At 41.4% G+C, this 72089-nt stretch overlaps 3 protein-coding genes across 4 annotated transcripts; 2 read left to right on the forward strand and 1 right to left on the reverse strand.

Moving 5' to 3' along the window:
• Window positions 1-3781: 3781 nt before the first annotated feature.
• Window positions 3782-15756, forward strand: LOC308689936 (ras-related protein Rab-19). Its single transcript, XM_081364062.1, has 3 exons — window positions 3782-4051; window positions 12799-12982; window positions 15345-15756. The coding sequence occupies exons 1-3, from the start codon at window positions 3869-3871 to the stop codon at window positions 15617-15619; spliced, it is 642 nt and encodes a 213-aa protein (XP_081220188.1). The 5' UTR covers window positions 3782-3868; the 3' UTR covers window positions 15620-15756.
• A 900-nt stretch (window positions 15757-16656) lies between these two features.
• Window positions 16657-44726, reverse strand: terfa (telomeric repeat binding factor a). 2 transcript variants are annotated; one of them, XM_081364059.1, is made up of 20 exons: window positions 44484-44726; window positions 43709-43804; window positions 43519-43643; window positions 41193-41285; window positions 40344-40484; window positions 39347-39471; window positions 37417-37848; window positions 37212-37298; window positions 36369-36455; window positions 35281-35367; window positions 33347-33433; window positions 32448-32534; window positions 32043-32129; window positions 31363-31449; window positions 31103-31183; window positions 20546-20632; window positions 20333-20422; window positions 20170-20243; window positions 18804-18835; window positions 16657-16939 (listed from the first exon to the last, which is right to left on the reverse strand). In XM_081364059.1, exons 1-20 carry the CDS (start codon window positions 44602-44604, stop codon window positions 16781-16783), a joined length of 2265 nt encoding a protein of 754 aa, XP_081220185.1. In that variant the 5' UTR covers window positions 44605-44726; the 3' UTR covers window positions 16657-16780. The 2 variants fall into 2 exon arrangements, with proteins under 2 accessions (XP_081220185.1, XP_081220186.1); XM_081364060.1 differs by having other exon boundaries at window positions 31363-31446; window positions 44484-44675.
• Window positions 44727-46401: 1675 nt separating this feature from the next.
• ckap4 (cytoskeleton associated protein 4) lies at window positions 46402-52552 on the forward strand. Its single transcript, XM_081364061.1, has 2 exons — window positions 46402-47007; window positions 51184-52552. Exons 1-2 carry the CDS (start codon window positions 46663-46665, stop codon window positions 52300-52302), a joined length of 1464 nt encoding a protein of 487 aa, XP_081220187.1. The 5' UTR covers window positions 46402-46662; the 3' UTR covers window positions 52303-52552.
• Window positions 52553-72089: the final 19537 nt, after the last annotated feature.

Below are 72089 nucleotides of genomic sequence, written 5' to 3' on the forward strand. Positions count from 1 at the left end.
CCGAACCAAAGGGTTGCCGGCCACGAAACTCACATTATCCAGATGGATAGTTGATGCTATTGCTCTAGCATACACCTCACTGGGCCTTCCTTGCCCCATGGGTGTCAGAGCTCACTCTACGAGAGGCATCGCCTCCTCGTGGGCTTGGACTAGTGGTGTCCCTATTGAAGACATTTGTGCGGCGGCAGGCTGGTCAGCTCCGTCCACATTTGCAAGATTTTATAACTTAGAGGTCCCTGCTTTACAAGCACGAGTTCTCTCCATCTAACCCTGGCTCTCTGGATCCAGGTTAATTCTCTAAGTTGTAAGGGAACTTTACATAGGCTGGCCTTTTTTGCCCTAGTCTATGTACACACTATATATCTTTAGGCCCGATATTCTGGTCTGTGGTATTCTGGCTACTTTTCCTATCCCGGGATTCCTGGATTAGAGTAGCCACGAGACTTAGCACGGCGTTTTAAAAAGTGTTCCCAAAGCGTTTTCAACGCAGTACGAGAGAACGTTCTCGTAAGGGAACGTACTTGGTTACTTACGTAACCTCGGTTCCCTTAGAGATAAGGGAACGAGTACTGCGTTGCCCTGCCGTGATATTCTCGAACATCAGGTATTTTCGTTCAGTCGATTAGACCTGTTTTATGGCGAGATTTCTCTGTATTTATACTCTCCTGCCACGCCCTATTTGGCGCGCTCGAGTATGGCAGGGCGCCAAGCTCTCTGATTGGTTCGCGCGCCTCTGCTCTCTCGCCATTGGTTCGTGCAGTTGCCTGCAGCACAGCCTATCAGCTAGCTCGCACTAGCATGATGCTCTCGCTTGTGCTGCAGCAATGCGTTTTAAAAAAAAGGCTTCAATATTCTCGAGAAAAGGAGTTTTCCCAAAGCGTTTTCAACGCAGTACTCGTTCCCTTATCTCTAAGGGAACCGAGGTTACGTAAGTAACCAAGTACGTTTTCCTCCAAAGGCGAGTCTTCGCACAACTGCCCTTTGTGCAGACATTACAAACGCTGAGGAAATCCGTTCTAGGTAGGGCTGTCGAGTTACTGATGTTATGAGATATGTAAAAAATCTCATTATGTATGCAAACCCATAATATATGTATATTATGGGTTTGCATACATAATATATTTTTTACACAGGAAAAAAAAAGAACCTACAAGGTTGAATATCTTAACAAGGTTGAATATCTTAATATATATTTTCTTAAATAATTCATTATAATACATTTAAAAAAATATTTTTTGGGGTATTTATAGGCCTAGGGATGAAACGACAGTTAAATTCAACAAGAAAAAGAGGAAAAAATAAAGCAGTTAGCCACTTTTGCTTGTGGATGAAAACGTTTGGATAACAAATTAACAACATATTCAAGAGATGACAATTTTGGGATTTCGTAATAAAAATAAATAATATCGTTAAGGATACAACGGTGGGTCACATTAGTAGGGTTAAATATAAGAACTTAAATCAACCCTAAATGTATTCACAAAATAAATGGGCAGCAGTTTCTTCAAAAAGTCCACAAAATGAGCAAGTTTAATCAATATCAAGATATTTACAGATAGATATTTAAACGTGTCACTCAAATCTTTTAAGTTGTTGCGCTTGTGATAACGCGTCGTAGGTCACATGATAACGTCAACATGGCAGATGTCCGGTTCGCATTCATACTCAACGAGATCTGGATATAAAGTACCTACTCTTTTAGCGCTCGTTGAGCAAGTACTTATTGAAATTAAGTACCTAGTCATTGAGTATGCGGTTTGGAACGCAGCCATTCTCTGGTATGAATGCGATCCGGACATCATCCGCCATGTTGACGTTATTATGTGACCTAAGTTCGTCTTCTTCTTATGGAGGCAGAATTGTCTCAAATATAATTCACACAAAAAACATGATTCACACACACGTAGACAATTGCACATGCATGAAACCTAATTCACGTACACGTGAAACGTACACAGAAAAAAAACATGCGCAAAAGATATATTCATAAAATACATTTCACAAATACAAAACACAATTCGTAGAAATTTGTAGTAATTTGTAGAATAGGATTTGTCCACCGGCAATGAAGAATCTGAGAAGGTGTAACTGTTGTGTTGTGTTTGTGGAAGAGAGAAAAAAAAGTCTACAAGTTTGCAACTCTTAAAACATCTCTCTCTGTGACTTCACATTCACTGATACTGTGACGAGTCTCTGATTGTGCCTGCTGTTGTCGACTGGTGGGTCTGGCTGGGAGACTCATCAGGAGAATGATATACACCTGTGCAGGGCTATCAAGAGAATGATGTACACCTGTATATAAGCTTAGGCTTTGAGAATGTTGAGTGTGCTTCGGAGAGCTCCAGTGCTGAGAGACGTTGTGAGACTTGTTTTCTCTCGTTTGTTTTGTTTTGGGTTTGATTTGATTATGTTTTCTTTTGTATTTACTTTGAGCTTGATTCTGTCTGACACTTTAACATCGTTTGTCAGACAGGAATTGTTATTTACTTTGTAATTGATTTCCCGTTTGACCTATCTTTTTACTTATGTTAAGAAAAACTTGTTGCAACCTTACCAACCTTTATTAAGTCCTCCACTTATTTGTCACGGCTTTGAGCCGGTCGTGACAATACACGTGTGTGGATATTCTCTACAACTACAGATTTCACTGTCACAGGCGTTCAGTTGATTTGCACCAAAAATACCTTCATATTGTTCCTCGTTCCTGCGATGCGAACACGCCAACATCCGGGAACTTCCACCAGTAGTTCTGTAGGAGCGATGAAGAGGTTCCTCCGGTAGTGTGGCCCGGGGCTGAAGCCTGAGAGCAGGTTATTCATGCAATTCTGCAGACTGGAGACGCTGCTGTGTAGTTATGAATGGAAGCCCGTTTCCACCACAGAATAAAAAAAAAACATTTTAAAAGATAATTGTGACTTTTTTAACCTCACTATTTCGAGTTTATATCTCGCAATTCTGACTTTATTTCCCAATTGCGTGTTATAAAGTCGAAAACTTTAAAATTAATAAACCCATGTACTTTTGTAAGGTATGTCATATTTGTACCAGACCTCAACACAGGCGATTAACGATTTCCACCGTTTCTCTCTACTGTAAATCAAGCAGCCTTTCACAAATACTGTGACTTATATTATATTAGAGTGACAGAGACTTTAAAAGGAACTGATTTTAATTATAATCACTTTAGCCTGATAACAATGTTAAATTAATTAAAATCAAGACTTCCAGTGATAAAAATTAAAGCTTACAATTTCCTCGTTTTCTTTTACTGTTCTGCACCCTTTTTTATTCAGACTTTATGTAGAAGGGCGAGTGGTTGATATTTATATAATAGGCCTATATTACAATATATATATGTATATATATAAATAATATTATTACACACACTCAAGGTACATCGAAGATATTCAAGATACAAACGTTGTATCAAATTGTTGCAAAATAATGTACACAAACATCTTCAATGTTTTATAACCCAATCCATACTTATTTTTTTTACATTAAGAACAGTATTTTAAATGGCCACAATATTTTTAAACTCAAAAAAATAAAATCTTTCATCATTTATAACATGATGCATAAATCTTATAATATTTAGTTTGAGGTTAATGATGAACATTTTCTGATACATTTGTTGGCATGGCTGTGCAGGATATTCATGTGAACACAGTAAAACATGCGCAGTGGCTGTTCAGTTCAGGCACTACATTACCCAGAATGCACCTGAGCAGGTGGCGGTCACACCTGTTGAACCGGGTTGAGAAGGAAGGTGAGAGCTGGAGCGCAGTGAGACTGACGGCAGACCTCTCTCTCTCTCTGTGTGTGTGTGTGTGTGTATATATGTGTGAGAGCTATGGGATCCTGACCCATGGATCCTCAGGACGACTCCTTCGACTTCCTCTTCAAGATCATCCTCATCGGGGACTCAAACGTGGGCAAGACCTGCCTGGTGCAGAGCTTCAAGACGAGCCAGTTCTGCGAGCGCCAGCAGAACACCATCGGCGTGGACTTCACCGTGCGCACGCTCAGCATCGAGGGCCGCAGAGTGAAGGTTAGGGGTCACACCACAGCTCCATGTTCGTGATGTTAGTCAGACTGAGTGTGTGTATACGCAGGTCAGTGTGACTCTCCTGCTGCACGTGTGGCTCTTACACTGAACCGGTTCAGCCAGCAGAACCAGTTTATCCTCTCAGTGTGTTAGTGTCGCACTACAGGAAGAAACACACACGGCTGCTTCCTGCAGCACACGCAAACATGCTAGGCTTTGTGTTTGTCTCTTATATTGATGTGTGGATCTAGAAGTATAAAGGGTAACACTTTATTTTGATGGCGCCTTTTGAACATTCTGTTGACCATAAATAACTTTGCAACTACATGACAACTAACTCTTATTAGAGTATTAGTGGACTGCTAACTAATATCTGCTAACTCTTTATTGTGATGATCCTCTGACTTTATTCTACTGACTATAAGTAACTTTGCAACTGCATGTCAACTTATTCTAACCCTACCAGTCTACTAATACTCTACTAATACTCTAATGAGAGTTAGTAGACATGCAGGTGCAACATTACTTATAGTCAACAGAATGTGTTAAAGGGACCATCAAAATAAAGTGAAACCGAATAAAGACAAATGTGAGAGCAAAGATTAACAGAAAAATGCATGTTTCACTTGTGTATGGAGTATGTATTGCAGAATGTAGAGTACACTTGACAGCAAGTAGTATACATTGTGCAGTAGACAATATGTAGTGTACACTGCAGATTGCAGTATGTAGTGTACAGTTTTCGGTATGCAGTACAGTGTACACTTAGCAGGCAGTATATAGTGTACACTATACTGTTCAGTAAGCAACATGCTGTGTGCACGAGCATAAGTATGAAGTGTACACTGCAGGATGTACACTGTTCAGTAAGCAACATGCTGTGTACACGAGCATAAGTATGAAGTGTACACTGCAGGATGTACACTGTTCAGTAAGCAACATGCTGTGTACATGAGCATAAGTATGCAGTGTACACTGCAGTATGTATACTGTTCAGTAAGCAACATGTGGTGTATACAAGCATAAGTATGTGGTGTACACTGCAGTATGTATACTGTTCAGTAAGCAACATGCGGTGTATACAAGCATAAGTATGTAGTGTACACTGCAGTATGTATACTGTTCAGTAAGCAACATGCTGTGTACATGAGCATAACACTACAGTATGTACACTGTTCAGTAAGCAACATGCTGTGTACACGGAGCATAAGTATGTAGTGTACACTACAGTATATATACTGTTAGGTAAGCAACATGCTCAGTACATGAGCATAAGTATGTACTGTACACTACAGTATATATACTGTTCAGTAAGCAACATGCTGTGTACATGAGCATAAGTATGTAGTGTACACTGCAGTATGTACACTATTCAGTAAGCAACATGCTGTGTACATGAGCATAAGTATGTAGTGTACACTGCAGTATGTACACTGTTCAGTAAGCAACATGCTGTGTACATGAGCATAAGTATGTAGTGTACACTGCAGTATTTACACTGTTCAGTAAGCAACATGCTGTGTACACGAGCATAAGTATGAAGTGTACACTGCAGGATGTATACTGTTCAGTAAGCAACATGCTGTGTACATGAGCATAAGTATGCAGTGTACAATGCAGTATGTATACTGTTCAGTAAGCAACATGCGGTGTATACAAGCATAAGTATGTTGTGTACACTGCATTATGTATACTGTTCAGTAAGCAACATGCTGTGTACATGAGCATAAGTATGCAGTGTACACTGCAGTATGTATACTGTTCAGTAAGCAACATGCGGTGTATACAAGCATAAGTATGTGGTGTACACTGCAGTATGTATACTGTTCAGTAAGCAACTTGCGGTGTATACAAGCATAAGTATGTAGTGTACACTGCAGTATGTATACTGTTCAGTAAGCAACATGCTGTGTACATGAGCATAAGTATGTAGTGTACACTACAGTATGTACACTGTTCAGTAAGCAACATGCTGTGTACACGGAGCATAAGTATGTAGTGTACACTACAGTATATATACTGTTCAGTAAGCAACATGCTGTGTACATGAGCATAAGTATGTAGTGTACAATGCAGTATGTATACTGTTCAGTAAGCAACATGCGGTGTATACAAGCATAAGTATGTTGTGTACACTGCATTATGTATACTGTTCAGTAAGCAACATGCTGTGTACATGAGCATAAGTATGCAGTGTACACTGCAGTATGTATACTGTTCAGTAAGCAACATGCTGTGTACATGAGCATAAGTATGTAGTGTACACTACAGTATGTACACTGTTCAGTAAGCAACATGCTGTGTACATGAGCATAAGTATGTAGTGTACACTACAGTATGTACACTGTTCAGTAAGCAACATGCTGTGTACACGGATCATAAGTATGTAGTGTACACTACAGTATATATACTGTTCAGTAAGCAACATGCTGTGTACATGAGCATAAGTATGTAGTGTACACTGCAGTATGTACACTATTCAGTAAGCAACATGCGGTGTATACAAGCATAAGTATGTAGTGTACACTGCAGTATGTACACTATTCAGTAAGCAACATGCGGTGTATACAAGCATAAGTATGTAGTGTACACTGCAGTATGTACACTATTCAGTAAGCAACATGCTGTGTACATGAGCATAAGTATGTAGTGTACACTACAGTATGTACACTGTTCAGTAAGCAACATGCTGTGTACATGAGAATAAGTATGTAGTGTACACTGCAGTATGTATACTGTTCAGTAAGCAACATGCTGTGTACATGAGCATAAGTATGTAGTGTACACTACAGTATGTACACTGTTCAGTAAGCAACATGCTGTGTACATGAGAATAAGTATGTAGTGTACAATGCAGTATGTATACTGTTCAGTAAGCAACATGCGGTGTATACAAGCATAAGTATGTAGTGTACACTGCAGTATGTATACTGTTCAGTAAGCAACATGCTGTGTACATGAGCATAAGTATGCAGTGTACACTGCAGTATGTATACTGTTCAGTAAGCAACATGCTGTGTACATGAGCATAAGTATGTAGTGTACACTACAGTATGTACACTGTTCAGTAAGCAACATGCTGTGTACTAGGAGCATACGTATGTAGTGTACACTACAGTATATATACTGTTCAGTAAGCAACATGCTGTGTACATGAGCATAAGTTTGTAGTGTACACTGCAGTATGTACACTATTCAGTAAGCAACATGCTGTGTACATGAGCATAAGTATGTAGTGTACACTACAGTATGTACACTGTTCAGTAAGCAACATGCTGTGTACATGAGAATAAGTATGTAGTGTACACTGCAGTATGTATACTGTTCAGTAAGCAACATGCTGTGTACATGAGCATAAGTATGTAGTGTACACTACAGTATGTACACTGTTCAGTAAGCAACATGCTGTGTACATGAGAATAAGTATGTAGTGTACACTGCAGTATGTATACTGTTCAGTAAGCAACATGCTGTGTACATGAGCATAAGTATGTAGTGTACACTACAGTATATATACTGTTCAGTAAGCAACATGCTGTGTACATGAGCAGAAGTATGTAGTGTACACTGCAGTATGTACACTATTCAGTAAGCAACATGCTGTGTATATGAGCATAAGTATATAGTGTACCCTGCAGTATGTACACTGTTCAGTAAGCAACATGCTGTGTACACGAGCATAAGTATGAAGTGTACACTGCAGGATGTATACTGTTCAGTAAGCAACATGCTGTGTACATGAGCATAAGTATGCAGTGTACACTGCAGTATGTATACTGTTCAGTAAGCAACATGCTGTGTACATGAGCATAAGTATGTAGTGTACACTACAGTATGTACACTGTTCAGTAAGCAACATGCTGTGTACATGAGAATAAGTATGTAGTGTACACTGCAGTATGTATACTGTTCAGTAAGCAACATGCTGTGTACATGAGCATAAGTATGTAGTGTACACTACAGTATGTACACTGTTCAGTAAGCAACATGCTGTGTACATGAGAATAAGTATGTAGTGTACACTGCAGTATGTATACTGTTCAGTAAGCAACATGCTGTGTACATGAGCATAAGTATGTAGTGTACACTACAGTATATATACTGTTCAGTAAGCAACATGCTGTGTACATGAGCAGAAGTATGTAGTGTACACTGCAGTATGTACACTATTCAGTAAGCAACATGCTGTGTATATGAGCATAAGTATATAGTGTACCCTGCAGTATGTACACTGTTCAGTAAGCAACATGCTGTGTACACGAGCATAAGTATGAAGTGTACACTGCAGGATGTATACTGTTCAGTAAGCAACATGCGGTGTATACAAGCATAAGTATGTAGTGTACACTGCAGTATGTACACTGCAGTATGTATACTGTTCAGTAAGCAACATGCTGTGTGTGATAGCAATCCGTCTAAATTTCCATCTTGTTGCTTCTTCTTTGAGTGAGCGTGATTTGAACTCGAATAACATACCGTAGTCCAGCAACTTCCTTTCAGCAAAGTTTAATAACAAAATTAACTGGAAAATGTTACACAGTCAAAAAACTGTATCGCTCCAGCATTGCATCACAAGAAAAACTAACCGTCATTGCCGGAAATGACATCATCGTCAATACGAAATATTATATTGCACAAATAAAATTATTTACTCTTAATTATTTACTGATTGCTTGATACACACAATTATTTATTCCACATCTACATAAAGAAATGTGACTTATGGCTCTTACACTGTGTACATGAGCAGAAGTATGTAGTGTACACTGCAGTATGTACACTATTCAGTAAGCAACATGCTGTGTACATGAGCATAAGTATGCAGTGTACACTGCAGTATATATACTGTTCAGTAAGCAACATGCTGTGTACATGAGCATAAGTATGTAGTGTACACTACAGTATGTACACTGTTCAGTAAGCAACATGCTGTGTACATGAGCATAAGTATGTAGTGTACACTACAGTATGTACACTGTTCAGTAAGCAACATGCTGTGTACACGGAGCATAAGTATGTAGTGTACACTACAGTATATATACTGTTCAGTAAGCAACATGCTGTGTACATGAGCATAAGTATGTAGTGTACACTTCAGTATGTACACTATTCAGTAAGCAACATGCTGTGTACATGAGCATAAGTATGTAGTGTACACTACAGTATGTACACTGTTCAGTAAGCAACATGCTGTGTACATGAGAATAAGTATGTAGTGTACACTGCAGTATGTATACTGTTCAGTAAGCAACATGCTGTGTACATGAGCATAAGTATGTAGTGTACACTTCAGTATGTACACTATTCAGTAAGCAACATGCTGTGTACATGAGCATAAGTATGTAGTGTACACTACAGTATGTACACTGTTCAGTAAGCAACATGCTGTGTACATGAGAATAAGTATGTAGTGTACACTGCAGTATGTATACTGTTCAGTAAGCAACATGCTGTGTACATGAGCATAAGTATGTAGTGTACACTACAGTATGTACACTGTTCAGTAAGCAACATGCTGTGTACATGAGAATAAGTATGTAGTGTACACTGCAGTATGTATACTGTTCAGTAAGCAACATGCTGTGTACATGAGCATAAGTATGTAGTGTACACTACAGTATATATACTGTTCAGTAAGCAACATGCTGTGTACATGAGCAGAAGTATGTAGTGTACACTGCAGTATGTACACTGTTCAGTAAGCAACATGCTGTGTACACGAGCATAAGTATGAAGTGTACACTGCAGGATGTATACTGTTCAGTAAGCAACATGCGTTGTATACAAGCATAAGTATGTAGTGTACACTGCAGTATGTACACTGCAGTATATATACTGTTCAGTAAGCAACATGCTGTGTACATGAGCAGAAGTATGTAGTGTACACTGCAGTATGTACACTATTCAGTAAGCAACATGCTGTGTACATGAGCATAAGTATGCAGTGTACACTGCAGGATGTATAATGTTCAGTAAGCAACATACTGTGTACTCGGAGCATAAGTATGCAGTGTGCACTACAGTATGTTGTATACACTGTACAGTATGGAATGTACACTGTTCAGTTGGCAGCCTGTTTTGTACAGTGTTTAGCAGACATTATGAAATGTACAGTAGGAAGTTAAGTGTTCTGTAATGCAGTTTATAGTGTACACTGAGCACCAGGCAGTATGTGTAGAAGATATGTAATAGATTGTATTGTACACTGCAGCATGTATACAATATGTATAGTAGACAGTATTTAGTGTACACTGTTTGAGGTAATACAGGGTTCATTAGGCAGTATTGAGTATTCAGAAGGCAGTGTACAGTAAGTAGTGCAGTAGTGTAGGGTCCAGTAGGCAGTGTTTTGTAATGTAATTCTGAACACTGTATACTGCTTATTGCTGTAATGAACTAAATTACAAAACACTGTGCACTGCCTACTGAACACTACACTTAATACTGCACAGTGTACACTGCATACTGCCTGCTGAACACTATATACTGCTTATTGCTGTAATGGAGGCCGAATGTAGTGTACAGTGCTGTAATGCATTTGATAGTATAAACTGAGCACTAGGCAGAATGTGTATATAATGCAATTTATAGTGTACACTCTAGTATGTAGGCAGTATGTAGTGTACACTGTGCAGATGTCATGTTCACTGTTCAACGGTGTACCGTATTCAGTTTACATTAAAAGAAGACAGAATATAATGTAGTGTTCAGTAGGTAGTATACATAGTATAGTGTTCAGTAAGCAGTGTATAGTGTTCTGCAATGTAGTTCATTACAGCATTGGGCCAAATACAATGTTCAGGAGGCAGAATGTAGTGTTCAGTGTTCTGTAACAGTATATAGTGTACACAGCAGTATGTGTAGTAGGCAGTATGTAGAGTTACCTATGCCATGTTTAATGTTCAGTATGCAGTGTTCAGTATATGTGTAGTGTTCAGTATGCAGTGTTCAGTATATGATGTTTAGTGTTCAGTATGCATTGTTCAGTATGAGTAGTGTTCAGTATATCATTTTAGTGTTCAGTTTGTTTAATGCTCAGTATGTCATGTACAGTGTTCAGTATATTAAGTTTAGTGTTCAGTATGTCATATTTAGTGTTAAGTATATCATTTTTTGTGTTCAGTATATCATGTTTAGTGTTCAGTATGCAGAATTCAGTATATCATGTTTAATGTTCAGTATGTCAAGTTTAGTGTTCAGTATGCAGTGTTCAGTATATCATGTTTAGTGATCAGTATGCAGTATTCAGTATGTCATGTTTAGTTTTCAGTATGCAGTGTTCAGTATATCATGTTTAGTGTTCAGTATATCATGTTTAGTGTTCAGTATGCAGTGTTCAGTGTGTCAATAGTGTTCAGTATATCATGCAAAGAGTATAGAAGTAACAAGAGGCGAAACTCAATAGAACGTTCCATTGCAACAAACTCCCCCATGCGCAGAGCTGCAGCTCCGCCATCTTGGACTGAACGCAACACAGCTGTCGTAGGATTGAACGATACCGGGTTCAAATTCAAAAGCGGTTAAATGAACTAAAAAGTAGTTTCTAGTTTTTAATATCTCTAGAGCAGACATCCCAGGTCTCCCGGAAGATCCGGGAGTCTCCCGCATATTGATAGCGGCTCCCTGATGCCCGCAAATTAGCTAAAAACACCCGGAATCTAGAGCGAGCAAGCGGGCGAGCAAGAGCGCGCAGCTCCAAACCGTGTAAGTTAACGTTAGAGCACACGGCAGAAAGGGTGAGGGAGCGAAATATCAACATATCAACCTAAAATGTGGAACACAACTTGTTCAGATTTTTTGCTTTCATTTTCTTGCAGTTCTAGAGTAAAATATATTTAGTAGTATATATATTTTATATAAAATATAAATAATTATATTTTTTAAATGTGTACATTTTAATAAACTCCAACTTATACATTTTTCTGTTTCACTTTCATAATTTATTTCACTTCAACAATAATCTGACAAATTAAAACAAGACATAGGTCTAAATTCCAAAGCATTCTTGAATTACAACCATTTAAGTTTGGATAGTAATTTTCATGTTTATGCGAAAAAAAGGTGACATAAAGGGTTAATTTAGTGATAACAATGAATTAATAAAGCGGTCATTTGCCAGGTTAGGTGTTCATATATCTCTGAAAGTATGCGATTTAAAAAGCCCATTTCGAGTCTTGACAATTTCGACCAAATACATAACATTAGCAAACTGTAACTGCGGTTATGGGATAGCTTGTTACATTAACGTTACAGCACCTGTTATCGTTGACGTTAGCTCACTTTAAAGTTAATAAAACCTTTTCTACTTTACCTCTCTGCATCTTTGGGGAATCTATGAAATGTTAGTTGATTGGTTGTACACTGGTAGTTGTTGCAGTTGATGGCAGAACACTGTTTTCTTTGTTTCCAATTATTTCCAGACATAATGTTAATGCTGTACAGTAGTTGTGCTAACGGAAAAGCCGCTGGTTCAGTCCAAAATGGCGGCCGCGCTACCGAAGCGCCACCTAGTGGCTGTTGTCAAAACTGCAACGGAGTTTCGCCTCTTGTTACTTCTATACTCTTTGTATCATGTTTAGTGTTCAGTATGCAGTCAGCCAGTGTTGTTCTCACGCGAGTGAGGCCACAGAGACAGTGGTGAGCAGGTGTGTTTGGTTTCTATGACTCTCTGTCAGAGGAGCAGCAGTGATCAGTGAACTTCCCTCGTGTACTGACTCTCTCTCTGTGTGTGTGTGTGTGTGTGTGTGTAGATGCAGGTGTGGGACACGGCGGGCCAGGAGCGCTTCCGCACCATCACGCAGAGCTACTACCGCAGTGCACACGGGGCCATGATCGCCTACGACATCAGCCGCCGGGCCACCTTCGACTCGCTGCCGCGCTGGATCCACGAGCTAAAGCAGTTTGGGGCAGCTAACGTGCTCACCGCGCTCATCGGTATGACACGCTAGTCCTCCGCACTCTGAACACTGAGTCACTGAACAGGTTCAGTATGCAGTGTTCAGCATATAATGTGTAGTGTTCAGTATGCAGTGTTCAGTATGTCATGTACAGCGTTCAGTATATCATGTTTAGTGTCCAGTATGCAATGATACGCTCAATGGTACGACTGAACGCTAGTCCTCCGCACGCTGAACACTGAGTTACCGAACGGGGCCGCTAACGTGCTCAACCGCGCTCATCGGTACGACTGAACGATAGTCCTCCGCACGCTGAACACGGAGTTACCGAACGGGGCCGCTAACATGCTCACCGCACTCATTGGTACGACACGCTAGTCCTCTACATGCTGAACGCTGAGTCACTGAATGGGGCCACTAGCGTGCTCAACGCGCTCATCGATACGACATGCTAGTGTTCCACGTGCTGAACACTGAGTTACCGAACGGGGACGCAAACGTGCTCACCGCGCTCATTGGTACGACACGCTAGTCCACCACATGCTGAACGCTGAGTCACTGAATGGGGCCACTAGCGTGCTTAACACACTCATCGATACAACAGGCTAGTCCTCCACACGCTGAAAGCTGAGTCACTGAACGGGGCCACTAACGTGCTCACCGCACTCATCGATACAACAGGCTAGTCCTCCACACGCTGAAAGCTGAGTCACTGAACGGGGCCACTAACGTGCTCAACGCGCTCATCGGTACGACACGCTAGTCCTCCGCACGCTGAACAATGAGTTACTGAACGGAGTCGCTAACGTGCTCACCGCGCTCATCGGTACGACTGAACGAGTCACTGAACAGCTCACGTTTAAACCATAAGCTGTTTCCGAAACCGCTCTCTATCCACTATATAGTGCACTGTATCGGCTACCGCCCATTTTGTAGTGGTGTCTGAATCCTGAGTGAACGACATCATTCCCTACTTTATTCCCACAATCCTCTCTGAATTCGAGTGTACATTCGATGTACACTTGCTGAAGTGCTATTTCCCAAAATCCAATCCGGAGAAGACTGGAATGTACATTTCCTGAAGAAAATGGTGCTTGCGTGTGCAACACCACCACCCCCTACAATGCTAGCATGTTTTTAGCTAAATTCTAACACGATAAGCATGTTGCTAGCATGTTCTTAACAAGTTACCATAGTTTACCGTGATTTAACATGTCCTAGCATGCTTTACCACTATTTATGTAAAGCATGATAAACCTACAAAGCTGGCACAGAGGCATGTATAATTACAAAATAAAGTCATTATGATTGTTATTAATTATTTTATAAAGTTAGTAACATGTAAGATAAAAGTAGTTTTATCAGTACTTGTGACTAAGCAGTTTCTGCGACAGCTCCAGCTCTCCGACGCAAAGTGTAAACGTCAGCGTCTGAATTCACTCGCTTTTTTGAACGTTTGAAGCCCAAAGTGGCCGTCGCCATCTTGGCAGCGCGTCACTCCCGGAATAAACGAAAATGTGCAGCGAGGCGGATTAGCTGAGGTGACGTGACGTGATGCTAGCAGACAGCAGACAAACGGCTAGTAGTGACATCAGCAGCAATCCACCTGTCATTCAAGTGACCACGCCCTTAATTATGCAGAACTTTAAGGCTTAAAGGTGCAGTATGTACATTTTAGCGGCATCTAGTGGTGATGTTGTGAACTGCAACCAACAGAAGTTACGGTGGCCGACAGGAAGTGATGATGTCGTCGTCGTCTGAGACAGCAGAGAGTAGCCAGTTAAGCAAAGAGGTTTCTTTACAAAGATAAATAAATTATGTTTAATAAATTATTCAGTAAAACGATGTTATTGTGATTATTATTGTTACTTGTTCAGTGTTTTATTCACTTTAGCTCGCTTCTCTGCACTAAGAACACCTGAACTTGACGTAACGCGTTTGTCCGTTCAGGGCCACTGTAGAAACATGTCGATGTAAGGGGACCCGCGGTGTGTGTAGATAGAAATGCCAATAAATAAAAATAATATGCTAATAGAAATGCTAATAAAAACATAACGGTTCATTATGTAAGCTCTTTATACACCACTGAAAACATGGTTATGTTTATGATATTGCATTTCTGTCTACAAATCATCAGAAATATCACACAATGCACCTTTAATATAATTTAAACAGATGAGTAAAGGGCTAAATTAGCTGTATAGACCAAACCCACGTCTTGCACCAGGCTGTAGACATGTTTCTTCCTGCTGTAAAGTTGGGCATTTTAACATGCGGGTCTATGGGATTGACTCTCTTCTGCAGCCGCTCTCTAGTGGCCAGTGGATGAACTGCAGGATAAGTCACTTCAGTGTTGGATTCAAAAGAGAGCCGCTTGGTCTAAACGTGTGTTTCCTCAGGTAACAAGCGAGACCTGGAGGCGGAGCGCGAGGTGCAGTTCGAGGAGGCGTGCAAGCTAGCGGAGGCGAAGGGCTTGCTAGCGGCGGTGGAGACGTCGGCTAGAGACGCCTGGAGCGTGGAGGAGGCCTTCGTCATGATGGCTCGCCGGCTGCTGATGCAGAACGACACCAGCGTCGCAGACGACCACACACACGCCGTAATGCTGCGGAGCAACTCACACACCGTCAGCCTGACCTCAGCATCATCAGCCGATGAGAAGCCCTGCGCGTGCTGACACACACACACACACACACAATGTGACCTCTGAACTGCTCATCTGTGTGTTCTGTTACAGTGATTTCCGCCCACACACACATAATAAGAGCACATTGAGCCAAATCTGACATCTGTGAGCATGTTACACATCAGCTGTGGTAGATAAACTGTTTTCTGATGTTGAATTATGCTGTTCTTGTGAATGAAGATTTTTCTGACCCCACTGACAGACGTCTGCTCTTGTTTTAAGCACAGACTCTCAGAAAACGAGACCCAATATCTCCACTCACCTAAAGGATTATTAGGAACACCATACTAATACTGTGTTTGACCCCCTTTCACCTTCAGAACTGCCTTAATTCTACGAGGCATTGATTCAACAAGGTGCTGAAAGCATTCTTTAGAAATGTTGGCCCATATTGATAGGATAGCATCTTGCAGTTGATGGAGATTTGTGGGATGCACATCCAGGGCACGAAGCTCCCGTGTTGTGGCTTCACAAATGCTTTGCTGCATACCTCGGTTGTAGCGAGTGGTTATTTCAGTCAAAGTTGCTCTTCTATCAGCTTGAATCAGTTGGCCCATTCTCCTCTGACCTCTAGCATCAACAAGGCATTTTCGCCCACAGGACTGCCGCATACTGGATGTTTTTCCCTTTTCACACCATTCTTTGTAAACCCTAGAAATGGTTGTGCGTGAAAATCCCAGTAACTGAGCAGATTGTGAAATACTCAGACCGGCCCGTCTGGCACCAACAACCATGCCACGCTCAAAATTGCTTAAATCACCTTTCTTTCCCATTCTGACATTCAGTTTGTAGTTCAGGAGATTGTCTTGACCAGGACCACACCCCTAAATGCATTGAAGCAACTGCCATGTGATTGGTTGATTAGATAATTGCATTAATGATAAACTGAACAGGTGTTCCTAATAATCCTTTAGGTGAGTGTATATTCATCTTGATTTGATGAAGTTGAGGTGGTGTTTATGAAGGTGTTCATCGAGATGCTTCAGTTTCAGCAGACGATGGTGTGGAAGGATGACAGCAACTCTTGCTTCAACACAACGAACATTTAATAGGGAACGAAAACCTCTCTCACACACATACACTCACACACACACGGTGTTATAAAACAGTTAGTGAACATGGGTATAAAACGAAGATGATCCCGTGTGTGTGTCAGACCATCTTGAGCTTGACCATGGTCCTCCAGCGGTCCTTCAGGTTGCAGGCGGTGCGCCCCGTGAAGGGGAAGTTCAAGCGGATCGGCTCCCAGCATCCCACGCCGAAGCGCCGCACGCCCTCTTTCAGCCAGTCCGACTCCTGCACCGTCCACATCTGACACACACACACACACACACAATTTTTACTTGCCCCGCCAAAATTTTCATTGGCCCCAACACAAAAAAGTGATAAATACATCAAATAAATATGTCTAGTTATTGTTTAAGTTGTTTTTGATCCATGTAACCTTAAAGGGATACTTCACCTCTGGAAAGATGAATGTGTATTTAAAATGGGTCATTTATGTAGTAGAAATGTGAAATTATTTTTGAATTTGGAGCTTTCTAGACTGAGTAAAGCCAGAAATTGTATCTAACTCCCAGAATGCACTTGCTTCGCTGCCCTACGAGGTCACTCCCAAGCCACGCCTACCGGTTGGAGAGCAGTTGTAAACAACAAAGCTAAGTACAAGTGAGTCTGGGATTACGGCTTTTGCGTTATACAGTCGCCATTCATCATGTTTACTGTGGTGAGCAGGACGAGGCTGAGGGCCGCGGGAGAACGACGCGAGTCCGGTGGCGTGATTACTAACTGAGATGCGCCGGTCTCGTATCTCTCACGGAGGAGCGGGAATTTTCTTAGCAATGTTAAAACGCACATCAACCGATCACTTGTTTAGCGTTCATGTAAACACTACATTCAGATTCACCAATCGGAATTAATTCAGTTAGATTGAAACAAAAGGTGTGCATGTAAACAATGAATGGTGACCGCAGAAAGCAAAAGCCAAATCCTGGACATTTTGGACGATCTCGACGGCTGGACATGTCCGGGAAAAAGAGGATGGTAACCCCTACTACTCAGCTTTCTCCACAGAACAAGAACCTGCTAGCTTAGCTTCCAAAGAAAGACGGCTGGTACTATGTGTACATTCTGTGAGTGAGATCCCACCCTGTATGGGCGGGCTGAAAACATGCGGGACAGCGCCTTCTACTGGCTGTAGTCTTTAGCCTCTGGCCAAAAAATCCTCCGATGACACAAAATGACGATTTTTCCGTCATCGGAGGATTTTTTCCAGACAAAAAATACATAAATCTCTCATCTCAGGGGGATATGAGGGTTGAAAGCACGGTAATTCGAAAATACTAGAGGTTTTCTACTGATACAAAGCTTAATGCTAAATCCTGAAGTAACCCTTTAATATATAAGGTTCCGACACCAAAAACTACTAGTACATTTGAAATATTGTTAAAGATAGTAATAAAATAAGAACAAACTCAAATTATGAGGAATAGCACAAATAAATACAACCATACAAATGAAATAAACAGATCTTTTCAGGGTTTCCATGAAGCTCTAAACTCAGGTTCAGAAATATTAATTAATCTTCACTGTATAAATATAGGTTAACCCTTATTACAGTAATTCAGTCTGTCTTTCTATTTTCTGTCTTTTGTTTGATTAGCATGTAAGACAGCAGCAGGGATATTAGGCTGCTGTCACTTTAAGAGCTGCACGGGTCCAGTGTTCACACACACACACACACACACACACACACACACACACACCTCATCTCTCATGTTTACGCTCACTGAAGACTCAACCGACTGTGTTTACGGTGATACTACACAAGGCGGGCATTTTCACATCATATTTCTAAATTAGGGCTGGGCGATATGGCCAAAAAAATCATATATCTGTATTGTTTGGTGAATGGCGATATACAGTATATTTTTTCAATAAAAAATAAATAATATATATATATATATATATGTCTGTCTGTCTGTCTGTCTGTCTGTCTGTCTGTCTATCTATCTATCTATCTCTCTCTCTCTCCAGGAGTTTCTAACATTTACAGATGGACAACACACCTGTGAAACGCAGTGAGGAAAACACATCATCTCAAACACATTACACTGCATCTGTCAATACATGCGTCTGATGGGACACACACACACACACACACACACACACGCACCTTCTTGGTGTACTTCTTCTTGCGGGACGGACCTGCAGACGACACAAACGTGAAGCAGAAACGTGAGTGTGTATGACGACAGACACAGGATGTGTCATATGTACCACCAATCATAACTTCCTAATTTGTAATGATACACAGAACATGTCACTCGCTTTCGCACAAAACACACTAAACCAGGCCTTGCGAATGCATGCTTTCATTGATTCACTTTTATCATAATGCAGGGTAAATAAATACATCTAAATGTGTATGCTTTCTCCAGCGAGGTTTACATGTGACCAAATAATCCGTTAGTAATGGGGTTGGCGGCTCAATCGGACTGAAGAGCCTCCAGGTAAACGCCTTGATCGATCCGACTGAGCTCGATCCCAATGAGACTTCGATCGGATTGAAAGGGTCGGTTTATTCCTTTTCTTATCCGATCGAGAGAACATGTGAACACTTGATCGGATTGAGAACGGAAACTGAAAGGACTGCGCATGTGTAATGACGTAGAAACAGTGTTATGACGTGTGACGCGCTGTTCCTCCTGATGAATAAAGTGTGGTATAAACGAGTGTGTGTTATTCTGTAATCCTGCTTTCCCTGCGTGTGTTATTTTGGAGTTATAGTCCAGAAACAGTGTTGTCCAAACTCAGTGATTCATTCATAGATGCAAGAATCAGCCTTTTGAGCCAATCGGTTGAGTGGATGATTCAACGACTCATTCACACACGGGCGCTTTCAAAGTATCATTGAACAAATAATTTCAATATTTTTTAAAAAATCTCAAAGCATGATTAATGCAGTTGTTATTGCAGTGTAAATGCATCCAAATGCAAAGAGCAAAAGCAGATTTACATACTGATTTCATTTGACTGGACACATCCCTGTAGTATTTTATTATTCTGATTGAGTCTCTTGATTATATGCAAAGAGTTTTAACCAAAGATGATGCATGCATCCAATAAAGTTATACAAAAATGCCCCTGGAAGTCAATGGAAAAGGTCATCTCAGCCCTTTGAGCGAATCTGTAGAGCGAACGATTCAATTTAAATATCTTTGCAATTACAACTGCATAAATCATGCTTTGAGATTGTTTCCGTGTAAATGCAGAGCAAGATCAGATTTTCATACTGATTTCTTCTGACTGGAAACATCCCTGTGGCGTCCTATTATTGCAACTGATTAAATGCAAAGGGTTTTACACAAAGATGAGGCACATCCAATAAGGTCATAAAAATGTCCCTATAAAGGCAAACCATCCCTGGAGATCAACACAGCACACGCCATGATCTGTCAGAGCTGTGATACGGAGAAATCATCCCTGGCCCTGCAGCTGTGTGTGTGTGTGTGTGTGTGTGTGTGTGTGTGTGTGTGTACCTGAAGCGGCGCTGAACAGAGACTCCTCGTCGCTCCAGTCCTCCTGAATCCCTGACGCGTCCTGCCATCGGGCCCTGAGAGACACACGTCAGTCAGTGCATGTTCACAGTCTCACACACACACACACACACACACACACACACACACACACACACACACACACCTCTTGGAGCTGCGCTTCCCTGAGGACGACGAGCGGCTGTCGGCTGGAGAGCTGCGCACCTTCGGGCGAGTGCTGTGAACCTCAGACTCACTGCACACAGGAGGAACACAGCGGTCAACTTTATCGTTAAACGTCATTTAAATAAAGGTTTATTTGTATCTATGCAGTATTTGTCTATGTCACCCTAATGCATGCACACACACGTACACACACCTGTGATTGCTCCGAGCGGCTCTGCTGTGGCGCGCAGGAGTCGAGCTCTGGGGCGCCGCACGCTCCTCCAACACACACTCTGGGTCACTGACAGAGAAACACACACACTCTCAGTTACAGGGTTCTCAAGCACTGTCTAGCGGAAAGAACACACCCTAAATACACATCTGTATTGCACTCTGCATCTGTAGACCTCAACCCAGCTCTGTGAAGGCGGCGCGTCGAGTGCGGTCAGAAACCTTCAGCTGGAGAACGAGAGGCATCCTCCTCATATACGGTGTGTGTGTGTGAGCTGCTTTTATAGAGGTGAAGTACAAATATGCATTACAAAACCTTGTTTGGTCCTTTTCTAGAGGAATGCGGTGTGTCCCGTTAAGTGCTTAGCAGTTTTATAATGAGCCCAAAATATTTGTGTACCTCTCATAATAATAATGATGTAGAAGTTCTGGCGAAGCATCACACAAACTCAACTCAAAGCACCATAGCTTTAGTGCCCGAGAGTGTGTGTGTGTGAGTGACTGAGTGTGTTTAGGCTGATGATGATGTGAAGTGTGTGTGTGAGAGAGTGTGTGTGAGAGTGTGTGTGTGTGTGTGTGTGTGTGTGTGTGTGTGTGTGTGTGTGTGTGTGTGTGTGTGTGTGTGTGTGTGAGAGAGTGTATGTGAGAGAGTGTATGTGAGAGAGTGTGTGTGTGTGTGTGTGTGTGTGTGTGTGTGTCTCGACGGATCACCACCTTATCGTGGTGGGGCACTTTGCGTGTCTCCGTGACCCCTAGAGCTATGTCGGCGGGAGTCTTGTACTCCTGGTAGGGCCACCCATGCCGAACAGGTCAAAGGGGTAGAGGCCAGACCAAGAGTGATCCCAAACGCCTCAACGTTGGAGTTGCCGGAAAATGGTGGGTGTGAGAGAACCACCAAAATGGCGGCAAAGTCTGAAGAAGGCAGCCCCACCGCCACGTGGGTAAACCCAGAGGGGTACTGTAAGACTGAAAATACTGGTTGGGGCCCTGATCTGAGACAAAAGGGCCTTGCTGGCTAATTAGCATTCGACCTCCCCATACAGCCTGACTTCCTCCCAGAAACAACAAAGAACTCACAAAAGAACATAGTTTAATGTAAATGTTTATGATTGACTGGTATGTTTTTGGTGTCATTTGAAAGGTCTCAAAGTGAGTGGTACAGATATCTCATATCCAGATAGATAAAATAAAAGGTAATAAGGTTTAGAGAATAATAATAATAATTAATAATAATTCATTACATTTATATAGCGCTTTTCTCTGCACTCAAAGCGCTTTACATAGAAGGGGGGAATCTCCTCAACCACCACCAATGTGCAGCATCCACCTGGATGATGCGACGGCAGCCATATTGCGCCAGAACGCCCACCACACACCAGCTTACTGGTGGAGAGGAGACAGTGATGAAGCCAATCAGTATATGGGGATGATTAGGAGGCCATGATGGGCAGAGGCCACTGGGCAAATTTGGCCAGGATGCCGGGGTTACACCCCTACTCTTTCGAAAGACATCCTGGGATTTTTAATGACCACAGAGTGTCAGGACCTCGGTTTTACGTCTCATCCGAAGGACGGTGCTCTTTTGGCAGTATAGTGTCCCCATCACTTTACTGGGGCGTTAGGACCCCACACAGACCACAGGTTGAGCACACCCTGCTGGCCTCACTAACACCTCTTCCAGCAGCAACCTGGTTTTTCTCAGGAGTCTCCCATCCAGGTACTAACCAGGCTCAGCCCTGCTTAGCTTCAGTGGGCAACCAGTGTTGGGCTACAGGGTGACATGGCTGCTGGCGGTTAAGAGAAAACTGGTTAAGCCATTTGAGGGTGGTCTTTCCCATCCCCCATGTCACCTGGGCAAACAGTATAAAGGAAGGTGTGCTTGCGCTATCGGGGCTCTGGGACTTGGCTGGTGAGAAACGGAATAGGTGGTAGCTCTCTCTCTCTCTCTCTCTCTCTCTCTCTCTTTCTTTCTTTCTTTCTCTTTCTCTCTCCCTATCTCAGGTACAAGCTGGGTAAGATTCTTTGGTGTAACCAATGTATAACCATGTTCTAGATATTTGAATTGATTGTGGAATTAATTTCTGATATCTGAAACATTAAAATGTTACATTATCATTAAAACCTTTCATTTATGGAGTCAGATGAATTAACGAGAGAATACATAACTAAATGTATTGTAAATTTAACCAACCAAATGCTTTGCATGGGTAAGGACAGAGCACGTGATAACCTTCCCTGTGTTATTGGTGAACCGGCAATTGGACCAATTTCACGGGCCTTACAAAATGGTGCCCTCGACGCGATCTCAAAACAGATCAAAACAGATTCACGAGAAACGTCCTTTCCGGCAAGTATTGGGACTTTAATATCAACAAGAGTCTTGAACATCTTCTCTTTCTTCTGCGGTTGTGGTAAGTCAATTTTCTTTGCATTTTAGAAATGTTCAAGAAATGTTTGATGTGGCAGCCAGATGAAGAATGATTCGATTTTAAAGATCTCCTTGTTTTGCCTAAGCAACAAGAAATGAAACCTAAAGTGAGAATAACATCTTCAAAATAATTAATAACTCGATGAAGAGCTGAAAATGTAAAGCCTAAAAGTTTTAAAAATCAGCCGCATGTTTTCTGGCCATTGTTGTGTTGGCTTTGTTTAAACACTAGCAACACTTGATGACAATGAGCAAACAACAGAAAGACAAGTCTAAGTTTGTAAACGATCGGAAAACACGTGATTTTATAAATAAAAAGGCAGACCGATGCATTGTTTATGGAAAGAAAATTTTGGGAAAACAAGATGATATAATTTACAGGCTAAAACTCAAATATCAAGGATAATGCTAAATGCGATTGTCCATTTTGTTTTCAAAACACTCAAGGGCTAATGCTAAATGCTAAAGCCATGCTGCAATCAAGGATAACGCTAAACGCTACTGTCCATGCTGTTTACAAAACACTCAAGGCTAATGCTAAAGCCATGCTGCAATCAAGGCTAACGCTAAATGCTATTGTCCATGTTGCTTTCAAGATGCTCAAGGCTAAAGCTAAATGCTAAAGCCATGCTGCATTTAAGGCTAATGCTAAATGCTAACACGATGGGATTAATTAAGTGATGCATATTCTGTTTGGATTTTCAAATTTGTAATTGTGCTTAACACATTGTGCTAGAACACACTTTATAGTTGTTTGTGCTATGAAAATGTGCACATAGGCTAGTTGAATTTATTCTTTAAAAACACAGGATTGCTTTACTGTAAGTGTATTTGAAACACTTAAGCAAAGGTGATATAGATGTTGTATTCTATTGCTTTGCTGTGAGTGTATTTGGAACACTTAGGTAAAAGGTTGTAGATGTTGTATTCTAGGCCATGTATCCTGGGTAAACTGGATTAAATATCAAGTGTGTTTGTTGAATTTGTTTGTCTCCTAACAGGAGCATAGGATTGCCATGTGGCTACAATGTAAATCACAAGACAAAGAAATCGGAAAATCAGAAACGAATGCATCTCATTAATCTTGAAACAAAAATCTTTTTATATTTAAGGCTTCAGAGAACTAAATATTGTTATGTTTGAATGTATTCTGAATTACTCTGAGATTTGTTTTTTCCAAAATAGATTAACGGATTCGTATATTGCCACAAGCTGCGTCAGAGGTTAACGACGGTTAACAACTGATATCAGGGAGTTTTGCTGGCGACTTGGGTGGGTGGATGTGTTCCGATGTCTTCTGTTCTAATTTAATGTTACTTTAGATAAATGTACAGGCTTGATTAATTCAGAGCCAAAACCTACTAAAGTAAAACAATTGAATTAAGATCTTGAAGGGCACCCAAGGGGGCTATGAAAAAGTCTCTTTGATTGTTGTGCGTGTTCGGCAAAATCCTAGAGAATTAGCCAACTGCCTCTGCTCCTGATCTTCGGGACTGGCCACTTGTGTCGGAGACCTGGGTAAGGAACTCGGAGCAATATAGTCTTCCTTGTCTATAAACGGAAAAATATATAGTGAGAGTAAATAGAATAACCAAACGTTAAAATGGCCATTTAAAAGACTAAATGAGAAGAAAATGTATTTGAAACCTAGAAAAGAAATAAGAGAAACAGCGAATGTAGATCTTATAATTATATTATAACTTGAATTATAATAAACATTATATTACACTCGCCGAGCAGGACAATAATTGGAGAAGGGTGACTTTCGTCACTAAAATGGAATTTCTGAAACAGAATTTCATTTGTGTGCTACCCAGTGCCAAAAAGGGGCGGTACACGGCTAGAATTGTGTGGCACAGGTAATAGCAAACCAAAATTGTGCAACAACTAAAATCTAATTAATCAGAGAAGTAAATTTACAAGGAGGGTGTGAAATGCTAAAAAGTACCACAGTTTTTTGCAGGTCAAAAAATATCTGCACTAACTAAAATGTGTAAACGACACCATAAACCGCAAATGCTAACCAGACAACTCAGAGATCTGGCTGTAATGAGAGAAAGCAATGAGCATTGCACATGCAGCAGACTGAAGGCTGAACTGGAAAAGCAGCTTCAGGTGTACACACTGAGACAACAGCAACAATTCAGACTTGGTCAATGAAACTCGGTTTCATGTGACATCTGGAATTAAAATTGCAATTGACATGATAATGGAACAAGTAAAATAATTCCACACGTCTGAATTTAATGCTTTTGAAATATTGGAATTATCTGTCTGTGGTTCGCTCTCCTCTGTTTTCTGTCTCAGGTTTACTTCTGCAAATTCCTCGAAGGACGTTAGCCAGGATGGGCCGGACCCCACCTGGATCAAGGCCAGGACAGCGGAATTGTTAGAACATAACCTCGGGAGATGGGTGAAAAGACACTTCAAGAGGCCATTCACACTCACAATAGTACAACACTACGTAAATATGGCCTCCCAGTTTAGAACTGGAACTAAATTTGCAACACAATTGTTATAGATTATTTTCCACCCATCTCCTACACATGAACACTGACTGAACACACACCTCCATCACTATACCCTCACAAATGAACACTACACATAATAAGAAGATGTGTCATCTTCACACAAAAAGATCCAGATAGCTTCACACACAGAGGATGGTAAAGCTGATCCCATGATCATGGTCTAACAGAGACACAGAGAATAGCATACGCTATTCACAACAAACTGCCAACTAATGCAACACATGGACAACTGAATGGCTACAGTCACAAATCAAGACAAATTCTAAGGCAGACCTGCCATTAAATTTCAAACTCTATGATTGTTGGTGGGAGTTGGAAGGTCAGAGGGCCCCTGATTTCTCAACTTACCACTAATAACAGAAACATAATTAAAATGGATAAATTTGAAGTGAGACCGCTTCAATCAATTACAAAAATTTACAATTCAACTCTGTCATCGACTGTGACTTAGCCAGATCAATACACACTCTCTCACAGACACACACACACACACACACACACACACACACACACACACACACACACACACACACACACACACACACACACAAACACTCTCACAGACAAAAACACACTCTGACATTCTAAAAAACACTCTCACACAAAACCATTGATTGGTTTACACCGACCTCTTGCTACAATTCTGATTTTGATTGTAATTTCTGAAACTTATTTTGATTTTAATTTTCTGAAACTTATTTTGATTTCTGCTTATCCCTTTGAGTAATTCAGAAAAACATTTCTGAAACTTATTTTAATTTTAATTTTCTGAAACTTATTTTGATTTCTGCTTATTTGTATATTGTCCAATTTACTTGCAACAATGTTTTTGGACATCAATTCAATTGAATCTTTGTGTTTGGTTACACCAAAATTTAGCTGACACTCTTTAACCCAGCACTGGTTGTTTTGTTAGAATGACATTTATTTAAATGTTTCTAGAAATAGGGTAAGAGCTTGTAGGATCTTCCTTTGTCCTTCCTTGACCCTCTGTAGGAGTACTATTGGCATGGTTATTAAAATCAGGTAATTAATGAGACCAAATGTACCACTCACATTTGCTGACATGAACATGGTATTTTACATGGAACATGACATGATTTTGCTTTATTGCACTATGCATTCCTATGCATTTCCTTACGACTGTAAGTTCATATGTGCTCAATCGTGAAGCGGACATTTAAGATGCTTTTCAGGTGTCTCACACAAAGCAGTGTGGATCAAAGGAGAACCCCTTCATCCACTGAGGTCTGCCCAGACCACCGTACCGCTGGAGGTGACCGGGTTGGTCAAGAAGGGTCAGATCATCATCGTGAAGAAGGTGCCAGGGAAGCGGAAGTTTCTCCATGAAGGAATGACACGTCAACTGAACAAGTCACTAAAGGTCCAGATTGGCTCTATGAAGTTTGCTCATGTCACAGGATTACAGGAAGAGAACCTGAACTCATTCGTCCACCTGCTGGACTAAAGCGAAACACTGGTGAGAACAGGTGTTCTGCTGGTGAACACAGCCCACTGAGCTTCTACAGATGCCAACATTGCAAAGACAATTTTTGTGCTACATCTTCAAGGATTATAACAAACGTCTTACTGTGACCCCGTAAGTGTTCATCAGAATTTGACCCACGGGATCAAGGAGGGATCTGTAAGACTGAAAATACTGGTTGGGGCCCTGATCTGAGACAAAAGGGCCTTGCTGGCTAATTAGCATTCGACCTCCCCATACAGCCTGACTTCCTCCCAGAAACAACAAAGAACTCACAAAAGAACATAGTTTAATGTAAATGTTTATGATTGACTGGTATGTTTTTGGTGTCATTTGAAAGGTCTCAAAGTGAGTGGTACAGATATCTCATATCCAGATAGATAAAATAAAAGGTAATAAGGTTTAGAGAAGTTTAGAGAAAACTGGTTAAGCCATTTGAGGGTGGTCTTTCCCATCCCCCATGTCACCTGGGCAAACAGTATAAAGGAAGGTGTGCTTGCGCTATCGGGGCTCTGGGACTTGGCTGGTGAGAAACGGAATAGGTGGTAGCTCGCTCGCTCGCTCGCTCTCTCTCTCTCTCTCTCTCTCTCTCTCTCTCTCTCTCTCTCTCTCTCTCTCTCTCTCTCTCTCTCTCTCTCTCTCTCTCTCTCTCTCTCTCTCTCTCTCTCTCTCTCTCTCTCTCTCTCTCTCTCTCTCTCTCTCTCTCTCTCTCTCTCTCTCTCTCTCTCTCTCTCTCTCTCTCTCTCTCTCTCTCTCTCTCTCTCTCTCTCTCTCTCTCTCTCTCTCTCTCTCTCTCTCTCTCTCTCTCTCTCTCTCTCTCTCTCTCTCTCTCTCTCTCTCTCTCTCTCTCTCTCTCTCTCTCTCTCTCTCTCTCTCTCTCTCTCTCTCTCTCTCTCTCTCTCCCTATCTCAGGTACAAGCTGGGTAAGATTCTTTGGTGTAACCAATGTATAACCATGTTCTAGATATTTGAATTGATTGTGGAATTAATTTCTGATATCTGAAACATTAAAATGTTACATTATCATTAAAACCTTTCATTTATGGAGTCAGATGAATTAACGAGAAAATACATAACTAAATGTATTGTAAATTTAACCAACCAAATGCTTTGCATGGGTAAGGACAGAGCACGTGATAACCTTCCCTGTGTTATTGGTGAACCGGCAATTGGACCAATTTCACGGGCCTTACAGTACAGTGGCTAGGGGAGTAAACCCTGATGACAAATCTGCCTTTGGGGACAGGCATAGGCGGAACCCAACAGACCGGGCTACCGGCAGCCCCCTGCAACTCCTATCAGACGAAGGTCGTCATGGGTTCTCTCATGCCACCGGAGATCCTTCTGAAAGGAGCCAAGATGGTGGGAGTGTGGAATGCACACCTGCACCTTCACCTTAATCCTTACCTATGTGCAAGCTTCTTGCTTCCCCCTTGCTCCCCCCACGCTCCCCCCAGAGGCATTGGGCCAGTCGAGGAAACATAACCAGGACTGGTTTGACAGCAATTCGGCTGAGATACAGACACTCCTCAAAATAAAACATGATGCCCATAAAGCTCTCCTGTCCTGCCCTGGATCTCCTACCTTGAAAGCCACCTTTAATGCAGCGAGATCTGCAACCCAGCGTGCCCTCCGGATCATGGAGGACACTTGGTGGGTGAAAAAGGCAGAAGAGATACAGCGCATGGCAGACTGCAACAACTCGCAGGGCTTCTATGATGCCATCAAAACTCTCTACGGCCCCAGGAAGAGAGCGATTGCTCCAGTTCGTTCAGCTGATGGCTCGACTCTCCTCAAGGACCGCCATGAGATCCTCACCCGCTGGGCAAACCATTTTGAGACTCTCCTCAACCTCAATAACCCTGTTGACATTTCTATCTTGGATAACATCCCCGACCTATCACCAGTCACACACCTCAACAATCCCCCTCAGTTCTTGGAGACACGCCAAGCCATTGCGAGTCTTAAAAACAATAAAAGTGCTGGACCTGATGGCATTCCGGCAGAGGTCTTCAAACATGGAGGGTATCTCCTTACACGCCGCCTGCACCTCCTCATCTGTCACATCTGGGAATGTGAGACCCTCCCACAAGACTGGAAGGATGCCGATATTGTGGTCATCTATAAACAAAAAGGGGACAGAGCCGTGTGTGGCAACAGCCGTGGAATCTCCCTCCTCTCCATCGCAGGGAAAGTTCTGGCAAAAATCATGCTCAATAGGCTAGTTAAGTACATCTCAGAAGCTGCACTCCCGGAAACTCAATGTGGCTTCCGGAAGACTAGATCCACCACTGACATGATTTTTGTCTTAAGGCTGTTGCTAGAAAAAAGCAGAGAGCAGCGCACAGACCTCCACATAGCCTTCATTGACCTCAGTAATGCATTTGACACTATCAACCGTGAGATGCTCTGGAAACAACTTTCCAAACTTGGGGTACCACCCAAGTTCCTCACCATTCTACAGCAGCTGCACAATGGGATGCAAGCTAGAGTCACCACAGGAGAACTTCAGTCAGAGTTCTTTAATGTAAATGTTGGGGTGAAGCAGGGCTGTGTCTTGGCTCCAGTCCTTTTCAACCTCCTTCTCTCTGCCGTCACTCACCTTTTTCATTGTGCTTTAGGACACAAGGATGGTGTTCTTGTTGAATACCGCCTAGATGGAAGCCTCTTTAACATCCGGAGGTTGCAGGCCTACACAAAGACCAAATCCTGCTGCATAGCTGAACTACAATATGCTGATGACTGCGCGATTCTAGCACATAGTCCTGAATCCATGCAGCACGCCCTCAACACAATAACCAGTCTCTACCAATTCTTTGGTCTTCAGGTTAACATTAAAAAAACTGAAGTTATTTCCCAAATCTTCTCTCAAACCTCTTCACCCCCCAGCTTCCATATAAACGGCATCCCACTTAAAAATGTAGATCAGTTCACCTACCTCGGTTCAACTTTGTCCTCTTGCTGCTCCCTTGATATGGAGATACACACCCGTATCAAAAAAGCCTCTTCATCATTCGGTCGCCTTCGTAGTAGGGTTTTTGAAAACCGAAACCTGAGGGTCAGCACCAAGGTTGCTGTTTATAATGCTGTGTGTGTCTCCACCCTGCTTTATGGGGCGGAAACATGGACTCCATACAGCCGACACATCCCACTCTTGCAATCCTTCCACATCCGCTGCCTCCAGAAGATCCTCGGCCTCTCCTGGATGGACCGAGTCCAACATGCGGAAATCCTACAGAGCACCAATTCTATCTGCATGGAAGCCGCTGTGGCTAAGAAACACCTACGATGGATAGGGCATACCATCCGTATGCCGGACCACCGCTTGCCTCGCCAAGTCCTCTATGGCCAACTACAAGGCGCCAAACGAGCAGCTGGTGGACAAAAGAAGCGCTATAAGGACTACACCAAGGGACTTTTAAAGCATTCCAACATCAATCCCATGCAGCTTGAAGCTCTGGCACAGGACAGATCAGCCTGGCAGGTTACCTGTGCCCGAGTAGTTTCACAAATCCACGACAAAGACCAACAGCGGAGAGCCGAGAGACGCAGACAAAGACACCAGAGGGCAGCTGGGGCTCCTCTGTCCTTCGGTTTCCCCTGCTCCATCTGCAGACGAGTGTGCGGCTCAAGGATCGGCCTCAACGCCCACGAGAAGTGGCACCAACGGCAATGTCGTTGATCCCCTCCCTAACCCCGAAGCAAGCGTCATCATCGGAAACGATGGACAGCTATGAAAGTGTGTGTGTGTGTGTGTGTGTGAGAGAGAGTGTGTGAATGTGTGATTGATAGTGTGTGTGTGTGTGTGTGTGTGTGTGTGTGTGTGTGTGTGTGTGTGTGTGTGTGTGTGTGTGTGTGTATGTGCGCGCGTGTCGTGTGTGTGTGTGTGAGTGACTGAGTGTGTTTAGGCTGATGATGATGTGAATGTGAAGTGTGTGTGAGAGAGTGTATGTGAGAGAGAGTGTGTGTGTGTGTGTGTGTGTGAGAGAGTGTGTGAATGTGTGCGTGATAGTGTGTGTGTGTGTGTGTGTGTGTGTGTGCGCGCGCGTCGTGTGTGTGTGTGTGTGTGTGTGTGTGTGTGTGTTCTGAAGGCACCTGCTGTGATGCGGCTCCTGTCCGGCTGTGTGTCTATCAGACGGAGGATCCTCACACTCCTCATCACTGGACGCAACCACCCTAAGGAGAACACACACACACACACACACACACACACACACACACACACACACACACACTGCATCACATCAGCTGTTCACATGCACATTATGGGATATCACAGAAAAACCGTCCAGTGGGATCATGTTTGTCCGATAGCAGTGTATCAGTGAGTGTGTGATGATGCAACATGTTCACACCTGCGGCTGTTGTGTGTTTTCTTGCCCGAGCGCCTGACAGACGGAGGAACACTGGGACGCGCAGGAGTCGAGCGCGAGTCACCACTGCTACACACACACACACACTACAGTCAGCTACTGGACATAATACATGAACAAGAACACTTTTGTGCTGAATAATCAATGACATGCACATTCATCATCTGATACAGTGTGAATGATAATGTGTGTTACAACACTGTCAGAACGTAAGCATATAAATCAGGGTTCATATACACACATATATATATATTTGAGGCAAAGACTCATGGCGTATGTTCCATGAAAGTCTACGATTTTATCAATTAAACATGTATTCTATTATAAAGACATTTGTGTAACACATTTCCAAATTTCCTAAGTTTATTTCCCCCCCAAAACTTCTTCAGGGCTTTCATGACTGTTCGACCCCTGCCAAATGTAACATTTTCCAGTACACTCCTGTCAGTTAAAACTTTTTTTTTAAACTTTTATTATTATTATTATTAATATTTTCTTAAGTGACTGATTACACTGACTGCTGAACACACCTTCGACACACTCGCGGATTCACTGACACACACACACACACACACACACTACAGTCAGCTAATATTACAGGACAACATGATTTTAATCATACAGCGATCTAAAGCAATGCTAATTAAAAGTCTATATTTAACCTGTTATCACACTGGTTGTCTGTGGATGATCGTCTGACAGTCTGAACCTCAAGATCATCTGACTCTGGATCACTGCGAATGATGAGCCTGGAAAACACAGTTTGCCTTTAGAGAAGCGTTCAAAACTGATAAATATAATACTAACTTTAGCGATAACTATAATGATAGCTATAGCAATAACTATAACACTGGGACTATAGCAATAACTACAATATAAAATGACAACTACAACACTATGATGATGACTATAACGATAACTTTAGCGATAACTTTAATGATATCTAAAACAACAACTATAACACTTGACGATGACTATAACGATAACGGTAATGATAGCTATAATGATAACTTTAGCGATAACTATAATGATAACTATAACAACTATAGTAAAAGTCTATATTTAACCTGTTATCACACTGGTTGTCTGTGGATGATCGTCTGACAGTCTGAACCTCAAGATCATCCGACTCTGGATCACTGCGAATGATGAGCCTGGAAAACACAGTTTGCCTTTAGAGAAGCGTTCAAAACTGATAAATATAATACTAACTTTAGCGATAACTATAATGATAGCTATAGCAATAACTATAACACTGGGACTATAGCAATAACTACAATATAAAATGACAACTACAACACTATGATGATGACTATAACGATAACTTTAGCGATAACTTTAATGATAGCTAAAACAACAACTATAACACTTGACGATGACTATAACGATAACGGTAATGATAGCTATAACGATAACTTTAGCGATAACTATAATGATAGCTATAATGACAACTATAATACTTGACGATGACTATAACGATAACTTTAGCGATAACTTTAATGATAGCTAAAACAACAACTATAACACTTGACGATGACTATAACGATAACTTTAGCGATAACTTTAATGATAGCTAAAACAACAACTATAACACTTGACGATGACTATAACGATAACTTTAGCGATAACTTTAATGATAGCTAAAACAACAACTATAACACTTGACGATGACTATAACGATAACGGTAATGATAGCTATAACGATAACTTTCGCGATAACTATAATGATAGCTATAATGACAACTACAACACTATGACGATGACTATAACGATAACTATAATGACAACTGTAATACTTGACGATGACTATAACGATAACTTTAGCGATAACTTTAATGATAGCTAAAACAACAACTATAACACTTGACGTTGACTATAACGATAACGGTAATGATAGCTATAATGATAACTTTAGCGATAACTATAATGATAACTATAACAACTATAGTAAAAGTCTATATTTAACCTGTTATCACACTGCTTGTCTGTGGATGATCGTCTGACAGTCTGAACCTCAAGATCATCCGACTCTGGATCACTGCGAATGACGAGCCTGGAAAACACAGTTTGCCTTTAGAGAAGCGTTCAAAACTGATAAATATAATACTAACTTTAGCGATAACTATAATGATAGCTATAGCAATAACTATAACACTGGGACTATAGCAATAACTATAATATAAAATGACAACTACAACACTATGACGATGACTATAACGATAACTTTAGCGATAACTTTAATGATAGCTAAAACAACAACTATAACACTTGACGATGACTATAACGATAACGGTAATGATAGCTATAACGATAACTTTAGCGATAACTATAATGATAGCTATAATGACAACTATAATACTTGACGATGACTATAACGATAACTTTAGCGATAACTTTAATGATAGCTAAAACAACAACTATAACACATGACGATGACTATAACGATAACTTTAGCGATAACTTTAAAGGGACACTTCACCCATTTGCATTAAGCTTTGCATTGTTAGAAACCCAGTCATACTATTGAATGGTCGTGCAACACTCTCTCATTTTCCCCTGAGACGGGAGAAATCTGTTATTTACCTCTTACACTTCCTCCTACAATGACGCAAAAATCGTCATTTTGCGTCATTGTAGGAGGAAGTGTTAGAGGGGGGGATTTCTGTTAAGACTACAGACACTAGTTTCTCATCTTTCCCAGGGTGGGGCGCGCTCACGCTACAGACCTATTACAGATCAGTGGGTGGGACTTTACTCTCTGAAACTGAAAGCAATATCCTCCATCTTGTTTGAAGCTAAGCTAACAGGCGCTGTGGAGACAGATGTAAAGTTATGACAATAGCGGAGGAGAGTGCTCAATATGATATAGAAGAAGAGGATTTCGGAAGTCTGATGCTTGAATCAGGTGTTTGTGGCTACCTTTACAAGCCGCATTATAGCGAAGAGCAGCCGAGGCAGAAGACCTGCCTGCCGCGGACGAGGAGCCCGGACTGGCTCGAGTTAGGGCGGACTGGTGGCGCCGGTGATCTCACTATGCAGCTACGAACCGCTACGAACACAGAGATAGAGTCCGTCTGCGGCAAAGAATTTCAACGATGACAATTTCTCCTGGACGAAATCTCTGAATCAGACGAGGACACGGACGTTTGTGTTGAGAACTATCCTAGTTTCGCACCGCATATGTTCTGACTGAACATCCAGGTACCATGCAATAATTCACCTTTTCGAAAGAAATACAAACGAGGAGTAATGCACTATATGAGTTCGCCAACTAACTAGACATTTTGTGTGAATGTGAAATGAATTTCAAGCTCTGGTAGTAGCTAGCCTTGTAGACGGAAGAGTGATTTCTCTTATAGGCAGATATGCGCTTTCTGGATTAGTGGGAGTGGCTTGCGGAGCTGTGCAATGTGGTGCATTGTGGGAGTTGTTGTCTTTCATACAAATGCGTTCTGAAGTTATTTTTTGTCTTTTCTCGGTCACGAAGGCACCAAATTCAAAAATTATTTTACATTTCGACTACATATATGACCCACTTTAAATAAAAAACAATGTTCAAATGGGTGAAATGACCCTTTAATGATAGCTAAAACAACAACTATAACACTTGACGATGACTATAACGATAACGGTAATGATAGCTATAACGATAACTTTCGCGATAACTATAATGATAGCTATAATGACAACTACAACACTATGACGATGACTATAACGATAACTATAATGACAACTGTAATACTTGACGATGACTATAACGATAACTTTAGCGATAGCTAAAACAACAACTATAACACTTGACGATGACTATAACGATAACGGTAATGATAGCTATAATGATAACTTTAGCGATAACTATAATGATAACTATAACAACTATAGTAAAAGTCTATATTTAACCTGTTATCACACTGCTTGTCTGTGGATGATCGTCTGACAGTCTGAACCTCAAGATCATCCGACTCTGGATCACTGCGAATGATGAGCCTGGAAAACACAGTTTGCCTTTAGAGAAGCGTTCAAAACTGATAAATATAATACTAACTTTAGCGATAACTATAATGATAGCTATAGCAATAACTATAACACTGGGACTATAGCAATAACTATAATATAAAATGACAACTACAACACTATGACGATGACTATAACGATAACTTTAGCGATAACTTTAATGATAGCTAAAACAACAACTATAACACTTGACGATGACTATAACGATAACGGTAATGATAGTTATAATGATAACTTTAGCGATAACTATAATGATAGCTATAATGACAACTATAATACTTGACGATGACTATAATGATAACTTTAGCGATAACTTTAATGATAGCTAAAACAACAACTATAACACTTGACGATGACTATAACGAGAACTTTAGCGATAACTTTAATGATAGCTAAAACAACAACTATAACACTTGACGATGACTATAACGATAACGGTAATGATAGCTATAACGATAACTTTAGCGATAACTATAATGATAGCTATAATGACAACTATAATGATAACTACAACATATGACGATGACTATAACAATAACTATAATGACAACTATAATACTTGACGATGACTATAGCGATAACTTTAATGATAGCTAAAACAACAACTATAACACTTGACGATGACTATAACGATAACTTTAATGATAGCTAAAACAACAACTATAACACTTGACGATGACTATAACGATAACGGTAATGATAGCTATAACGATAACTTTCGCGATAACTATAATGATAGCTATAATGACAACTACAACACTATGACGATGACTATAACGATAACTATAATGACAACTGTAATACTTGACGATGACTATAACGATAACTTTAGCGATAACTTTAATGATAGCTAAAACAACAACTATAACACTTGACGATGACTATAACGATAACGGTAATGATAGCTATAATGATAACTTTAGCGATAACTATAATGATAACTATAACAACTATAGTAAAAGTCTATATTTAACCTGTTATCACACTGCTTGTCTGTGGATGATCGTCTGACAGTCTGAACCTCAAGATCATCCGACTCTGGATCACTGCGAATGATGAGCCTGGAAAACACAGTTTGCCTTTAGAGAAGCGTTCAAAACTGATAAATATAATACTAACTTTAGCGATAACTATAATGATAGCTATAGCAATAACTATAACACTGGGACTATAGCAATAACTACAATATAAAATGACAACTACAACACTATGACGATGACTATAACGATAACTTTAGCGATAACTTTAATGATAGCTAAAACAACAACTATAACACTTGACGATGACTATAACGATAACGGTAATGATAGCTATAACGATAACTTTAGCGATAACTATAATGATAGCTATAATGACAACTATAATACTTGACGATGACTATAATGATAACTTTAGCGATAACTTTAATGATAGCTAAAACAACAACTATAACACTTGACGATGACTATAACGAGAACTTTAGCGATAACTTTAATGATAGCTAAAACAACAACTATAACACTTGACGATGACTATAACGATAACGGTAATGATAGCTAGAACGATAACTTTAGCGATAACTATAATGATAGCTATAATGACAACTATAATGATAACTACAACATATGACGATGACTATAACAATAACTATAATGACAACTATAATACTTGACGATGACTATAATGTTAACTTTAGCGATAACTTTAATGATAGCTAAAACAACAACTATAACACTTGACGATGACTATAACGATAACGGTAATGATAGCTATAATGATATCTTAAGCGATAACTATAATGATAACTATAACAACTATAGTAAAAGTCTATATTTAACCTGTTATCACACTGGTTGTCTGTGGATGATCGTCTGACAGTCTGAACCTCAAGATCCTCCGACTCTGGATCACTGCGAATGACGAGCCTGGAAAACACAGTTTGCCTTCAGAGAAGGATAACTCCAACACTATGACGATGACTACAGCGATAACTAGGACACTAGTGCGGCCGCTATCGCTGGTGTGAGCACTCGTGTCAGTGACCTCTGAGGGGACGTCTGCAGGGCTGAGCAGCCGCTGATCTGCGTGATGTTGTCCTGAGAGTCGTCTTCGCTAGGCTGGCTGTCGTCCTCCGTGACCAGGCGTGATATGGTCATGCCAGTGTAACGGTGTAACGTAACGCGCGGCTCGCGGTCGATCACCCTCTCCACCGGCTCGCGGTCGCTCGCGCTCTCCACCGGCTCGCGGTCGATCACCCTCTCCACCGGCTCGCGGTCACTCACGCTCTCCGGCGGCTCCATGGGCGTCTCGGACAGAGCCAGGTTGAGCTCGGCACCGGGTGTCTCTCGGCTCTGCTGCTTCGCCTCCAGCTCCACCTCCTCCAGCAGCCGAGAGAACGGCACACTCACGCCACACTCCTCGCTCAGCTCGCCGTACACCTGACGCACACTCTGCAGACTCACACACCACACGCCGCTGACACACACACACACAGCTCTCGTCAGACAGGTGTATGTGCCACTTCACTGTATTACAGGTGAAGCTCACTTCAGAAGTAACGTTTCCTGATCATTTACTCTCCGCCACGTCATCCAAGATGTTCATGTCTGTCTTTCTTCAGTCGAAAAGAAATTACGTTTTTTTTTTAAGGAAAACATTGCAGGATTGTTCTCCATATAGTGACTTCACGTGAACATACGTGACCTTTCAACCTGATTATGTAATGCGTGAAATCGAGGACGTGCAAGACGAGCATTTGTGGTTATAAAGTATATAAATGTTGATTTTTGTTATAAAATAGTGGATGGTTTGTCTAGCTCAGACTCTTATTCCTCGGCTGGATCATTTCGAGACTTTGAAGCTGCACCGAAATGTGGACCTTCAACCCGCAGGACCACATTGAAGTCCCTATATGGAGAACAATCCTGGAATGCTTTCCTTAAAAGTCTGCATGAACCGGAAGTTGCAAGTGAAAGGGAATATTGAACAGAGGGCAGGGTTTTACTTTAGCGCTCCTCCTCTCCATCTCTGCTCATAGCAGACTAACGGTTTGAGGGGAGTGGTTCAGCGTTTTCAACCCAAGCCGTCAAACTGACATCATCAGAGAAGGAACGCCATTTCAAACCGGAAGCAACTGTTCAGACTTTGATTAAAGATTACCACGGCAAACTATTGTTTTCTGAGTATTAACTTGCACGGATTAATTGTTCACCACAAGACTAGTAATATGCGCTAACAAAGTAAATGGGGTCAATTTTGATTTCAGGTCGACTTTAAATAAACCTTTATTTCTTTTCCACTGAAGAAAGACAGACATGGATATCTTGTTTGAAGTGGAGCTGAGTCAATTCTGAAGTGAACTAATACTTTATTTTTGTTATATGTTCTTTTTAAATATTTCTACTTAGATTTTATTTATTTTTATTCCGGTTTTAGTAACTTTAGTTTCCAGATGAATATGAATCAATTAGTTGGCTTAATCTGTTTAGCAAATAGAAGTTTCCTTACGTCATTTTCATGTTTAATTGAGCCTGTTACTTTCACTGTTCTTTCTATAGCTATCCATCGCATGTCTTCTGTAATATAACAGCACTGCACACATTTAGAGCCGCTCAAATACAAATAGTAGTTTGTTTTTACCATATTTAGCACTACACTTTATTTAATTTCTACATTTCCATAACTGTTTATTTCACACCAACGTAATGAAGTATAATACGCACTCAAAGATTATTAATAACCCATCTTGTTCTGTCATATGTATCTCTTGTTACTCCGTTAAAAAGCTGTGCAATACATTTTAATAAACGTCTTTTAATTTTAGTGGGGTTTTTTTCATAAATTGGTTTTCATGGTGTCTACGGAAACTTTTCAGTAATTCAAACTAAAAAGTTTTTTTTTTTTTGTAATTGAGCTTGAACTCATTTTATTTCAGTTAACGGTCCTAATGTTGAGGTGCAGTGTGTGTCAGTACCCATGATCCTCTGCTGCTGCTGCCCTGGGCTTCTGCGTGGAGCTCCGCCCCCCCCGTGATGATGACGACGACGATGATGTCGTCGGCTCAGCGCTCGGGCGGAGATGTCCAGTGCGCTTCAGCATCTGCAGAACACACACACACAACGTCTAGAGGTCCGGTACACTTCAAGCCTGGGTGTGTGATTTTGACCAAAATGATATCTCGATATTTTCGATAATGATACAATATTTTGCTGAGTGCTTTTATTGTGTGTTGGGAGCTTTGCAGGATCAGGTCTGCCGTGGACAGCCGACTCCTCGCGTGTTTGATATTCCTCATATTCTGTATGGTGGTCAGTTTGCAGGAGTGACAGAAATCATCTTTTCCAATCAGATTAATTTTTTAAAGGGCATTTTTTTCCTTAATAAAGCCATTTTTAACCTAATTAAATGCATGCATCTTTTTTTTGGTCAAATTCTTACATGAAATCAAATTCTACTAGAATAATAAGACACAATTGGCCTGTTAACAATCAAATGAAATCAGCAACAGTCTGAACTATTTTCATTAATGAAAAGGAGCAAGAACAGGCAATACTGTGTCTACAATATAAGTCACTTATTAACTTCTTGTTTATTGAACTGTGGTATAAACTGTGCTGATATTTGGAGAAAAAAACGGCCATCTTTGTGTGATATTGCTTAACTATATTAAATTATATAAATATAAAAGACATACAGAGGTATTTTCCCATTATCTTAAATATTGAGGGCATTATAAACGCATTTTAATAAACTAAGCCTAGAACTAGACTACATCACGTAGTGTATGCGTGAGATTTTGTGAAGTGAGGGACACACTTGATAGTGTCAAATCGCTAAAACAACATTCAGGATATTATCTCAGAGATATAGTATATATCGCACTACTGTGTGAGTGTGGTGCCGTGGTTTCCAGCTGAAAGAGCTTGTGCAGATTGAGAAGGTGAAGGTGTGATGAAGGTGAGGAGTCAGACCTGCGTGAGGAAGGGCTCAGGGACACGGTACAGCCGCTCGATGAACTCCAGCATGTCCTGCTTGAAGTCGCTGTACGAGATCAGCTGCAGAACTGAGTGAGACGAGCGCCTCCGCTGGATCAGGCTCGCCAGCAGCTTCTTCTGCACACACACACACACACACACACACACAATATTCAATGATCGCTGGGAATTACCCGATTATCATTCGAAAATCGCAGCTCTCCCCCACATGCTCATCCTATAATCCCGCTCCGGCGCCACATTCCTCTGTACTGTAGGCCACTATACGTGTGCTGAGCCATTCAAGAAAACACATTTAGTTTCATATTCATGTTTTATAGAGTTACTTTTTTATTTCATGCATGTTGATTATATGAAAAGTGAACGGCATGAGTCAGACAGGATCACAATTTTGCTACATTCATTGTGGGACATTTAATGGAAATGCAATCGTAAGTGTCTTAACTGTGAGTGTCAGGGCAACGAAGAGAAATAACATCTAAATCATCATTATGTTTCAGTTTTTGCTTGAACATGTTCAACATATCTAATTATTTCTGTAATACATTTTCATTTTAATTATACAACTTATAAAACATTAAAATATGAATTCAATTTACATATTAAAAGTAGTGTATGAAATGGCAAATGTAAATTATATAATTGAATTTTGTGCAACCAAACGTAAAAATGTACATTTAAATACAGAAATACATTTTACATATCGCATTTCAAATTGAATATTGCTACCCAAACGCTTCCATTTATTTTTTTGGCAATAATCGCACAGCCTATAGGATATTGTGTGATTGAATGAACTACTGTAGTGTTAGGAGTGGCCCTCACCTTCCCTGCTGAGTCTGCGGCTGCGCTGAAGTGCCTGTGCAGGATCTCCTCGGCCTTCTCGAACTCTCCACTCCTGATGCACACCACTATGAGCTGCACACACACACACACACACACGTCACTGATCGCTGCAGAGAAACAGACGACTGAGGCTTGCTGTAATCATGCATGATCCCCCATCTAAGAGCTCAAAGAACCAAAATAATGTTATTTTAAGATATGATGTTATTTCTGCTGGCAATAAGGTTGTTACAAAACTAACACTTGCCTAAATAATGCACAGTAAAACATTCTCAAACGGTGATAAAATAAGAACAAAAAGTCTAATCACAAGCTATAGGGCAAATAAACACAACAGAAAAAGACAGAAATGAGAGACACTGTTTTAAAGGGATAGTTCATCCATAAATGATCATTCTGTCAGTAATTACTTGCCCTCGTGTCGCTTCAAACCTGTGAGACCTTCGCTCATCTTCTGAACACAAATGAAGACATTTTTGACGAAATCTGAGATACATCTGTCCTCATAATTTACCACCTTATTTACAGAATATTAATCTCCAACACACGTTCATGAGCGCATCATGACACAGGTATGTCGTGTTGACGACGCGAGAGCAGACGTAGATGCGTGAATAGTACGGATATTAATATTCTGTGAATAAAGTGGTTCAGTAATTGTCGACTGCGTTCCGATATATCGGTCGGACGATATTTGCGGGTTTTACGTGTATCGGCATCGGCCAATACGCGCGGCTGCTCCGTTCGCCGATAGTTTTTTCCCGCATTATTTACAGACAGGCGTCCACAGGCGGCTCTGTGTTGCTGGAGACGCTGCAGTTCACGTGCAGCCCATGCACTGTCCCTCCCACACTAGCAGAGTGCTGGAAGCCTCTTCAAGACAACGGTTAGTTTTAAACTTCCAAAGCATCTTTTTAACTGTTTGACTTAGCTGAAATACACTTTGAAAGTGGAAACACGTTGCTCTATATGTGCGTGCAACTATAGCTAAGCAAGTTTGTGGGTCCAAATGGAAAACGTGAATGCCTATAAAACTGCTTGTCATTGTATTTAGGGAGCTGCAAATAGCTAAGTTTGAGGCTATCCATATGCATACGGCAGCTGTTACGAACACTGGTCATAGGATTAAATAATGCCGATGTTGTTCCGTGATATTTGTGGGAGTTTTATTCAGAGACCACCTGGCTGAGGTTTGGACGTGTGCTCATAAAAGAAGCGACGCGGTTGCGACACGCATGCGATGCAGCGCGCTCGTTTGTCCAGGCGCTCCTATGCCGTGGTGAGATGAAAACAAATACATTTTTTAGGGCCTGTTTACATATCGCGTCTTTTGCGCGCTCAAGTTCGTTATTTCAAATGTAGGCGCGCGGTATGCGCGCTCATAATGGAAGCGCTCGTTTTTCCAAGCGCGTCCGCGCCGCATCGAGATAAAAACATCTCAACTTTTCAGAATGCCGCAAGCGTGGTGGAATAATACGACAACATCGAAAACTCGGCCGAACAGCTGATCATAGCTGGACAGGGCGGGTTTTTATTTCTCATCTCCATAAATATATGTATTCGTAAAGGGCAGGAAATAAATTAATCCTTCCTCCATGTCATCATGGAGAGCGCAGTTCATGGCTGCATAGCAAAGACAGACGTTTATTATGCTGCTTGCTTGTTGCTTCTGTGTGCAATAGTGTAATTATTTTATTCATGCTTAAATATTTATTTTCAGTATTTTCAGCACTGAACTTTTTTTTACTTGTTCTACCTCACATGTTTTTACTATTTGTCAAATATAGTTTTGTTTTTTTTAAGTTCAATAAATGTTCCTTTTTTAAATTGAGACTTGTAACATTTGTTATCATCATCGTGTCATTTTTATGATTTAAATTGAGTGAGCAAAAGCAGTATCGGCTCCAAATATCGGCCCAAGAAAATCGGCAGCCCGTATCGGTCATCGGCTAAGGCTGATGAAAAAAAATCGGTATCGGCACTAAAAAATCCATATCGGTCGATCCCTATTCCTGGGCCTGAGCTTGAGCGGCTTACAATGGAGGGACAGAAATCTCTCAGATGTGTGTTCAGAAAATGAAGGAAAGTCTCACTGAACGACGCGAGGGCGAGTAACTGATGACAAAGGGTTGGAAATGAACATTTTAAGTTCGAATTTAAAAGAAATTAAAACTAAATTTTACATTTCAAAATCTAAGCCAGTTCTCACATTTCTAGCGGTACATCGGCCACTATTGTAGGATATCTGAGATTGGTGTATTGCACTGCAGGTGTGTGTGTGTGTGTTTGTGTGTGTGTGTCTCACCATCTCGGCGATGGCGTTGTGCACGCGCTGCTGCTCTCGCTGCGGGACGTCCAGCTCTCGGCACAGCGACTCCAGGACGGCCAGAGCCGACTCCAGCGGCGTCTTCGGCTCCTCGAACGTCAGATCTGTGGCACACACACACGTCAGCGCCAGAAACACACATCAGAGACACACACACACACTCACTCACCCAGCTTGTCCCCGTTGTTGACCCTAGACAGGAACTGCATGCAGCGCAGCTTGAGGACCGTGTCTCCGCGCCCGTCCATGGGCAGCGCCACCATACCTGACAACACCACGTGACACGTGTGTATTACACATGATTTCAGGTCCACACACACTCAACATTCATCCCTGCGGAAATACTGATTTATCATGCAAACGTGTTATCTAATCTTGACACAACGCAGTGTTGGAGAGTCTAGAGGATCCAAATCTGTGATAGTAATATATGATCCAAATCATTTCATTCTTGTACACAATAAAAATGAGCAGCATCACAGATATCAGCGTAAATCAGGTCTACACACACTTAATATCCATCCTGAGGAAACATATAGTTTCATATTGCAAAAATGCACAGCACTATATCTTTTCACATCTTGACACAGTACATACTAGTGTGGAAAGACTCAAGGATCCATATTTGTGATGGTAATAGTGTCCAAATTATTTTGTTTTTGTACATAATAAAAAACTTTAGTAACTTACAGCACATTCGCTTTAGAATAAACTCAAACTTCTATAACTCTTTTAACGTTAAACTTTCATGGGTGCTTTTTTTTTACGAGAGACCAACCATAAGTCTGTATTCCAAAGCACTACATTTATTACATTCAATTAATTTGTCATTGTAAGAAAAAAAGCACTTTCACAGACTTCGGACGGAGTTTGTGTTTTTAGCTCCGCGCTAAAGCTAACATGCGCGCGCCGATGTAAACAAACTCGGCGCTCGCGCCACTTACTCTCAACGACGTTGGTGATTTTGGCGAAAACCGTGTAGTCTCCATTCCTGAAACTCTCGAGCGCCTTGAACACGCACACGTCGAAAAACCACCTGTTGATAATGCGCTCGTCTTCACTCATCCTGGCCGACTGTGCTTGATATTAGCAGTGGCCCGCGCATCACTCACTCACTGATTCCCGCGAGCGCGAGCAGAAGGAAGGGGGCGTGGCACAGCGTCACGGCGGAGCCTCTGATTGGACAGGAGCGACGGCGACGCCATAACCGTCACTAGAAAGTAATATTTAAATAATAAATAATACACCGCGAGGGAAATTTTTCTGCAACTCTAAGATTGAAAACATTGACTGGAGAAGAGCTTGGTTAATTCCTTTCAAATACTGTATTAATAATAAAATAAAAGAAATACACTTCAAAATTCTACATACCATTTATCCTTCTAAATCTTTAATATCAAGATTCTCTGCTATTGATGATATGTGCTGTTTTTGTAATAATGAGAAAGAGATACTGACTCACGTATTTTTTTACTGTAATGTCGTGAACCAGTTTTAGACTGATTTGGCAGATTTTATATTTAATCTGATGAATATTAATTATTGCTTTACTTTAAAGGATGTTACCTTGTATTATGAAAATAAAAGCAATAAGGATCTGGAATTTATTGTTAACCTTTTTATTTTATTAGCCAAATTTCACATACATAAACAAAAATTTCTTAATTCATCTCCTATGTTAAATTTGTTTTGCTCTGACTTTGATTTTTATATTTCTTCAATAAGACTGTTAAAAAACAAAAAGTCTGTGAAATATTTAAAATGCTATGATACACTCTTCAATACCCCTGGTATTTTGTAATATCCTTATTTGTTAAAATTGAATGTGAGCTATGCTTTTTTTTTTTTTTTGATTGTTTATATTTTGTGATATTATCTGTATGTTATCTTTTCTGCAATAGAGGAAATAATAATAATAATAATAATACAACGCTCTTACATCTTTGACTCTGCCAATGTGACATATTCTTTCAGTTTAAAATACATTATTTTTTATTAGCATGACGATAGAAATAAACCCCTAGAGTACATTGTTAATTTCTTTATTTTATATGGCAAATTCTTCATTCATAAACACAGTTTGCAAATGGTATTCTGCCCTATCCTTATTTTGACATTGAATCCTCGTTATATAAATAATAAAACAATCCCTAAGATTTATTAAATATTATGAAGACACCATAACATCACTAGAACGTAATATCTAAATAATAAATAATATAATGCAGGACGTTAGTTGTAAGAATCGTACAAATTAATATATTAGAGAATCATTTTTCCCCCAGTGGTTAGTTGATGCAGTAACTTATTTTAGCTGAAGATTGCATTTTATTTTGAACACAAATTTGAGAAATTAAATCATGTTTCAGTGTTTGTATAACTCAGTATGTTTTGTTTCCTGGTCCTGAATGTATAATAAGAAATAATACTACTTTATATGCTAAAGAGTAAAAAAAAAAGCCCACCTATTTCAACTATAACTTAAATTTGTATTAAAACTGTCAGTACAAGTAATTTCAACTTAAATTATTAAACCGGCTTAAGACAAATTAAGTTGAATCTCGTATGACTTAAAAACATTAAGTTGAAATTGCTTAAATAATGTTGATGAGTTGATGTTAGTGATTCGTCCTTGTATTTTTTGATTGTTTTCTAATCCTAGTTCTGTATGGAGTAATATTAGCTACAATATGATTATTATCAAAAATGACCAAAGATCAACGTTTTTCATTAAATAAAGTTTTCTATATGAAATAAACAGTTTTTATGAAAACTGATGTTCTTTTGAAGTTTCTATGCATCAAAGAGTCCTGAAACATGAGTTGCATGGCCTGTAAAGTCAGACACGTAATGGACATGATGGGAGGATGCAGATGTTGAGGAAAATCAGTGCCACGTCTGAAGAAGGGTGGAGCAAACGACAACACGACAGCCTTCATCATCATCTTCATCATCACACATACAGCACTGGGGTTAACTGTGAAGCGCAAACGAGTGTGAGTGTATCGGCTGGGAGAGTTGAGCAAACTAATCTAGGGAGTGAAGGAATGAGAGCAGATCCCGCGCGGACGCAACGCGACGCTCGGTGACGTCACAGAACGCTGGTGGAACGCACACGGAACGATGACCGCGAGGAACAGAAGCAAGAACAACTCAAACTCGAACTCCAGCAGCGACAGAGGCGTCGCGAGCCAGCAGCCTGATGACGCGCCGAGGAAAAGCGCGAGTAAAGTCGCGGTGAAGACGGAGAACGCGCCGCTCGCGAGCCGCGGCTCCGGGTCCGACGCGTCGATGCTGATGAAGTGCGTGTGCGCGCTGTTTTACCTGGCGCTCGCGGCCGGAGTCGTGTTCGCGGCCGTGCACTTCCAGCGCGAGCTGTCGGAGATCAGACACGCGAGCGTCAGGAACGAGGAGTCCGCGATGAAGTGCGCCGCGGCGGCACGCGAGGTGGAGAACGCGTTCACACAGGTTAGTGGACTACTTCATCCAGTCGCGTTCCTGTTGGGGAAACAACACACACACACACACACACACACACACACACACACACACACACTCAGCCAACAAAATATGCTCTAAGAGCGATTGGATACTATACCTACTTATAAAAACGTTATTTTTTTTTAAGTATTTTTCTTGGTTACGCGAACGTTAAAGGAACATCCCATTGTATCATTCTGTAAAAAGTTTTGGAATGTTACTTTTGAATGTTCTGTGAGCGTTCTAAAACAAGCAAGTTAGTGGCTCCAATGAATGGTGACTAATGTGTACATTAGAACATTATTAAGGAACAGGTAATGTTGAACAAACGGTCTATTAGCGTTACAAAACTAAACTTCAATGGAAACATTCCATTGTATCATTCTGCAAACGTTATGGAATGTTACTTTTTGAATGTTCTTAGAACGTTCTGAAACAAGTAGTGACATTTAAAACACGTCAAATGAACGTCCAACTAAACGTTTCAGACAAAAGCTCCATGAATGATAATGTTTTCATTATTAACTTTGAACAAACGCTCTATTAGCCTAACTGGAAGAGCGTTTTTTCGTAACGTTGAGAGAACGTTCCCTGTTGGCTGGAGGAACACTGACTGAACTGAATAAACTTGATCAGTCAGATTCAGATGTGGTCGAGTAGAAGAGCTTGAGCTCATCGTCTCACGCAACTTCCTGTGTGCATTTCATGAGATCAAACACACACACACACACACACACACACACAAGCGACTGTTAGTGTGAACTGGGGATAATACACACACATAGAACTGTGTCTTCTTATTGATCACACAAGGGAAAGGCTGTGAGGATGATGTGGTCGACTGTGATTGGCTGACAGTGCAGCTTAAATGACTTTAAGTGTCCAACACAACAGGAAGTGGATCAGTGTTTAGAGAGCGTTTGATTTAAAGAAGACGAGGCATTTGTCTCCTCATCCTCACCTGTAATAGATCTGTTCTGGAGTGTGTGTGTGTGTGTGTGTGTGTGTGTGTGTGTGAGGCACTCGATCAGGTTCGTCAGGTTCCTCTGGCCCCGGGGGAGAGTGCTCTAGAGACTGAAGTCAGATCAGCCTGAAGAGTGTGGAAAACTCACGCTCCAAACATGCACCAGCAAACGACTGCCGCTCTCTATATCCCAAGTCGTAAAGGTTTGGAACGACATGACTGAGGACGAGTTCATCGTTTTTATTTACTTATTGGTTTATTTGAATAGGTACAGTCCAAAAAAACAAAACAAATCAGCCAAAACATGGATGCCTCATAGAGAATATAGCATATGAGATGCAAATTATCATTATCATTTGCATCTCAGGTCTCTAGAGAGAGGCTTTTCTCTAAATCTACCAACCCAACCTACCTTTGGTTAATACTTTAACCAATATAATATATGCCTATACATATGCACACCTAAACCACAAAATACCTCTTTGTAGAGATACTCCCTGGGAAACAAACAGATACAAATGATTAAAATAATAATGTATTGTATTTAACTATACGTACAGCTCTGGTACACTAAAGCTTAAGCATCATTATAACAGGCTTTATGTCATCGACAGCTTTTATTATAGGTGAACTATTAAGTTCTTAGACAATGGCTCTTTTAGGTGTTGTTACTGTCGTCAAATAAAACAAATAAAAAAATGGTGTTGATTTCAAGTCAAACCAGAAATTTAGGAGTTACACTCTTGGAAGAGAAGGTTCTATATGGAATCTTGAAGGGTTCCGTCAGGCACATCATATATAGAACCGTTGAGGAGTTCCATCATGACATCATGTTAAGGGTTTAGAGTTTTAATTAATCAATTTTGTTTTAATTAATTAAATTGTATGAATTCTGCAGCTTGAGTAAACATAATCACTGGAGAAAATCTGAAATGACCCATTGAACATGAAAGTATTATGTGATCATAAGAAGTCCCCCTGTGGTGAAAGTCAAGTTTTTAATGTTGTTTATATGCAGTGGCGGCTCCTGCAAAATCTCTCAGGGGGGGCAAATGTTTGGATGATTGATAAGGATACGGTCCACCCATGCAATGGATAAATTAACAGCTTAAGCATGTAAAGGCAACTTCACTACTTTAATATTAATGAAAAATAAAGTGACTCTTACAATAAATCTCCTTGTTTGTTTCTATATGAGTGTTAACAATTCAGCAGCAAGTCAAAATCAATTCAAACAAAGCCCAGCCGGGATGCAAATTTCCAAAAACGTTTACTCCAATTCAATTTAATAAGAAACAACTGAAATCACATAACTCACTATTTACGCTACTTGCTCTGGCCAGCGTAGAGCAAATCGCTCTGAATCTGAAGGGCTACATTTTATTTCTCCATTTAATAAACGAACTATTCCGTCAGATAAATATTTGTTGTGAAAGAAATATAGTTACATTTTCAAGCATTGTATCCAAAATTTAAGCACTTTTCAAACCTTAAACGCTTCAAAATTCAAGCACTTTCAAGGATTGCAAGCACCCGTACGAACCCTGCACATTACTCACTATTTACACTACTCACTATTATTACACTGCTTACATCACATTACTCGCTTAATACACTGCTTACTTATTCTGAAATTTTGCTCTTCTCTCTTTCAAAGTAGCAAAGTGATCAATTACGCTCTCATTGAAAGCAGGCATGTTCCTGACTAGTTCCCTCTCCATGGAAAGCATAGAATTAACGATAGAATTAACTGCGTTCGCCATGACGTTGTTCAAGTTCAACTGGCCTCAACTCGCGAGATGTCCCAACAGTCTCTCTCGCTCTCGTTCTCGTTCTCTTTTTTATTTTTATTTTTTAATCACATTTGATAAAGATATTAAAGTAGTGTTTTATTTTTTCTTGTTGTTCAAATTCAAAATTGTTTTCAAATATTATTTGTCACTTAATCTTAAAGATTTTTAATAGTGTATGTTTGTTCCCACCAATCGCTGCACAAGTGAAGGATACGTATGATGACGTAAGCACGTTAGTGCGAGCCCTCCCGGAACCCTTAAAGAATGCATTGCAGTGCCTGCAGTTCGGAAAAAAACATCTTTGAATGTAAGTCTATGGGAACACTCTGGGCGATTCTCAGCCAGAGTGAAATCGCCCAAAAAGAGGCGGTACTCCACAGAACGTGACATGAAGCTGATTGGACTATATCCAGAGGCACAACATACAGTGACGGCTAGCCTAAACTCTGTGGTTGAATGAGATTGTGAATGTGATTGAAAAAGTGCCTTTCACACTTTGGTGGTGCGTCGCCCAATCGCCCTATTGAAGAAACCGCCCCTGTTTATATGTCTATGTGGTGTTTTTAATATGCTTTAACACAAACCATGTAGTGCTGACTTCCCTCGGGTAATTCTGATTTTTTTAAAAAATTTAGTGAAAATTAAATTAAATAATTTTTTATTTAAATATGTAATTTTGGTGATAAAAGGTGAGTTTTAACCATAGACTGTAAAAACACTGGGCGTAGTGTGCGTGACGTCACCCATATGTTTCTGAAGATCGATTTTGAAGCCTAAAGTGGGCGGAGCCGGCCGCCGCCATCTTGGCCGTGCTTGGATAAACTCCCGGATAAATGAAAATGGGCAGCGAGGCGGATTAGCTGAGGTGACGTGACGCTAACAGACAGCAGACAATCGGCTAGCAGTGACAGCAGCGGCAATCCACCTGTCACTCAAGTGGCCACGCCCTTAATTATGCAGAACTTTAAGGCTTAATATCATTTAAACGGATGAGTTATAAAAAAAAAATCACCCCCTCACAGCTGTCATAAAGGGTAAAATTAGCGATATAGACCAAAACCACTTTTTGCACCAGGTTGTAAACATGTTTCTTCCTGCTGTAAAGTTGGGCATTTTAACATGGGGGTTTATGGGATTGACTCTCTTCTGCAGCCGGTCTCTAGTGGCCAGTGGATGAACTGCAGTTCAAGTCACTTCAGTGTTGGTTTCAAGTCAAGTGAAGTCACATTAATTTATATAGCGCTTTTAACAATATAGATTGTTTCAAAGCAGCTTTACAGTGATAATAAAGTTGAGGTTTCGAGAGAGCCCGAAAGGTTTCCGCTTGGTTTTAAGGGATAAAATGAGGGCCTACAGTGGGACTTTAAGGAGTCTGAGCCTAAGCCTGTGCTCTTCTTCTGTCTCCAGATCAGGACCATGCAGGCGTCTCTGGAGGGTGTGGAGAGCGCGGTGGCCAGTGCCAGGACTCAGCAGGAGAGCACCAGCCGCGCGCTGCAGAAGAGCGAGGCCGACGCCCGGCGCATGGAGGAGGCGCTCCCGAAGCTCCAGAAGCAGCTCCTGCGGGACCTAGCGGAGGGCATCCGCGAGCTGAAGGAGGAGCGGGAGCGGGAGGTGTCCTCGCTGGAGCAGCGCATGAGCCGGAGCGCGGAGGAGCGCGCAGCCCAGTGTAACCGCGAGATCCTGGAGCTCAGAGGCCGTCTGGAGGAGGCAGAGGCGCCGGCGCTCCTCGCGGAGGAGCTAGCGTCCGTCAGCAGCGCCGTAGCTAACCTCAACACCGCTAGCGAGGTGTGCGCAGGGAACGTGGCGGTGCTGCTCGAGCAGATCGCGTCGGTCAGCTCCGAGCTGCAGACGAGGAACGGGGAGGTGGCGTCGCTGTCGGAGGAGCTGGGCGCCGTGAGGACGCTAGTGCAGAGCGCCGTGGGGAGCCTGCGCGAGGAGGTTAGCGCAGCGAGAGCCGGCGTCCAGGCCGCGTCAGACCAGCTGCAGAGCCTGAGTGAGCGGCAGAGCCAGGCCAGAGCCGAGACCCAGAGTCTGAGGGACGAGCTGAAGAAGGAGCTCGAGGAGCGAGGACACGAGCTGGAGGAGCGGCTGAAGGCTGCGGAGGAGAGCCGGGACGCTGAGCTCAACGCCCTCGAGACCAGGCAGAAAACACACGAGGACTCGCTAGCTGGCTGCAGAACCACGGAGGAGGCACTCACAGCCAAGATGGAGGAGATGAGGAGCCGGCTGGGGGAGCTCAAGACCAGAGTAGCCGATCTGGGAGAGCTCAAGACCAGAGTAGCCGATCTGGGAGAGCTCAAGACCAGAGTAGCCGATCTGGCAGAGCTCAAGACCAGAGTAGCCGATCTGGGAGAGCTCAAGACTAGTGTAGCCGATCTGGAGGAGCTCAAGACTAGTGTAGCCGATCTGGTGGAGCTCAAGACCAGAGTAGCCGATCTGGCAGAGCTCAAGACCAGAGTAGCCGATCTGGAGGAGCAGAACCAGGAGCAGGAGACCGTTCGAGATGAAGAGCCGCTGAAGGAGTGAGCCTGAGATCAGATTCTGAGAGCTAAGGGATGATCGGGTGGTAGAAATGTGAAAAACAAGCTTTTTTTTAGGAATGATGAAGGGGTGAACTGCTGTTTCTTCTATCTATAAATACCTGCACTGTGTTTTTTATTTTTATTCCACCAGCTCAGCTGTTTTTCACAGGGTTACTGCACGTCTCAGTGACAGTTCAGTCTCTGAATGTATCAGGATGATAGTTGTTTTCCAATAAAATGTTTATAATCCTACTAAACTATGTTCATATCTTTTACCTGATCAAATGATAAAACACCTAAAAATACATCAAATGGCGATATTAATGTGAGAACATTTCACACATTTCAGCCATTTCCATATAATTGTTTTATTTGTTTAATCACCACTAGGGGGCCTCAAGATTTGAATTAAGACTAAATGAGCATTAACATCAGCTAAATGATGAACATCAGCTATTTTTCCCCATCTAGCGGTGAAATTGTATATAACTACCCAGTGAATATTATTTTCTGCTCCTTTCAATTTCGAGGCCGTTTTAACTCCTACGGTGGCCATATTATTCCAAGATTAACATGGCTTCCAGTTCGACTTCGTCCAATTGCGCCTTTAAAACTATTCATCACCTGCGATCCGTCGCAGCACAGATTTATGTTACAAGGTAAACAATACTTTTTCACCATTGACGTGAGGAAAAGTAACGCAAGTTATACTAGAGGTCGTTCTGGCGTTATGCACAACCATGCTATGGGGAGACAAGCAACTATAAAACTTTTGTGTAAGAATTTACACAAATAGGCTGAATTACCTGTCGAGAAGAAAGCAGGCAACTTCGGCGTCCGTTTTAAAATCTTTGCTCCTCATGAGCTCTTTCCATCTGGGAAAGTTACTCCAGTATTGACTTTGGCTGATTTGCCTGTCGCGTTGACGTTTTAATTCTCTCTTTTGCTTCCTTGGCGACTCTGCTACATGTCCTCGAAAATAGGCGTGATCCTCCATCAAAAAGCGCGAAAAGCGAAGCTTGAATTTACAGGTATGTCCCTCTTTGGCTAATGTAGTTTCAAGATGGAGGGGCAACATGGCGACCGGCATTCGAACCCCTCACCCGTATGTACTTTAAATGGCAGATCATAAACTTACGAGAATACTTTATTACTTGAAAGAAGTAAATATACATTAATTAGCACATAGGCCTATATTTTTGAAAGAACTAAGTGTTTTTTTCTAAGAATCAACTAAAAAACAGTGTAGCTTTAAAGGTGCATGCGCAACATTTCATGTTAAAAATACCCATTTTTCTAACCCATTCATGCTTAAACAATTGCCTGATGGGCTGAATGAGCCCTTTTCTGATCACTGCGATTGTCTTTATAATCCTGTACAGTGAAATAAATAAGAGGAATAAGAGCAAGAATCCCTAGGGGCCGTTCACATATCGCGTCTAAAAACGCGCCGCTCTCTTTAAAAAGCGCATCTAAGCGCTTGCGCTCCCATGGCCTATGCAACCATCAAGCAGCCACAGCAGCGCCACATACATCATCTCTAGCAGAAGCATCCGCTCTCGGTTTTCCGTGCATTTCCGTTTGAGGAGGTTCTCTGACCACGGAATTGTTTTAAATTAAATTCAATTAAATTTTAAATGAAGGCAAAGTGTGTGTTTTTGTGCAAATTCTACGAAAGAAAACGCAAAAGCATAAATCCCACATAGCAAATTTTGTCTGGCCCACCTCTGGGCCTCATCCTTGCTTCAATTCTGGTCCAGTTCTGGCTGGGTTCCCGGCCCAAAACTGGCCCAACACACTGAAAACAGACTCAAACAAATTCCTCTGGCCCAGATGTGGCCCACACCCTGTAAAATGAGTCTTATTTATTGATATGGCCCAGGTCTGGCCCAGACACTGTAAGACAGATCTGGCTGAGAGTCGGCTGGGTCCCCAGGCCAGATGTGGCCCAGAAACAGTGAAACAGTGGCAGTGAAACACAAATTCAACCATTTAAAAAGATTAAGGGTTTTTATTATAAAATTAACAAATACACTTTAATTTAAACATGTATTAACAATGAACAAATACACTCTATTAACATTTAAACTACAAAATAACAGGTAAATTATATTTACTGTATATGATTAAAAGAAAAACATCACTCTTTCACACACAAACTATCTTTCACTCTCTTTAACACTAAATAAATGTCAAGTCGCCATTAAATATCTAGCGCTATATACAGTAATGACTTTCAAAGCAGCTTTACAGGGATAAACAGGAAAATGATCAATGATGCAAACAGAGTTCAGTTTGGCTGTAAAGCTGCTCTAAAAAGAAAATAGTGCCATTGTTCAGCTGAATTCAGTTCAGTGTTGATTCAGTTCTGTTCAACAACTGTATCAAGTATATCAATTATTTTTTCAATAACTGTATCAAGTATATCAGTTATAAAAAGAGTTAATTTTCATTATTTTATTTATTTATTTATTTTTTATTGAAGAAATATCAAAACAAACAATAGAAATACAATACATTTCAAATGAGGTACAAACAGTATTATTAGAATACTTTAAAGAGTGTACATGCTTGTAAAATTCTAATAGCTTTTTGTTTCTTTGAGGGCAATATTGATTCAATATAAAGCTTCACTTCATTTTTAAATGCAATAAAACATGGCTTTTTCCCTGAAAATTTGCATTTTTGAAATTTAGCCATCAAAATAAAAAAAATTATAAAATAAGTGCGGGGTTGTTTATCTTTTGAATTTACAATACCTAGTAGAACATCTTTCCACAGTAATTTAAAATTTTCATCAACATTTCCAACAATGAAATAATAAACATTTTGCCAAAAAAAAAGACACATAAGGGCAGTGCCAAAATAAATGAACAGCTGTCTCTGGCTTCTTTTTGCAAAAACTACAACTTTCATCAATATCTTTTTTAAATCTGGATAGATAGTGTTTAGCAGGGTATGAAGGAGTTTAAAAGATACTTCTTTAACCTTGTTTGTTAAGAGAAAGCGATTGGGTAGAAGCCAGACTTTTTTCCAGTCGACATCACTCACAAACTGACTCCAGTACGCAATAACATTTGGTCTTGTAACAACATCTTTCTGGAAAAGGGCTCTTATTGACCTGTTAAATTCCCTTGGTGGTATAGGAATATTATATTTGAGCATGAATTCCTTATAAGTAAAAAGAAGGCCATCTGAATTAAATAATTGGTCTACCAAAACAATATTATTTCGAAACCAATTTTCAAAGAAAATAGTTTTCTGTTTGAAAAGAATGTCCTTATTATTCCAGATAAAGTGTTTGTGTGGTGAAAAGTTGTGTTTGTAAATTAAACTCCATGCTAGAAAAGCTTGACGATGAAATGCAGAAAGTTTCACAGGTATTTTGTTAATATCAAAATTGGAAACAAAGGAAGAAATTTATGCCACCCAGACTAGATAAAATATGGAGGGGAATAATATTCCAAATAGAGACTGGATACCTAACAAGTTGTCTAATCCACTTGATTTTAAAATGTATTGTTTAATGTAGCAAAATTCAGGAAATTGAGACCACCATTTTCATACGAGTTCATTAATACTGATTTTCTTATATAATGTATCCTATTTTTCCAAACAAAACCAAAAAGCATCTTATCAATCTCCCTCGAAATTTTATCATCAACCTGAAGAGCCAGCTGTATAAGTTAACCGTGACAGACCTTCTGCATTGGAAATCAGAACTCTCCCTCTTAATGACAGGTCTCTAAGAAGCCATTGATTAAACGTCCTCTGAGTTTTTTGGATAACAGGATTAAAGTTTAATGAGCTTCTATTTTTTTATCCTTATTTATTGTTATTCCTAGGTATTTGTCTTCTGTTTTTACTGGAATATTACAATAAGATGCTACTGAACAATCTTTGACCGCCATAAGTTCACATTTCTTTACATTCAGATAAACACCAGATGCTTTAGAAAACTCTTCTATTATTTTAATTGCAGTGGGTATTTGGCTATCATTTTGGAGAAAGAGGGTGGTGTCATCTGCTAATTGTGTCATAACAATTTCTCTATCAATAATAGTCATACCTTTAATCGTACTGGCTTTAATATGATTAGCAAGAAGTTGACTTATTAACAGAAATAAATAAGGAGAGACTGGGCAACCCTGCCTAATCCCTCTAGACAAATCAAACCTACTAGAAGTTCCACCCAACAATTTAATTGAACTGTTGATGTTCTTATAAAGGGTTTTCATTGCGCTAGTGAAGAAATTTCCAAAACCAAATTTTCTAAGTGACTCAAAAATAAATTGATGCTCTACGGAGTCAAAAGCCTTACAGAAATCAAGAAAAAGAATGAACCCATTATCTTCATTAAACTCAGGATAATCCAAAATATCTAAAACTAATCTAATGTTGTTTGTGATATGCCTATTCCTCATGAAGCCAGATTGTGTTTCATCGATAATTGAATCTAAAACAACTTTGAGTCTTTTAGCGAAAATCAGGGCAAATATTTTATAATCATTGTTCAGTAAACTAACTGGACGCCAATTATCAAGACAGAGTAAATCCTTTTTTGGTTTGGGGATTAAAGTGATTAAACCTTGAGTCAAGGTGGGTGGAAGGCATTGATTATTGATACTTTCAATAAACATCTTGAGCAAAAAAGGGGCCAAATCTTTAATGAAATGCATATAAAATTCAGCGGTCAAACCGTCCGTACCTGGCGATTTATTATTTTTCAAGTGATTAATTGCCTTTATTACTTCCTCAACAGAAATGGGCATATCGCAAAGATCATTTTCATTTTTGTCAATAGTTTTCACCTCTATAGAACTCAGAAAGGCATCAGATACCGTTGGAGAATAATTGGATGTATATATTTTCTTAAAAAATTCACAACAGTAATTAGAAATTAATTTATGGTCCTTTGTTACAACCCCATTCACATTTAATTTACCAATGTTGTTATTAATATGGTGTCTCTCTAAATTAAAGAAGTATTGTGAATTTTGTTCACCTTCTTCGAGCCAACGTCTTCTTGAACGGACAAACGCACCTTCAGCTTTCTTTCTATATAGATCGTCTAGTTTGATTTGCAGATCTGACAATTGTAACTTATCTTCATCCATCCAATTATCTGGGCATTTGTTTGCTAGTTTTGTTATTTCAACAACTAAGTCGGTTTCTTTAGCTCTATTGTGTTTGGCTATCTGGCTGCCAAATTTCCTTAAATATTTAGTGACTTCAAATTTCAAGAGTTCCCAATTTGAGCAAAATGCATCCTCCTTATTTGCTTTATACCAAAAGCTCCTTATCAGCCCAGTGATTACTTTTTTTACTTCGTCATATAGTAGCAGAGAATTGTTAAGCTTCCAATATGATCCATTCATAAAACAACTTGTATTAGAAAATTTTATATTAATGCTGATAGCTTTGTGATCTGTGAGTAGAGTAGAAATAATGTCAACTTCTACGTCATCTTTATTAAAACTCTCCGACAATAGCCAGAAGTCAATTCTAGATTGACTAGATCCTGATTTATTACTCCATGTAAAAGACTTATTATGTGAAAATTTGGCTCTCCAAATATCTGTAAGGTTGAATTTATCCATGAAGTTTTTAAGATTGTTGTTATTTATGCTAGGTCGACCTGGTGGCCATTTATCCATAGTTCCATTTAGTACAATATTAAAATCCCCTCCATCTAACAAAATTGCGTTTGGATATTTATTTAACCAACCAATAAATATATTTTCTATGTATTCGAAAAGATTGTTATTTTCCAAAGTGTTATTATACCCATATACATTTCCTAATATTAGTATTTTATCATCATACATAATTACTTGGCAAATAAAATGTCCTGCAGGATCACATTCTGTATGAAGAACATCTCCATTAAACCTATTCTTAAAGTAATTACTCCAGCGGAGTGTTCAGATCCATGTGCAAACCATACTGAGTTACCCCATTGTGAAGTCCAAAATTTTGTATCTTCTTTAATAGAATGAGCTTCTTGTACAAAACAAAAATCCGCCCTAAACTGTTTGGCAAAGAGAAATAGAGCTTTCCTTTTAACTATATTTCTTAACCCCCAGCATTAAACGAAATAAGTGATAAATGTGACAGATTAGTTAAAGAATAGAGAACTAAAATGTCTGGTCAATCTGGTATAAACGTTGAAATCAAAGTGGTATCGAGATCAGCACTCATTGAATAACTGCAGTAATTATGTGTAGGAAAAAAAAACAATTACTCACGTTAGCGGTCTAAACATAAATTATCTCCAATTTCTTGTTTAAAATTAACATTTTGATAGAACAGAAATAACAGTATATAACATAGGCTGCTGTTAAACTTTTTAACAACTGGCCATACCTTTCTGAACACAGGTTGTTGCCCGGACGTAAGTGTTAACTATTGTCCATTGGTATCGAAGCTTACAGCAGCGTCTAGGCGTTCAGTTCAACAAATGAACATTTCTGAGAATCTTGAGAAAGTAGCCTAGGAAAAAAAGCTCTTTGTCTCACCCCGTAACTTCAGTACCATCAATAAAACCACGACCTCCGACAAAGTAAGCAGGTTTGCCATCATCGCATGCTTTTTTGATTAGAGGCCACAACTTCTGTCTGCAATCTCTGTCCTCCTTCGTCAGATCTTCCTTAAACTGCATGCCTTGATTGCGGAGAAACTCACTGCTTTTAGCCGCCTTCCATGCAGCATCTTTGAATCTCCTGGCAGTGAACCGAATGATTGTTGCGCGGGGCCTCGTCTCATTAGCACGTTTGGTTCCCAGCCGGTGAGCGACATCTATAAAATTTGGTAGTTTTGCTGCTTCTTGTGGAAGCACTTCTTGGCACACGCGGATAACCTCCTCTCGCACATTCTCTGCGGTCGTCTCTGGCAGACCGTGGAGCCGCAGGTTCCAGCGCCTACCGTACCGTTCCAAATCCGTCACTCGACTCATACATACCCTGGATGTTTTTTATCCTCTGTCTATTCGTTTCTCCATGTAAAGCATTTTGCTTTTTAGCTCTTTTATTTCTGCACAGGTGTTTTGAACCATCGTTTCCAGAGCATCACTTCGTGTATTGATAAGATTAGTGAGCGTTGTTACAATCTCATCGGCATTAGATACACTACCAGTGTGAACTTTGACGAATGTTGGCTTTTTTGCAAGTGGAGGTTTGCTTGGAGTTACAGGGTACGGCGGAAATTCTTCTTCTTCTCCCAGATGCGCGCGTCATCAATCATACTGCTTTCGTAATCATGGCCATCTTTAGCCGACACACGTGAATCAGGTTTTCCGGAGTCACTGGCCCTCTTTTGTGCAGATTTAGGCATGTTTAAGGTCAAAGATATCATAGATTGATACAGAATATCTTACGATCTAAAGCATGTATGAATTCTGCTGACAGCTACGTTAACTTCTTTCCTACTAAAAGTTAGGTACCGAGAGCTCGAAACTTTTGACTGTTCACGCCGCCATCTTGCCGGACCCCCCTTAATTTTCATTATTAAGCAGAGTAACCAGCATAAGTAACCAGAGACGTTCTCTTTCATAGGTACACTCAACGCTGCGGATAGCGCAGTGGGAACGGACTACCAAACTCGCCAAGCTAGAGCGCTTTCCATGACTGGTACAAAAATAGACAACGACCAAGAGGAGTTCAAACAGAAAGAACCCGGGGTCATGTCAAAATCCAAATTATAGAACCTTACAAAAGTGTGCGGAGAGGACCAGCCTGTCGCAACACAAATGTCCTCCAAAAGTGCTCCTCTAAAAAGAGCTTGAGAAGATGCCACACTTCTGGTGGAATGTGCTCTAATGCTAAGAGGTGAAAGAAAGCCACGCACCTCATAAGCCAACGAGATAGCTTCTGTAACCCAGTGAGAAATCCTCTGCTTTGATGCAGCAAGCCCACGGCGGCCAGCACCGAAGCAAACCAGAAGCTGGTTAGATTTCCTCCAACCGCCTGAGCGGTCTACATATATCTTAAGAGAACGAACTGGGCAGAGCAAGTTAAGCTTCCTATCTTCCTCAGAAGAAAATGGAGGAGGGTGGAAAGCGTTAAGGTTAACCACCTGCGAGCGGAAAGTTGTGGAAAGAACTTTGGGAACAAAGGGAAACCTTGACCAAGCCAGGAGCAAAGTCCAAGCAAGACTCGCTAACAGAAAGAGCTTGTAAGTCTCCTACACGCTTTAATGATGACAAAGCCAACAAAAGAGAAACCTTGAGAGTCAGAATCCGCTCCGGAGCTGACTCTAAGGGCTCAAAGGGAGCCTTCGTCAAACCCTTTACGACAACAGAAAGGTCCCATGAGGGAACTCTAGGGGAGCGAGCCGGTTTCAGGCGCTTAACCCCACGCATGAAGGCCGAAACTAACCTTAGTTTCCCCAGGGGAATCTCGTCCGATTCCCTATGCGCTGCAATAGCTGCGACATAAACTCTGAGAGTGGTAGCAGCTGCTCCAGAAGCAAACTTCTCCTGCAGGAATTCCAATACTGAACCAACAGGGCAGTTAACTGGACTCCTATCATGTGCTAAGCACCATGTCTCAAACACCTTCCATTTGGAAGAATATAGCCTCCTTGTAGAAGGGGCTCTAGCACTCGCAATGGTCTCCTGAACGTCAGATGGGAGATCAGAACTTAATGCTAACGGCCTCTGATCGGCCAAACATACAGCTTCCACATGTCTGGGCGAGGATGCCATATCCTGCCCTGCAGTTGGGACAGCAGGTCCTCCCTGACCGGGATCTTCCAGGGGGAAGATTCCAGCAGAGGAATTAGCTCCGAAAACCATGGCTGGGACGGCCAGAACGGAGCTACCAGGAGGAGGCGGACTCTGCTCTCTCTTACTCTGGCCAAGACAGCCTGGATCAGTTTGATGGGCGGAAAGGCATAGAGTTTCCGCGTTGGCCAAGGGTGAGCGAACGCATCTATCCCTAATGGAGCCGGGGGACTCAGGGAGAACCAAAGCGGGCATTGGGATGACTCTTGAGATGCAAAGAGGTCCACTTCCGCTTCTCCAAAAACCTCCCAGATCAGGGCCACTGCCTGGCGGTTCAACATCCATTCTCCCGATCTGAGTTTCTGCCTCGACAGAAAGTCTGCTGCGAGGTTCAGAATCCCTGGGACATGAACTGCTCTCAGAGAAAGGAATCTGCTCTGAGACCACAGGAGAAGGTGACGCGCATGCCTGTTCAGGGTGCATGACCGAGAACCCCCCTGTCGGTTTACATGAGACACCACTGCCATGTTGTCTGTCCTGACAATTACATGGTGTCCCTCCAGAAGAGGGAGAAAATGATGCAGAGCCAGAAAAACGGCTCTTAACTCCAGGCAGTTGATGTGCCAAGAGAGAGTCTCGCCAGTCCAGACGCCACATGCTGGTCTGCCCTCGAAAACTGCTCCCCAGCCGGTGAGAGAGGCATCCGTCGTAATCATCTGGCGACGAAATACCGCACCCATGCTGACCCCTTTTTGAAGAAAAAGAGGGTCCCACCAAACTGACAGGGCTCAAAAGCAACTGCGCGATACCTTCAGGAGGCGAAGGGTTGGCCCGGAGGGCCGAACCCCTGAGAGCTTCATCCACCACATGAAAGGTCTCATGTGGAGCAGGCCCAGCGGTAGCACGGAGGAGGCCGCGGCCATAAGGCCCAGCATCCTGCGGCAAGTGCCCACAGACACATGGTGGCCTAGCGAAAAACGGGCCACGCATGTCGTCAGACTGGAAATCCGTGCAGGAGCCAATCGGGCCTGCATGAGAACGGAATCCATGTTCACTCCCAAGAAAACGGTGCTCTGAGCCGGAGCAAGAACACTCTTCTCCGAGTTCAACCTCAAACCGAGAGACTGGATATGACTCAGGACGATGTCTCTGTGGTGGGTCACTAACTCCCTGGATTGGGCTAAAATGAGCCAATCGTCCAGGTAATTTAGAATACGGATGCCCTGGAGCCGCAATGGGGCCAGAGCTGCATCCATACACTTCGTGAATGTCCTCGGGGCCAGAGCGAGGCCGAATGGAAGGACCCTGTACTGGAACGCTCTTTCTCCAAAGGCGAACCTGAGGAACTGCCTGTGTCGCCGTACAACCTGGATGTGAAAGTAAGCATCCTTTAGGTCTACTGTCACGAACCAATCCCCTGGCCGAATCTGAGATATGATAGCTTTCAGCGTCAACATCTTGAATTTCCCTTTGTAAAGGGCGAAGTTCAGTCGGCGGAGGTCCAGTATGGGACGCAAACCGCCGCCCTTCTTCGGGACCAGGAAATAGCGGCTGTAAAAGCCCCGTTCGGTTTCCCCTGAAGGAACCTCTTCTATCGCTCCTTTGAGAAGGAGGGATGAAATTTCCTGCTGAAGTACAGAAGCCTGAGTGGCGCTGTCTACTACGGTAGGAAAGACCCCGTTGAAACAAGGGGGATTGCGGCAAAACTGAAGAGTGTAGCCGAACCGAACTGTGCGAAGAACCCAAGACGATACCCCTGGTAAGCGATCCCACTCTTGAAAGAAATGTGAAAGAGGAAGAGGGATGTTGTAATGCAGACGACATACCTGAGTGAGGGTGCCGTGTTGACGTTCGTGGGGTAGAGAAGTTGACTGTGCAGGAGAGCCCTTGGCGTCCTGGCACGTGATGGGAGGCATCGATGCTGGGGTCATGGTGACCAGGTCCGCCTGTTCCGGAGGAAAGCGAAAAGTGCCTCCGAGGATGCGACCGGCAGTTATAGAGAGTGTCGGGGTGAGGGGAGAAAGCAAAAAGCGTCTCCTTCCTCCCGCGCCGGGCTGAGTCGAGATGGTGAAAAATGGCCTGCACTTCGAGACACTCTGAGTGGCGAAGGTGACAGGGCAAGGAAAGGAGAGCTGGGAGGTGGGCAGAAACGCTTGCGCGGTCTGTCCCAACCTTGAGGAAGCAGAGGAGCTCTCCTTTTTCCGACCGGAGGGTCAGGAACGGCTCTGGGCCGCCGGAGCGGTCGGTTTGTCGGACCGCTTCATCTGGAGGCGCTTGTGAGGCCGTTGACGGGGAAACGGGCGACCGCGGGCTCCCCAAACCGTGGTAGGTGGGGGATGCACCGGTTCGCTCCTCCTGGAAGAGAACTCCGGTCTAAAAGAGGGACGTTCTCTGGGTCGAACAGGGGAGGGAGCAGAAGGTTCCCTAGCCCTCCTGGGCATGAACTGTCTGAACGCGGCCGATTGGGATTTGGAGGAGCGGAATATCTCAACCACTGTGTTGACCGCCTCACCAAACAAACCTGTTTGAGAAATGGGGGCGTCCAGGAGGAAAACCTTCTCCTTGTCACGGATCTCCGTGAGATTAAGCCACAAGTGGCGCTCCACCGCAACGGAACCAGCCATAGAGCGACCTATAGCACGTGCTGTATTTTTGGTGGCTTTTAAGGCTAAATCCGTAGCCTTACGAAGCTCCTTGACTGCTTCAGGGGTCATGCCATCGCCCTCGTCCATTTCCTTCAGGTCGTCTGCTTGGTAGGCCTGAAGAATGGCCATAGTGTGCAGGGACATGTCTGTCTGCCCAGCCGCCATGTAGGATTTCCCAATTAGAGAGGAGGTAGTCCTACATGCTTTAGAGGGGAGGAGGGGGCGCGACTTCCAGGACGGCGCAGAGGACGGAGCAAGATGGTCGGCTAAAGTCTCCTCAATCGCCGGAACGGCGGAATAGCCCTGTTCCACAGAACCTACTAGGTTGGTGAAATCAGCAGCTGCCGCATTAGTGAGGCGCGCAGAGAAAGGCTGCTTCCAGGATCTGGAAATCTCGTGATGCAGATCACTGAAAAATGGCAGCTTTCTCCGTTGAGGCCTAGAATTAGGGCCACTGAGAAGTCTCTCGTCGAGTTTCGACGACTGAGATTCGCGGGGCTCGTCGCCAATCAATAGCGAGCTTCTCCGTAGCGCGCGAAAGTACATCAACGAGCTCCGCGTAGGCCGCGCCTCCTGGCCGCTAGGCGGGATAACCTCGTCGGCGAGAGTAGGCCCGAATTCCTCGGAGTCGGAAGCCTCGGTAAAAAGTACATCCTCCAGCCCGAAAGAAACCGCGTCGCGTGCTCCCGGGCTGGGGCGCAAATAATCGTATGAAAATTCGACTGGCATGCCTCGCGCGTGCCGAGGGAGGGAGAGAAAGAGCGGGGCTCGTCTGCTCGAACTCCACATCCTCAAGCTCTACATCCGAACCCCAAGTCGCGGATCCTCGAGAGGCCTCGGGAGCGCGACAGGGGGGGACGAATGATTCCCTCTCAAAAACGCGAGCCGCGATTTGAGGGTTTTGAGCAACAAATTTTCACAGAATTTGCATTTAGACGATCCTATGACTGCCTCGCGCATGTGAAAAACCCAAACATTTAACACACTTACTGTGCGGGTCGTCGTTAGCGATGTAACGAGCACATGGCGGAGAACAGCGTCGGTATTCCATGGCAACTTCACCGAAAGGAGAAACAGAGTTCCGCTTGAACAGTCGCAGAAGCGCCGAGAATAATCCAGAAGTCGTATGAGCTTAGAAAAATCAAGAGCGAAGGGCAACGTGACCGCTTCGTTCTGAAGGCAGAGAAATCTGAGGATCAGATGGCGCGCGCGCGAATATGTAATGATGCGACGTAAGAGCGTCGGGGCGGAGCCAGACTGCGCGAGCGCCATCAGCCAATGAATTGGCGTGATTCTATAGGGCTTCAGACAATCGGCACATTCATAGAATATCCCACTGCGCTATCCGCAGCGTTGAGTGAACCTATGAAAGAGAACAGCTGTTTTTGACCAGGTAAAATGAGTTTTCTTACAATACTAATGAGAATTTTTAATTTAAGTATATTACAAACTTTTAATTTAGACCCTAAAGAATCATATTAGCTTGTACAAAAATGGCATTATATGACCCCTTAAGAATAAGTGTCCCCAACTAAGCAAGCCAGAGGTGACAGTGGCAAGAAGCCAAGAACCCAAACTCCATCAGTGACAGAATGGAGAAAGAAAAACAGGCTTAGTTCAGTTCTCCTCTGGTCAAACAATGAACATGGTGTGTGTTAGGATTCAGGTCGCTTCACAAGTCAGATTGTGGATTGATATCATTCAGAGTATTTTATTCAAGCTCCTTTTGCTTGAAGATTGGAAAAGATTAGCAACACTCGAGAGCATGTAGATGTGAATTTGAGAACTTGTACAATAGATATTTGTACTTAAATAAAATTTACACTCACAGCTCCAATGTGAAAACCTCAATTAGGCATTTGCAACTTCTTAAATCTGCCATTGCAATTTTTTGAATTGCCCCGCCTTTCTCTCTCACCGCCACTAAGTTTGCAAGTGTACAAGTTATAGTTAGGCATCTAATATATCGCGAAAATAGTTGCAAAGTCAATGTGTGAAGATTTGAAATAGCAATGGCAGATTTGAACAATTGCCTAATAGGTTGTACTGTGAATGTGAATGAAAGAATACAGGTTTGTGACTATCGTCTTTGAGTGAAAATCTCAACATTCAACAAGTTTTCAAGTACAAATATTTATTGTACAATTCACAAACTCACATTTACATGCTCTGGAGTGTTGCTACTCTTTTACCTTCATAATCTGTTTGACAATTTGTGGCGTACCCTGACAACCCTTTTCCCTCCTCTTCCTGTATGTCTACTTTAGTCATGATCTGAACCAGAAGTACTTTTTCTGGGGCGTCCAGCTGTCAAATGACGCCTCGAACCAGTCTTGGTTGATCTTCGGGCCACTGCTGTTGGCTGACAGCCAATAATGGGACCTGGTCTTCTAGAAGCTCGTCTTAACGCTGCTGCACGTTTTGACACCGACATCCCTTTCCTAAAACAGCAAAATGCAGAGACCAGTTGGGTTGGGTTGTGCTGCATCTTTTCAAGCTGCTTAGCCATTGTAGTCCTGGCATCACTGTAGTTGTAGTTTTCAGCCAGTTCACCAAGTAGTCCAAGCATCCTCCTCACAGGAGAATTTGGTAGAGATGCTATTTAACAAGAAAACGATAAAAACAATTAAATTGCAACAACCAATAAAAATAAAATAGCAACAAACACTTGGACCAGGGGCCGGTTGCACCAGTAAGTTAGAACTTAGCCTAGTTTTTTGATGTAAATGGGCACTAAGATACAACTTGCACACAACTAAATGTTTTTGCGTTGCACCATTAAACTAAGTTTAAAGGGATACTCCACTTTAAAATGAAAATTCTGTCATCATATATTCACCCTCATGTTGTTTCAAACCTGTATGAATTTCTTTCTTCTGCTGAACAGAAAGGAAGATATTTAGAAGAATGTCAGTAACCAGACAGTTTCTGGTCTCATTGACTTCCATAGTATTTATTTTTTCCTACTACTATGGAAGTCAATGGGACCCAGAAACTGTTTGGTTACTGATATTCTTCTAAATATCTTCCTTATCTTACTTCTAATTCATACAGGTTTGAAACAACATGAGGGTGAGTAAGTGATGACAGAATTTTCATTTTAAAGTGGAGTATCCCTTTAATGCACACAGCCACTGTGTGCATCTTTCCCATCGATCCGTGTTGTGTATGTCAAATAAAATCAGTTATAATCATGTTATTTCTTATGTTTTTTGTTTTTTTTTTGTATCATTACTTATTTATTTATCCTTATTAATTAGTTTCAAATACAGTTACGGAATGTTAGTTACATATAAAAACACTTGTTATTCATTATTATTACATGGCTTGGTTGAATCCCAATGTAATGCGGTGTGTTATTTCTTGATATGCGAAGTATAACAGACCGTTGCCATGAAAAACAGTGCGTTGCTATGGACGCGGAACAGACTATTTTCTTTAGCGGAAGCAATATAATCGTTCTTAAATCAATAAACTCCTTTTTAAATCAATATTTTGTGTCAAACTATTGATTTATTTTGTAGGTAGCCATGTAATAAGCGGGATAATATATAGTGAGGCGGTTGTTATAGCGAATAACAACCCCTTCAGGCTGATTCAAGCTTCGCGTCGGGGTCCCGTTCCGCCTGTCGGGGTTGTATATTCGCTATAACAACCGCCTCGCTATACATAATCCCTTACTTACGTGTCATATTTAATGGAAACGTATTCAGGATATCTTTTTATGACTCCAATTGAAAGAAGACAGTCAGATACATCTAGGATTGAATTATGGGATAATTTTCATTTTTGGTTGAACTCCCAGCAAACACATTTACGGTTTAGTGAATTTTACACATTTACATTTAGTGATTGTGGCAATGTCTCTGGCACGTTGCATTTCTGCTATGGCAACGTCGCTGTCTACGTGCTCGCGACATTGTAACAACGTAGAATTGTAAGACGTGGGCTGTAGCAACGTTGTTGTGCGACATTCAGCAACTGAGAGATGACGTTCTGACAATATTTTTATATGGTGCATTTTGTTAGATAATTATATACTTTTTTATCGTTTATTGTTTATCTATATCATTATTTAATGGGACTATCAACACCTGCAAGTGTAGCCTACACTTTGAAGAGTAAAAATGACAGAAGGTTTTGTTAATTCAACTTTATTAAAACTGCATATAATCAAATTGCACTTCCAAAAGTCATACATTTTGAAAAAAAAACAACAAAAAAAACAACAATATACGAATTTATTTAAAGTATAAAAAATAAAACATAAAAAGCAAAGGCAGATCAGAACATTTATTGAACAAAACCGGGTTTGTATGGCGCACAGTGGCCGAAAGCCGGTGTAAAGAAACGAATGAGACTAAATAGCGGAAAGATCAAACAAAAAACTAAACAGTGCAAGCGAGGCTACATTAATCACATTATAAATTAAAGTTGTAGGTTGGGTTTGATAGCTACGCAATACTCACGTATCCTTGCTCGATGAAGAATGAGAACACAACGAGCCCAACAACAGGTGGTTGGAATTTAAAAGGCTGATTTTCCCGCTTCAGGGCAGTGACGAGTACATTATGTAGTCCAGTGGTTGTCCAGACACCGTTGGCACAACCTTAAGCAATGGCCCTGAACGGTGGTTTAATGCCAACATTGTGACAACGCTGTAACAACCTTCACTACACAACGTAGTTACAGCAACCTTTTGGTCATGTTGTTTAAACGTTGTTAGAAGGTTGGTTACGTTGTGCCAACGTTCTGTTTTTGCTGGGCTGTTCCTCTTCTAAGCTTTATGAACTCACCTCCCTCTGAGTTACTGTGCATACAGGGTTGATTAGAGTTTGAGGTCTCTAGAGTAGATGAGCTGGGAGAAGACCGGTCCAGCTGATGTATGTCTACTGTTCATTTTATACATACAAAGTGAATATAAAATGAATATAAATATTGCAAGAGAATTTGTCACCCAGTGGAAACAAGAAAAAAAATAAAAATAAATTGAAAATCAAAAAAGCACCAAACCTCCCTTTAAACTGACCATCATCTTGAGCAATGAAATTGACCATCTGTATTGCAGGTTTCTTGTCTTGGAGGCATGTCTATAAAAAGTGTATACTAATGTCACTGCTGACTAGTTGTTTGTTTAGAATTAAGCATGTATAATGAAGGTTCTATGTCCCACTATTGTCTTAAGCTTTCTTACCTGGCTTGGGCATATCTTGCCTTAAAGGGTTCAGGAAGTCAAGAGAAACTGAGGCTGTGAAGAAGATGAACCGGACATCATCTTTAAATACCTTCTTTAGATATTTGAACACAAGTGTCAGCCCATGTGTGACAAGTGATTCTGCAAATAAATAATTGCCTTTTGTTATTTTCAGCAGCTCAGCCTTCATTTCAGCTGTTGTGGGGAGAAAGTTGATGGAGGTGATGCTGTAATTCTGCACCACTGCTGCCTGGTGTTTGCTTGGTGCCCCACTATGGCCAACTGGACATGTGCATAGTTCCAACTCCATGTCCACGGTGTAGCTGTCTCCTGATGTGGAGGATTTCACCTCAAACTTCTTCTCTCCAACCTAACAGTGACATGAAGACATGACATACATACATATTTACAAAAAGATCTGACAATTTTATAATGATTCATATTTTAAAATTATTCTTCACCTGAGAAATATCAGACCCTTTAAAGTTACTTGTTGTAGCAAGGAATCTTGAGTGCAACATCTGTCACACGTGCCTCATAGTACATCTCTAGTCGGGTGATGAAAAGCTGGAATAATTGAGGGAGGTTGAATGCTTTTGTTCTTTGGAGTATTTTGTCTTTCAAAACACGCATTGCAGCCTCCACATAGATGTTAGTTTGGTTGGCAAGTCTCTCCTATAGCTGAGAGCCCAACTCTCACGTCGATTGTAAAGAACCCGTAGAAAGGTCAGGAACAACTTGTATCTGTAGTGAGTTAAGACAAATAATAAATTCAAAACAATAAAAACAAGCGTCTGGAGGGTGAACATAGCAAGTACCGTCCTCTACCTGTCTACTATTCTCTCTACCTGTTGGTCAAAGGGCTGTCCAGGTCTTGCTGGTACATCAATTTAACTGTACTCAAGATGAACTATGCAGAGCAGATGTGTGGCTTCAGGAAAGACCTGGGCTTTAGCTCCCGTTTCTGCCTTTGAGTCATCTGTAAGAAACACACAAGGGCCTGCCTCACCTCGCCCTCCAAAGGCATCCTTCATCAATAAGGACTTCAGCAGCTCCAGTCCCTCACTAACTGTCCTCTCATCCTCTGACTGGGTTATCACTATCGCAAGAGGAAGACCACCAGCACAAGTGTGTGTGAGAAGCAGAAACACCCTGCAATTCTCCTGGTCCATGTTACCAGATGAATCCATAAAATACATTTCTTCACTATTGGAAAGGCTGTGTGTTCGTTTCATTAATGGGGAACAAATGGCTACTAGTGGTGTTCTTGCTGAGGACATGTGAAGCTTGGCACAGCTGTCATTACACACTGTATTGTAGGATTCTACCTGCCTCTCCAAAGCTAAAAGCATTCCCTCCCCACTTTGCTCTCCAAACTCCTGCTTATTCACCTTGTGATACAGTCTGCACATTCAATTGATTGTTTTACTATATAAGTCTGTCAAAAATACTGATTTGAAGACCAAGTACATTTTCACATACCTATAGCAAAACTGAAGGTCTGGGCAAAGGGCACGGTCAGCAGAGGCATATACATATTTGAATATGTATAATTTATTTAATTATAAATGTATAATTTCTACTAACTGAGTTAGGGTTTCAATCGCCTTGACCCCCACATCTCTGTGCCTCAGTGCCTCCGCAATAAAGATGTTATGATTATGTGCATTGTACAAGCGCACAGAAGCTGGGTAGGTGGGTATATGGGGATCAAAAATAGTAAGTAAGTAAGTAAGTAATCTTTATTTGTATAGCACCTTTCACAGACAAGGGCCACAAAGTGCTTCACAACACAGTTTAAATCAGAAATAACATGCAATGAAAACAACACCGAAATCATAACAGCCCAAAAAGTAGCTAATTAAAAGCTTGAATAAATAAATAAGTCTTAAGATTACTTTTAAAAGTATCCACAGAGTCAATAGAGCGTAAAGAGAGCGGAAGACCATTCCATAGCCTAGGAGCAACAGCCTGGAAGGATCGGTCACCTCTAGTCCGAAAACAAGTGCGTGGAGCCTTCAGCAGATTTTGATTCACAGACCTCAGAGCCCGTGCAGGGGTATACGGCTGAATCAGATCGCTGAGGTAGAAAGGAGCCTGACCATGCAGGGCTCTAAATGCTAGAACCAAAATTTTAAATTGGATCCTATACGACACTGTATAGGATCCAAAATAAAAACAAAATAAAAGGAGGACAAAATAAAAACAAATCTTACAAAGTAGCTGACAAAAGAAAAAAAAACATTTATTTTATTTTATTTTCACATTGCTAACCCACCTACTAGATCCTCCTCTTTTGTCTACAGTCTTTACCAGAGTGCAAACCATTTTAGCCTCACAGCATGTATTTTTTGAGAGCCGTCTATGATCAGCTGTGCCTGAACGGCCACAAACATTGTGTTGGCACCTATAATGAGTCTATGGATAGATATAGATAGAATATGAATGTTTAAATATATACAGAACCATGCAAAAGTCTTAAGCATGTAAGATTTTCATTTAGATATTTATATAATTTGCATTAGTGTGCCAATAGGAAATATTAGTTTACATTTCCAAATTTTAATATTGCCATTAACTGTAATAATCCGAATTCTGTATGCACAAGGAGTCCTAATAAAACCTTATTGTAAAGTGTTTTTTTTTTTTTTTTTTTTTTTGTATTGTATTGTTTTAGATTGTATTATTTAGATTTGCAGGTAGATTTCTCATTGAACACATATGAGATTTTACAACACAAAATTTAGTCTATCTCAGCTTTTTTATTCTCCATTTAACCCCAGATGGACTCCATGATGGTGAGATCAGATCAATGTGTTGACCGTACTGTTTTAGACTACCTGTGCATACGAAAATCCATCCATCAATCCATCATTTCTTACTGGCAAACTAAAGCAAAATATATAAATAATTGAATTACCTTCATGGCTGGACTGGACATCGGGCATACCGGGCATTTTCCCGGTGGGCCGACGTGCTTTTTGGGCCGATACATCTCATACCCATACATCATTTTTATTATTTTTTACATTTTTTTTTACGGCCCATAAAATTTGTACATCAGCGGCCCATTCGTTTTGTTTTGCTGCGCGGCGCTAGGTTTGTGTCGGTGTAATTAGTCAAAAAAAGTCAGTGTTTTTTTTCTTTCTGACAGCTCAGCACATGAAACCATACGCCGCCGCGCGCCCCCGTGTGCGTCTCCATGGAAACACGCGAGTCTCCGCCCACTG

The sequence above is a fragment of the Scardinius erythrophthalmus genome (genome assembly GCF_964197995.2).
Source record: "Scardinius erythrophthalmus genome assembly, chromosome: 4".
NCBI classification, from domain to species: Eukaryota; Metazoa; Chordata; class Actinopteri; order Cypriniformes; family Leuciscidae; genus Scardinius; species Scardinius erythrophthalmus.

Excerpts from the sequence above, each read along its gene's own strand:
- LOC308689936 (XM_081364062.1), top strand. The coding sequence starts at position 3,869 with ATGGATCCTCAGGACGACTCCTTCGACTTCCTCTTCAAGATCATCCTC. Across the intron at positions 4,052-12,798 it reads TCGAGGGCCGCAGAGTGAAG|ATGCAGGTGTGGGACACGGC; the intron begins GTTAGGGGTCAC and ends GTGTGTGTGTAG. Across the intron at positions 12,983-15,344 it reads CGTGCTCACCGCGCTCATCG|GTAACAAGCGAGACCTGGAG; the intron begins GTATGACACGCT and ends GTGTTTCCTCAG.
- terfa (XM_081364059.1), bottom strand. The coding sequence starts at position 44,604 with ATGAGTGAAGACGAGCGCATTATCAACAGGTGGTTTTTCGACGTGTGC. Across the intron at positions 37,849-39,346 it reads GCAGCAGCAGAGGATCATGG|CGGCGTGTGGTGTGTGAGTC; the intron begins GTACTGACACAC and ends TGTGTGTGTCAG. Across the intron at positions 31,450-32,042 it reads GACAACCAGTGTGATAACAG|CAGTGGTGACTCGCGCTCGA; the intron begins GTTAAATATAGA and ends GTGTGTGTGTAG.
- ckap4 (XM_081364061.1), top strand. The coding sequence starts at position 46,663 with ATGACCGCGAGGAACAGAAGCAAGAACAACTCAAACTCGAACTCCAGC. Across the intron at positions 47,008-51,183 it reads TGGAGAACGCGTTCACACAG|ATCAGGACCATGCAGGCGTC; the intron begins GTTAGTGGACTA and ends TTCTGTCTCCAG.